The sequence below is a fragment of the Salmo salar genome, chromosome 10, assembly GCF_965601325.2.
Source record: "Salmo salar chromosome 10, fSalSal1, whole genome shotgun sequence".
NCBI classification, from domain to species: Eukaryota; Metazoa; Chordata; class Actinopteri; order Salmoniformes; family Salmonidae; genus Salmo; species Salmo salar.
This window is the reverse complement of record NC_138300.1, coordinates 14073339-14145427: the sequence shown is the minus strand read 5'-3', so window position 1 is coordinate 14145427 and position 72089 is coordinate 14073339. Positions and strand designations below refer to the sequence as shown.

The window sequence follows — 72089 nt, the reverse complement described above, 5'->3', positions numbered from 1 at the left end:
GGTGTCACATCTATATTATAGGTCTCTGAGATGGCAAGCTCACAGGCCCTGGAGGCAGGGTCATCCTCACAGGCCCGCAGTGCAGGGGTGTCCCTATGGGTGGAGTTACTAGACTTGTGGGAGGAGCTCGGGGAGTTGATGGGACTGAGCTGCACGGCGGTGGTGTCCTGCAGCGTGTGTTCGCTCGTCTCCATCTCAAACGTTGCGCCGGCCCCCATCCGCATCAGCCCCCAGCTCTCGGCCCCCTTGGCCTTACGGCTATCGCGGGCCGGGGCCCGTCGGCTACACACGCAGCATGCCCCAAAAAAGGACAGAGCCACTATTAGGAGCAGTGGCCCAATGACGATGGATGGGTTGCTGGCGGGGATGAAGGACTTGAAAGTGAAAGCCCCCACCAAGGTGATGTTGATGCCCGCCAGCATGATCCCCAGGCCACAGGCGCAGCACAGGGCCGGGGAGGGGAAACTCTGGGGCCACAGGCCCCATTTTCTGCATGCTTTCTTGGGCCCTGAGGTCTTGGAGCTTTTGTCGGAAAGGACCATCTCTCTAGGCTTGATGATGGGTACGGTCTAACTCAAGATCTTTTTTATGATTGCATATTACTTAATTGCCTTATGGATTCAGATACAATGCAATAGGCTTGATTAATGACAAGATAGTCCAGTCCAGATACAGGTCAGGTCATGGTTTTCTCTGCCCTACAAGAGATAGACAGAAGAGTAATGATGATGTGTTCCTTCCATAGAAATGGGTTTTCTGGAAATAGGTCATTGTCACACAGGTCTAAAGGTAATTGAACTGACATTGAGGGAGAGATGCATTATGCATCCATGTGTAATAAATGCTACAAAGACTAGATAAATCAAGGGTATTATTATCCTTCGCTCTGCAACACACTGATGCCCCGTTTTTTTCCCCACAGAGAATAACACATTCAGGACTCATTGTTATTGTTCATACGTACAGAAAGAACAAGTCCAATCACACTTTTGTTCTGCAAGTCAAATAAATTATTGCTTCTATAGACCTATTTGCAAAGCTACACGCAGACATTCATAGACAACATTGTGGTAGTGACCTTATCTTATTAAAAGTGTATTCTAGACTACATAAATATGCAATATCAGTTCAAGACTGACAAAGCCAATAAACTAAACTGTTTACACATTTGGCTACCTTGATTAAAAATGAAAAATGTTAGTACCATTATAGTTCTCTCGTTTAACTTGTTCTTTAATGACCAACATACAGTATCTTCTAAGATCACTGATTGTCATTTAACAATTCGGTTAGAATATACTAGATAAAGAAATCCTCTCTTGGTGATGAAAACATCAAATAGTCTACAACGCCTTTGAGAGCACTTGATCTTACTTACATTTGATCAGTTCCATCGTTCAGGTAATGTTGTTTGAAATTCCCAGTCGTTTGCCTCAAATTTCGATGCGAATCGTCGACTTTAGGTTACACTCTTGTGCGCTCACACAGCCAACAAGGTGAAATACCATAGAGGAAAAGAGAAGAGCGCTCGTTAGTTTCATGCATGGTTGACGCTAAACCACTAGGGGCACCATTTGAACGCCATTCACCGATGAACACTTGCTGTACAATTACAGTACAACGAAACTGTTAAACCACATAGACTAACGGTTAAACAAACCAACACAGGCAGGATCGTTTTTCAAATAACTTTTTCATTCTATTCCAGATATCTGTAGCAATTGACTATGCAGGCAAATAATATTTTTTTGAAGAAATTGAAAAAGCTCAATATGTAGCCTACTATGTGGATAATTCTTGTTAATTAAACTATAGCAATGTTAAAAGCTTGTTTTGGAAAGCTGCTTTGTCCTATAGCCCAGACAAATGAATCCACACCTGGTTCTGAACTATCCACCAACACAGTGAAACCAGTAAAGCATTACTTGTGATACACCTTCCTCTCCAGCACGGATGGCGTCATGGTCCAAAATCTGTCCAGTGTAAACCCAATGCGTTTCTATGGGAATAATATCAAGTCCTAAACTTGCCCTAAAGTAAATTGACGTTTCGTTAAAATTATATAATTACTCCTGTCTAAATAAAATAATTCAAAATACTTCATCAGGGAGCATGACTTAGCCACAGAGGATCAATAGCTTCTTACATGTTTTTGTTGTGGATTGTTTCTAATCACAAGTGTGTTTGGAAAGCCGGCAATTTGGGTAGTGCGCGTGGCAATAGGTTTAGCTGATTGAGTTGCAGCAGTCAGTGAAAAGCATCTAAAATATGTGTGAAGATAATGTGTTTTGAGAATAATTTTAAATGTTGGATGAAGTGTGGGGGGGGGGGGGGGGCGAAGATATGGTGCGTCTCTCTCCAGAATGCATGCAAATGTAGGAAGGTGCCCATTTTGTCAATGTCTTATTGCTGAACCGAGGTAAAGACGGTTTCAAGTTGGATATTCGATGGATATTCACGCTTTCAAACCTCAATAGCTTTCAAACCACTCGAACCACAGACTCCAAATAAGTGTCATGATGTTGGAAAGAATGTGCTCAACATTGCACAGGTCTTATTTCCATGATTTTGACATTAATTCGCTTTCCAAAGCTAATAAATATGTAGAAATGTGAGCAGCCTTTCCTATTCCAAGTTCAATTAGTTAGGGAGCGTAAACAAAGTGCAAACTTTTTTTTACATTTGAATTTCAATTGCTCCTTGGTCATGTTACCTACTTGACTCAAACAAGGTTGAGCATGTCCACTGACTACCCTTCTATATTGCACACCCTTTGGTTTGTCCATTTTCATCTCACACGTTTTTACATACATTTTTCAAACTTTTGAATTTCCTTGGTCATGTGACCTATGGGACTCAAACAAGGTTCAGAATGTCCACTGACTACCCTTCTATATTGCACATCCTTTGGTTTGTCCATTTTTATCTCACACGTTTTTACATACATTTTTCTAACTTTTAAATTTCAATAGCTCCTTGGTCATGTGACCTAATGACCTCAAACTACTTTCAGAATGTCCACAGACTGGCGGAGATGAGCACAGCAAGGCATCCAGTGCGGGAATGTGACCGATCCCGGAGAAGCTGTCGGGAGCCCCGGGGAGAGTTCTCTTTTCTTTGTGAAAGGCAGGGCGCCCTGGAATGTTTTCGCCCCGTGAGAGGGGCCAAAGCCCTGAAAAACGTTGTGGTTTCGGCATCATCTGGTGAGCTCTCCCTGGCCCTTGAAAATCCGGGGGAGAGGGTGTAAATCTCACGCCGGGCTGTACCAATATCCGCAGCAGGTCTCCAAGGTGAACAGCCTTTGGCATGTTATGACAATGTAGGTAAGAGAAGTTGGCAAAAAAGATCCGTAACTTTGGGATAAGGATTGGCTCTAAGGGCTGGGTTGGTCGGGCTGGGGTGCGAAGCGGAGCTGGGCTCAAGCTGCGGCTGGGGGAGCAGTCGCTCCAACGTCCTCCTCTCGCCACCATTGGAAGTTCGTTGTGCGGCTCATCTCGCGGTCCCTCGTCCGTGGTCTCGCAAGGGGCTGCGTGCGGGGGTTCATCGGGGTGGTGTCCGTCAGCGGGCCGAATGTGGACCGGTGGGGGGTTAGGTCTGACAGTTGGCGGCGGAAACTCTGGATGTGCGCCGGGCCCTTCTCGCGGATCTCCCCAGCACGGCGCACGCCAGCCCCACACATTGTAGGTGGGGAGGTCTCCTCTACGCTCACTAGACTTAAGGCGGAAACCAAACCCATTAGCCCCACAGTGATAGGGCGTTGCATGGATCTGGCTCATGGCCTACGAAGTGGGGAGAGGTATCTCCAGCTTGTCTGGGGAGGGAGGCCTACTTCTGATGTGGGTAGTACCATCCACGCCCATTGATTTGCTGCGGAACCATAAAACGGACGGAAGAAGCCTAGGGTCCCACTGGGCACAGATCACTGAATGTCAACTTGATGAAATTCAAAGGAGTGTACCCACCTGTCGCGGTCACACTCAAATCCCCTGTGGGGTGACTGTGACCTCCTCATGTCAAAGTGAGGAATATCGATGAAGCGCTGGTAAAGGTGGTTCCCATGGCTCTGTCCCGGAGGGCTGTTTGGGCAAGCAAATGATTGAAAGGGGATGATTATTTTCTGTTGCTTCTTCCTACACCAGGTCGATAGTGCCGGTAAATACTGTGAGGGGTATCTGGTTCTCAAGCCTATAAGTATTGTGCTGGCACTTGATGTCGATTGGGTGTAAAAACCCAGTTAAAGTCTGCTGAAGGTTAGTAGTGGCAACTGATGTCCAGTTTGTAAGACAGAAAAGCCTCTGATGATACCACCGGGCATGACTCGAATGGATGTTAATTTGATGATATCTGACTGTAGCATGCTATCCTTCATGGTCGCACTCAAACCACCTTCGGGGTTGCTGTGACCCCCTCATGTCAGAGTGAGGAAATTCGATGAAGCGGGGGTAAACGGCGGGACATAATTAAGAGTTTCTTGAGGTAGCCAAATGCCTCGTCATCTAATTAGTGATGCACATGAATGGTGAACGAGATTCGCACTGTCCCTACCTACTATCAAGCAAAAACACAGCCAAGGGAACGGGCTTGACGGAATCAGCCTCAGCCGCCGGGATAGCCTCTTTTGGCAGGTGAGTGCCCCCCGCAGAGTCCGAGCAGGGGCGGCCGGACTCAGGTGCTGGGGGCAGCACTCAGGCCGTGGAGGTTGGGTTGGAGACTTAGTCTCTGAGCGAATAAAAGCGGGCGGGTCACCAGGTGCACAGAGCTTGTTTCAGGTTACCAGGTGCACAAGGAGGCCTCCATCAAGTTGGGGGCACTCTGAGTTCAAGCAGGGGCGGCCGGACTCGGGGGCTGGGGTCAGCACGCAGGCCATAGAGGTTTTGAAGTTGTACATTTTGAAAAGTTCATGTAAAACACAGTTTGAGTCCAGTAAGTGACATGACCAAGGTGCTATTGAAATTAGAAAGTTTGAAAAATTAATGTAAAAACGTGTGAGATGAAAAGGGACAAACTAAAGGGTGTGCAATATAGAAGGGCAGTCAGTGGACATTCTGAACCTTGTTTGAGGTCAGTAGGTCACATTACCAAGGAGCTATTGAAATTAGAATAATTGAAAAACATTGATAATTCATGTAAAATTGTGTGAGATGAAAATGGACAACCTAAAGGGTGTGCAATGTGTAGGCCCACTGAGTGTACATTCTGAACCTTGTTTGAAGTCAGTAGGTCACATGACCAAGGAGCTACTGAAATTATAAAGTTAAAATAATTCATGTAAAATCGTTTGAGATGTATATTGACAAACTAAAGGGTGTGCAATGTGTAGGCCTGTTGAGTGTACATTCTGAACCTTGTTTGAAGTCAGTAGGTCACATGACCAAGGAGCTATTGAAATTTTAACATTTGAAAAATTAATGTAAAAATGTGTGAAATGAAAATAGACAAACTGAAGGGTGTGCAATTGTAACAGTATAGCTATACTGTTACATTGATGCTGTTGACCCGGATCACTGGTTGCTGCGGAAAAGGAGGAGGTCAAAAGGGGGGTGAGTGTAACCGATGTGAATTGGCTAGCTAGTTAGCGGGGTGCGCGCTAATAGCGTTTTAATTGGTGATGTCACTCGCTCTGAGATGTTGAAGTAGTTGTTCCCCTTGCTCTGCAAGGGCCATGGCTTTTGTGGAGCGATGGGTAACGATGCTTCGAGGGTGGCTGTTGTCGATGTGTGCAGAGGGTCCCTGGTCCGAGCCCAGGTAGGGGCGAGGAGAGCGGCGGAAGCTATACTGTTACACAATGTGTAGGGCCACTGAACCCTGTTTGAAGTCAGTAGGTCACATGACCAAGGAGCTGTTGAAATTCAAACATTTTAATAAATCATTTTAAATAGTGCGAGATGTAAATCGACCCCCAAAAAATTGTGTGCAATGTGTGTCTATGCCATCGGGTTAGCTAGAACCAGTTTTGAACGTTTTATGAGTAATGGTTAAAGAGCTTTTGAAATTAGAAAAATGTGATTTGTCACTATGTTGACTGTCCCTAACTGCTGTTGGTGGACGTAAGGAAAACTACAGGCGAATAGCCATCGAATATCCAATCTGAATCTGGCTTTACCTGCCTATCTTGGCCAGGACGCTCTTGAAAAAGAGATTTTAAATCTCAATGAGCCTTTCCTGGTTAAATAAAGGTTAAATAAAAAAAAAAAAAAAACCTCCGTTATCGCTGATTGACCAACTCTCCACGTATCCCACTCATTTTTTTATTCGCCTCACAGAAGTCAACAAAGTCTGTTTTTTTAACATAGTTCCTCGATAATCACCACGCCTCATTTCGTTAGGACAGCTCCTCCTGACTGTGTGATGATTTGATACAATGTTGAACTTCACTAGCAATAGCTCAAGTCAAGACATAGAAAGCGAGGCAGACAGGCGGAGAAGAGATATGAATGTGATTTCATTTTCATCAGGGTATTTTCTACTGTTTTTATCTGTCGGCTTTAGGCCTATGCATTTTACTTAGCCGATGATCGAAGTTATTGGCCCAATGATGCATTGGCCTATAGACTATAGTATATCTGAGTTATATGCTCTCATGTCTTTAGCCGTATCAATGTTACCATATGGCAGAGGCTAGTGATCTCGCCATAGTTTAATTTTTATAATTGTACTTCAGATGTTTATGATTAACCACGTGACAATGATGTTGAAAAAAGAAAGTGTAAACGTTATTAGGCTATTGTAACGAAATTGTGCACTAAATTGTGCATAACTGGCACGCAGATCAGTAGAAATTGTAGGATACGTACTATAAGCTTCACCAAACTTGAAACTCACGAGCTGCCTGTTCATTACTATTACACGCATTGTGCACCGTTTAGGAAGTCCCGTGAAAACAATGGGCCCGCCTATTGAAATCAAATGCCCGTCCAACTAATTCGTTCTGGCGCCGGGTCTGCTCTCCAGTCTGTATGTAGGCTACATACCTCTCAAGGACATCATGAGTGTCTGCTCGCTCATGGATCTTCGCTGCTACCTTCTCCTATAAGGAGCTCTTTTAGGAGTGTGGACAGGTGAATCGCGATCACTCCATCCATGTCCTCTATCCAATGGCCTTGCTCCATTCGCGACTCACTCACGATTCACACTCAATGAGCAATTGTTGAGTGATGGGCCCGAAATAAACCAATTCAATCCGTTTTTCTAACCATAGACCGCTATCTCTCGCTCTCTCGATCTGTCTATCTACTCATGCTGGATGTTGATCAAATTGTTATGTCACGTCTGAGTTCTGCCAATGAGGGTGAGAAAAAAGGACAACAACATTGAAACATTTTAAAATAAATAAATGGGTTTTATTGGGAAAAGAGCATACCACACGGGCTATTGATGTGCAATATAAGAACATATGCATATTTAGGAACTCATACACGTGGGCTTAAACAACAAACAGTGGACATCGTATTTCGCTGATAGTTTATGCCAATTAGTGTGTCTCATCCCATCTAATTTGAGGTTAGGCTGCCTCGTCCCAAATGGCTCTCTATTGCGTATATTGTAGACTACTTGACCAGGGCCAATTGTGCACTACATAGGGATTAGGGGCAGAGTGAGCGGGCTTTACTGACTCATCCCTAATGTGTTGCACTTTCTCTGACGGCAACCCTTTGTTGAGTCATGCCCGTTTATGAATGCCCCTTAGTTGCTATAGCGATGGAGTATCCATGGCAACCGGGTGAGATCCGGGTAGTGGGTACATGCCATTTTACATTAGCCGGGTAATACATTAAATGAATATGGGTGAGGGGAATAAGTGCTAGACTTCCATCAGTGTCCCCCATTAATAAAAAGACAAGCTCTTACAGGGGTGAAAAAGTCAACTGGTAGAGATAAATAAATTCGGTAAAAACAAGGAATCTTTAAAAAAGCACGAGCATTTCAGTGACTAAAGAGTATTTCCGTAACCAAAGAGCATTTCAGTAACTAGGTGGATTTGAACAAATATATTGTACAGGCTGAAATGGCCATCTGACCAATTTCATTCTTAAAAACACGAAACTAATTTAATGTGACAGGCTAGCCTTCAGTCTTCACATGGTAAGTTATTTATATCTCCATGATTTCTTTGGCACATTCATTCAGATCCATTTACAGACAAACCATCTAAATGTCTGTGCAAACAACAAAACATTTAATAAAAATACTGATATATAAAATAAAACTGCCTTTCCTCCAGAGAAAGGTATCTCTACACCATCCCTTCTAGAATATAAACTACACACATATTAAACACTAGTCACAAACGTTTAAAAACAACACACAATATTAGACAATCAAAAAAATAGACATTGTCGCATTTCCAAATGACTGATTATGACAATTTCTGTGAATAGACAAAACAACAATGAATTCACATACAGTAGTAAATGGAGCAACAGGTTAGTGGTATTACTGAAAAATATTTGAAAAAATAATTGAAGGAAGCAATTGCAGAATTGTCCTGATATCATTTGGAATGGAAATGTGAGGTAATGCTTGTAGTTTTTTTTTATTTTTATCAAGACTTCAAATATTAGCACCATCCGAGCGAGTGAAGTGAGTTCGGAACAACTGAATGTATGCGTTCTTCTTGCAAAGCATGTAAACAATTCAATCAAACTATTATATTAATCAGATTATCCACAAGAATTGCAGTATTGTGTGCATGTAACCATACTCAGTGTATGCTTGCTTGTCATGCTAGTTAATGGTATAGATATATTTCATATGCCTCCATATTTGGGAAAGTCACAGCTAGGGTTGCAGAATTCACCAAACCTTCCAAAAATTCCCTGGCTTGTCAGAAATCTTGGTCGATGAATTCCAAGTTGGAGGATTCCCTTATAGCTTATTCCCTGCTGGTTCCAGAAATCATCCAACTAGATTTTCTGAGAAAAAACCCCCGGACATTTTAGGAACATTTTGAGATTTGTGTAGCCCTACTCATAGTTTATATCGGCTAATAAAACCAATGCAAAAAACATAATTCCCAAGTGTCTGAAAAGGAATGCTCTACTTTTGCAGTAAGTAACTCTATAAATAATACCATATTCCTCTCAGTACAGAAAACTTTTCACAGCTTGACCAACACAACATAAATTACAACTATTTTATATTACAGGATCTTTACAGTAAGACAGCTGAGCTACATATACTGTATGAATTAAAGGCCCCATACTGATATGATCAATAATCCATTCCTTAATTGAAATAGCCGTGCAATTAAGTATAGCTAGCATAAACCAACCAGCACTAGCAGTCTTAATCATACAAATATAATCCCTTCATCGGACATTCTAGTGATTCGGTTTCTGTGGTCTTAATTAACATGGGATTGAGGTCCGTGTAGTTTGAGGTTATTATCAAATGCAGGAAACCAACCTCAACCCAAACCAGTCACTGAAACCAGACTCAGCAACTGATACAAAGCTGTGACTAAGCATGTGTTAGTTTAGTAGAAGATAAAAGTTCTTCCCTTTGTGCTCCTGTGTCTCTGTTTCTAGCTGATAAGAAGACGACTGGCCATGATGTGAGCTTGGACAATGGGGCTACCAACCAGTGAAGCTACACAGGATTCTGCTGACAATGGCAGCTATCGTCCATTCTCAGATAGTGTGCGTTGTCTCCGTCCTGGAGGGGACCCATGGCAAACACCACATAGAGAGGAAGAGGCGGGGAAAGGAGACTAGCATCAGGATGGAGGGAATTGAGGAGGAAAAAGAGGGGAACTGGGTTGAGAAAATGGGTGAATTTGACCTGTAAGGATCTTAGAACCACACCACATATTAGAAGGATAAACCAGATGGAATGGAGCTAAGAAGAAAATTCCACATCCTAGCCTGCAGTAGCAGCCATAGAAATAGAATGAATAGAACGGGGTTCCCCATTCTAGTCAATGATGGCATAATGGGTGGACCGGCGGCCATTGCGAGTGTACCCATCAGAGCAAAGCATGAAGTAAAAGCAGGAAGTGTACCCATCAATATGTGTTGTGATTTGTTGATTAAATTCAATTGACAACAAGTACATTCCATTGCATGAGCCTCATCAGTTAACATAATTTGAATGAACATTCTACATTAACCATGGAAATTATTGCATCACAATACCAGGCAGCCATTACGAGTGGCTTGCGAAAGTATTCACCCCTTGGCATTTTTCCTATTTTGTTGCCTTACAACCTGCAGCAATCGTTAAGTCATACCGCATATTCTCAATTGGATTGAGGTCTGGGCTTTGACTAGGTCATTCCAAGATTTAAAAATGTTTCCCCTTAAACCACTCGAGTGTTGCTTTAGCAGTATGCTTAGGGTCATTGTCCTGCTGGAAGGTGAATCTCTGTCCCAGTCCCAAATCTCTGGAAGACTGAAACAGGTTCCCCTCAAGAATTTCCCTGTATTTAGCATCATCCATCATTCTTTCAATTCTGACCAGTTTCCCAGTCCCTGCCAATGAAAAGCATCCCCATAGCATGATGCTGCCACCACCATGCTTCACTGTGGGGATGGTGTTCTCGGGGTGATGAGAGGGGTTGGGTTTGCGCCAGACATAGCGTTTTCGTTGATGGCCAAAAAGCTCAATTTTAGTCTCATCTGACCAGAGGACCTTCTTCCATATGTTTGGGGAGTCTCCCACATGCCTTTTGGTGAACCCCAAATGTGTTTGCTTATTTTTTTTCTTTAAGCGATGGCTTTTTTTCTGGCCACTCCTCCGTAAAGCCCAGCTCTGTGGAGTGACCGGCTTAAAGTGGTCCTATGGACAGATACTCCAATCTTGGCTGTGGAGCTTTGCAGTTCCTTCAGGATTATCTTTGGTCTCTTTGTTGCCTCTCTGATTAATGCCCTCCTTGCCTGGTCCGTGAGTTTTGGTGGGCGGCCCTCTCATGGCAGGTTTGTTGTGGTGTCATATTCTTTCCATTTTTTAATAATGGATTTAATGGTGCTCCGTGGGATGTTCAAAGTTTGGGATATTTTTATATAACCCAACCCTGATCTGTACTTCTCCACAACGTTGTCCCTGACCTGTTTGGAGAGCTCCTTGGTCTTCATGGTGCCGCTTGTTTGGTGGTGCCCCTTGCTTAGTGTTGTTGCAGACTCTGGGGCCTTTCGGAACAGATGTATATATACTGAGATCATGTGACACTTAGATTGCACACAGGTGGACTTTATTTAACTAATGATGTGACTTCTGAAGGTAATTGGTTGCACCAGATCTTATTTAGGTGATTCATAGCAAAGGGGGTGAATACATATGCAAGCACAACTTTTCCGTTTTAAATTTTTTGAAACAAGTAATTTTTTAATTTCACTTCACCAATTTGGACTATTTTGTGTATGTCCATTACATGAAATCCAAATAAAAATACATTTAAATTACAGGTTGTAATGCAACAAAATAGGAAAAACGCCAAGGGGGTTGAATACTTTTGCAAGGCACTGTACCCATACGATTACCAGTGAAATTGCCAGGGTTAGAGGTTCCAAGCTCGTTCTATTCATCCTATTCTATGGTAGCAGTCTCCCTTGGGTTAAACTAGGTTCTGGTCAGGTGTCGATGTTGTCGTTGTCAGAAGACAGGAAGTCCCAGGTGGTGCGCTGGGCGTTGGATTGCGCCCGTTGGCGAGCCAGACAGAAATTGGAGGGGCGTGAGAGGCTCATGGAGGTCACGATGTTGGTGACGATTTCCTCCTGCTCCTCGTCGTGCTGCGACAACTGGCGGTTGAAGGCGATGGCATCAGCCGCAAACTGTGTTAAGTCTTTGGTGCTGCTGTTCTTGTAGAGAGAACGAGCAGACGATCAGTCAGAGATTGATAAAATAAGAGATTATAGATCACATGTTTAGCCGTAGAAGCCATACCTTCAGGGACACTCTAAAATCTAATTTTGTTAGATGGTTTCTGACATCAAACTGTCAAATCGAGTACATTACTCTACCTTGGACTGAAAACTAAAAATATATTTTGAATTTGGAGTGCAATGTCCCTTTAAGCCCTCTCTGTATAACTTTGTTAGCCATCTGCCTGCCATATTTGAGATTTGTTTTTGCTGTTATGTACTATACATTCTGTCCAATGAGAGCTGAGTGGATTACCTTCGGAGGAAGTGTGGAGTTGCGAGACCTCTCTCTGGTGCATTCTTGGGGGAAATAAATAACAGGTTTAAATACAACAGTGTCCATTTCTTTTAAATGTATCCTTTCCTTCATTAATGATGTACAGTTTGGAGGAAATGGACTGGTGAAAACAAGCCCTCTGGTGTCTTATAGGTGGCTTTCACCCATTCAGCCTTCTCAGATCAGTGTATAATAGATGACGCAGAGGGGACAAGGCAAGGAAGCCAGTTAAGAGTATTGTTATAGATCCAGTATGTTATGGCCATACACCCATACAGTACTCAGAGGACCAATTAAGTTTGGGCCTTGGCACTCACCCCCTGCGCCCAGGGGTGCTGCAGGACCTGGGCAGCACTGAGGCGTGTGGCGTCCCGTGCCAGTAGCCTGGAGATGAGGTCTGGGCAGAGATATGGGCCCAGTCCCTCTCTGGGAACTCATACTGCACCTCCTGCATGCTCTCAAACAAGTTATTCTGCAGGGGTCAGACACAAAATAGACTTATAACTTGACTTTTCACCATAAAAACATGACTCATTCATTGCAAATGCAAAAAAAAAATGCTTAATACAAATAGTGCTGTATTAGTACTGTGTAAGGTGACCTGGGGTTATGAGGAGGACAGGGAATGTTGTGTGTGAGGGTGTGGGTGTATGTACACTATGTTTGTGTCCCTGGCAGATGTGGCAGGTCTCTCCTCGGTCCCAGCCACAGTCAGTCCCACAGTGGTCGGTGAAGGGGGGGCTGCCACTCAGCAGAATATAAAGTATGACCCCAGGCTCCAGAGGGCACAGGGCTTGACGTGGAACGAAGCCTCTTCTGTGAATACCTCCACCACCTCTGGGGCCATGTACTCTGCCGAGCCACACTGACGTGGAGAACACAAAACCACACACTGTTAGGGCATAAGTCAAAACAAATTTGAATTGAAGTGCATTTAAAATCACAACACTCTTTACGGTAAAAGTGTTATGTTATGTTTCCAAGATGGCGTAGCAGTTCAGACGTCCTCTACCCTCCTCTTGTCGTGTCCCGTGTATATATATATTTACATATTTTTTCTTCACTTATCTTTTTATATATATATATATTTTTTTTAATTCTAAAAACTCAACCTCAAAGCACTCTCCTGCAACCCGCCTCACCAATTTAAAAAAGAAAGTATTATTTACCTCATCTGAATTCCACAACAGAAGCTAGCAAGAGGTTAGCCATTTTCACTGGCTAACGTTGAAGTTCAGCTAGCCACGGTTAGCTGTCCTCAGCTATCCATTAGCTCGAAAAGCTATCGCCAGTTTTTGTACAGCGCGACTCAGACCAGAGCATACCGGACCTATTCTCTCTCCTTTCCCCGATTTCTACCGCAGGCTCTGGACATTTACACCTGGATCTTGCAGCTAACTAGCTGCTACCTGAGTGACTATTGGCAACGTCGGTCACGGAATTAACACACATTATTACGGAGCTAGCCAGCTGAAGAGTTCCGTCAGCCACTCCTGGGCTATTCCTGAGCTAGCCAGCTGAAGTGTCTCCTGGGCTACAACTCACCTATCCTGACCCGTTTTACTGCCGATGCGGAGCCCCATCGGGTCTTCACGACTGGACCACCGACGTTATCTGCCCGAGGGAGTTATCCAACTGGCCCCTCCGTCGCGACGTAACCTGATCGCCCATCTGCGGCCCGCTAATCGTTAGCTGTCTTTTCGGCTGCGATCTGAATAGGTCTATCGGACACTTTTCTTGGGCCACTATAACTAACTATTTTGCCTTGGACTGGTCCCCCCTTCCACACGGAACCCCACTAACCCACAGACGGAAACGCACGAGGTGGCTAAAAACAGACCTCCCTCCCATCTTCCACCAGCTTGCTACCTATGGCCCGGCTAGCTGTCTGAATCTCACTGGACCCTTTGATCACTCGGCTAAGCATGCCTCTCCTTAATGTCAATATGCCTTCTCCATTGCTGTTCTGGTTAGTGTTTATTGGCTTATTTCACTGTAGAGCCTCTAGCCCTGCTCATTATACCTTATCCAACCTCTCAGTTCCTCCACCCACACATGCTATGACATCTTCTGGTTTCAATGATGTTTCTAGAGACAATATCTCTCTCATAATCACTAAATGCCTAGGTTTACCTCCTCTGTACTCACATCCCACCATACCTTTGTCTGTACATTATACCTTGAAGCTATTTTATCGCCCCCAGAAACCTGCTCCTTTTTCTCTCTATTCTGGACGTCACAGACGACCAATTCTTATAGCTTTTAGCCGTACCCTCATACTTATTCTTCTCTGCTCCTCTGGGGATGTAGAGGTGAATCCAGGCCCTGCAGTGCCTGGCTCCACTCCTACTCCCCAGGCGCTCTCTTTTGATGACTTCTGTAACCGTAATAACCTTGGTTTCATGCATGTTAACATTAGAAGCCTCCTCCCTAAGTTTGTTTTATTCACTGCTTTAGCACACTCTGCCAACCCAGATGTCCTAGCTGTGTCTGAATCTTGGCTTAGGAAGTCCACCAAAAACTCTGAAATCTTCATCCCTAACTACAACGTTTTCAGACAAGATAGAACGACCAAAGGGGGCGGTGTTGCAATCTACTGCAGAGATAGCCTGCAGAGTTCTGTCCTGCTATCCAGGTCTGTACCCAAACTATTTGAACTTCTACTTTTAAAAATCCACCTCTCCAAAAACAAGTCTCTCACCGTTGCCGCCTGCTATAGACCCCCCTCGGCCCCTAGTTGTGCTCTGGACACCATATGTGAACTGATTGCCCCCCATCTATCTTCAGAGCTCGTGCTACTAGGTGACCTAAACTGGGACATGCTTAACACCCCAGCCATCCTACAATCCAAGCTTGATGCCCTCAATCTCACACAAATTATTAATGAACCCACCAGGTACAACCCCAAAGCCGCAAACACTGGCACCCTCATAGATATCATCCTAACCAACGTGCCCTCTAAATACACCTCTGCTGTTTTCAACCAAGATCTCAGCGATCACTGCCTCATTGCCTGCACCCGTAATGGGTCAGCGGTCAAACGACCTCCACTCATCACTGTCAAAAGCTCCCTGAAACATTTCAACGAGCAAGCCTTTCTAATCGACCTGGCCCTGGTATCCTGGAAGGATATTGACCTCATCCCGTCAGTAGAGGATGCCTGGTTATTTTTAAAAAATGCCTTCCTCTCCATCTTAAATAAGCATGCCCCTTTCAAGAAATTTAGAACCAGGAACAGATATAGCCCTTGGTTCTCCCCAGACCTGACTGCCCTTAACCAACACAAAAATATCCTGTGGCGTTCTGCATTAGCATCGAACTGCCCCCGCGATATGCAACTTTTTAGGGAAGTTAGAAACCAATACACACAGGCAGTTAGAAACGCCAAGGCTAGCTTTTTCAAACAGAAATTCGCTTTGTGCAACTCCAACCCTAAAAAGTTCTGGGACATTGTAAAGTCCATGGAGAATAAGAACACCTCCTCCCAACTGCCCACTGCACTGAGGATAGGAAACTCTGTCACCACCGATAAGCCCACTATAATTGAGAATTTCAACAAGCATTTTTCTACGGCTGGCCATGCTTTCCACCTAACTACCCCTACTGCATTCAACAGCACTGCACCCCCCACAGCTACTCGCCCAAGCCTCCCCCATTTCTCCTTCTCCCAAATCCATTCAGCTGATGTTCTGAAAGAGCTGCAAAATCTGGACCCCTACAAATCAGCTGGGCTTGACAATCTGGACCCTTTCTTTCTAAAATTATCTGCCGAAATTATTGCAACCCCTATTACTAGCCTGTTCAACCTCTCTTTCGTGTCGTCTGAGATTCCCATAGATTGGAAAGCAGCTGCTGTCATCCCCCTCTTCAAAGGAGGTGACACTCTTGACCCAAATTGCTACAGACCTATATCCATCCTACCCTGCCTTTCTAAGGTCTTCGAAAGCCAAGTTAACAAACAGATTACCGACCATTTCGAATCCCACCGCACCCTCTCCGCTATGCAATCTGGTTTCAGAGCTGGTCATGGGTGCACCTCAGCCACGCTCAAGGTCCTAAACGACATCGTAACCGCCATCGATAAGAAACAATACTGTGCTGCCGTATTCATTGACCTGGCCAAAGCTTTTGACTCTGTTAATCACCACATCCTCATCGGCAGACTCAGTAGCCTTGGTTTCTCAAACGATTGCGTCGCCTGGTTCACCAACTACTTCTCTGACAGAGTTCAGTGTGTCAAATCGGAGGGCCTACTGTCTGGACCTCTGGCAGTCTCTATGGGGGTACCACAGGGTTCAATTCTTGGGCCAACTCTTTTCTCTGTATACATAAATGATGTCGCTCTTGCTGCTGGTGAATCTCTGATCCACCTCTACGCAGACGACACCATTCTGTACACTTCTGGCCCTTCTTTGGACACTGTGTTAACAACCCTCCAGACGAGCTTCAATGCCATTCAACTCTCCTTCCGTGGTCTCCAACTGCTCCTAAACACAAGTAAAACTAAATGCATGCTCTTCAACCGATCGCTGCCTGCACCTGCCCGCCTGTCCAGCATCACTTCTCTGGACGGTTCTAACTTAGAATTTGTGGACAATTACAAATACCTAGGTGTCTGGTTAGACTGTAAACTCTCCTTCCAGACTCACATCAATCATCTCCAATCCAAAGTGAAATCTCGAATTGGCTTCCTATTTCGCAACAAAGCATCCTTCACTCATGCTGCCAAACATTCCCTCGTAAAACTGACCATCCTACCAATCCTCGACTTCGGCGATGTCATTTACAAAATAGCTTCCAATACCCTACTCAACAAGCTGGATGCAGTCTATCACAGTGCCATCCGTTTTGTCACCAAAGCCCCATATACTACCCACCACTGCGACCTGTACGCTCTCGTTGGCTGGCCTTCGCTTCATAATCGTCACCAAACACATTGGCTCCAGGTCATCTACAAGACCCTGCTAGGTAAAGTCCCCCCTTATCTCCGCTCACTGGTCACCATAGCAGCACCCACCTGTAGCACGCGCTCCAGCAGGTATATCTCTCTGGTCACCCCTAAAGCCAACTCCTCCTTTGGTCGTCTCTCCTTCCAGTTCTCTGCTGCCAATGACTGGAACGAACTACAAAAATCTCTGAAACTGGAAACACTTATCTCCCTCACTAGCTTTAAGCACCAGCTGTCAGAGCAGCTCACAGATCACTGCACCTGTACATAGCCCATCTATAATTTAGCCCAAACTACTACCTCTTCCCCTACTGTATTTATTTATTTTGCTCCTTTGCACCATATTATTTATATTTTATCTCTGAACTTTCTTCAAACTACAAATCTACCACTCCAGTGTTTTTCTTGCTATACTTTATTTACTTTGCCACCATGGCATTTTTTTGCCTTTACCTCCCTTATCTCACATCATTTGCTCACATTGTATATAATCTTATTTTTATTTAAATTTTTTCTACTGCATCATTGATTGTATGTTGTTTTACTCCATGTGTAACTCTGTGTTTTTGTATGTTGTCGAACTGCTTTGCTTTATCTTGGCCAGGTCGCAATTGTAAATGAGAACTTGTTCTCAACTTGCCTACCTGGTTAAATAAAGGTGAAATAAATAAATAAAATAAAAAAGTGAAACATTTGCATTCCCGCAGACCTGTGGGCCCCAACAAAGATCATTGCGGCGCAGTTGGTATTTTTCATGCTGCGGGCGGGAGCGGGCGGTCAGATAGACAACTTTGTGAAGAAAATATTTTTTTCTCCCGCAGATTAGGCTATTTGGAAACAGACATTTAACATAGCCGTCTGATTAATCCTTATCACTGTTGAAGTTTCCAGTAAAACTGTCTGTTGCTCTTGTCCTGTTCTTCTTTCATTTGGCTGAGTCTGAAATGCTTACTGGCTGGCTGGCCTCCACCTCTGTATAAACTAGTCAACTGTTCATTCAGGTCAACTGCTGGGGTTAGCTGCTCAACGGAAAGACTGTTTCCTTATGTTTTAAATGATTGCTTGAGTCATAACTCATTGATAGATGAGGGCGATGTACTGACTAACTATGTACTATTAGCCAATTAGATAATAAATTATTGCTTCAATCTCAGAGTGTGCATTGTGTATACTGACTAACATGTTAGACTACTAAGTGCCAATTTGAAAATAAAGCAATTATTGCTTAAATTGCACAGTGTGGGCAATGTGCATGCTGACTAATTATGCACTATGTGCCAATGTGATAACCCGGCAGACAGTGAGTTGGTTGTGAAGCTGGGCCCGTATTCATAATGATCTGGGAGGGAGAGCAAGAAAGTGCAAGCAGAGCCAGAGAGATCAGGCGGTGGAGAGGGAGAGAAAGAACAAGAAGGAGCACAGTTGAACGCTGACAAACAGTTGAGAAAAGCCTTATGGATATTCCCAAACATGCTTCTACATCCAGTGATAGTGTAGGCCTGTTTGTATTACTCATGGAAAATGATGCTACATTTCCGCTTTAACATCAAGATAAGCATAATAACTGGCAGTCTGGTACTACTCGACTCTGCTGCTAATATCTCTGAGGCAACAGGAAAGGTTTTTTATTTAACCTTTATTTAACTAGGCAAGTCAGTTAAGAACAAATTCTTATTTACAATGACGGTCTACCCCGACCAAACCCTAACGACGCTGGGCCAATTGTGCGACGCCCTATGGGACTCCCAATCACGGCCGGTCGTGATAGAGCCTGGAATTGAACCAGGGTCTGTAGTGACGCCTCTAGCACTGAGATGCAGTGCCTTAATCCACTTGGGATTTTGGCCTATTTGGACACAGATTCCAGGTTAGAATTTTGTTTATATCATAAGTAATTCATAACTTCATTAGCTAGCTAACGTTGGCTAGCAAGACGTATTAGCTGACTCAACTAGCGCGAATGTCTGGTTAAGGTTGCTTTGGCTTTTCATTCAATTATTTTCATATAGCTGATAACTTTATATGGTTAGCTAGATTGTTAGCTAATAAGGTCGAAAATCTGCAATAGCTAGTTAACACTATGTTTATTGCCTCCAGTCTGGCACGACCAAGTCGTGACTGCTTTCACCAGTAAGAAGTCGAGCTGGGTTTGCTTGAATTTCTAGGTAACTCACCCAATGAATGACCCAGATATGTCTGACACATAGCCTACAGCAGTTAAACTGTACAAAGAGCTCTGCATATTTGTGAAAACAGAAAGAGAAAGTCCAACCAGTTCTGTAGAATGTGTGTTCAAGTCAGAGCATGCCATGTCATTATTTTGGGAAAGCCAGCTCTATGCTATCGGGTCTTCACTTGTTACATTTTCTGTCTTGTTTTGACCCCGCTCACATACTGATGTACTACTCCAGTAGATAGCTAACAACCTGAAATGTTTCCTATTTTTTTCAGTTGGTAGATATGGTGAGGCAGAGCACGATGGCAAAGCTGCAAGCCTTCCAGCACTCTCTCCAGGTAACTTAAATTGCTGTCAGAAATAGCTTACTAACTTGTCAAAACACAGTTGTGACTTCCCTTAACCTCCTGGCCGCCATTGTAAATAAGAATTTGTTCTTAACTGACTTGCCAAGTTAAATAAAGGTTAAAACATTTTTTGTTTGTTTTAAATCCTCCATCAGAGCCTCTGACATCCTCTGGATGTTGTGATGGGTGGACAACATGGGCTTGTTAGTTTTTTAATGGCCCGGTGCCCCGTTTGAGCGTGGTTTGTGCAATTAGACCATTTCGTTGGTCCTTAGGAACTCTCCACTCAACCGGGGCATGGGGCCATGCAAAATGACTTCCAGATTTAAATACAGTTATTGACATAGCTCCCGCCTTTTCCCGCCCCCCCTCCCATGTTTACAGTTCAGCCATTAGACGAAAAGAAGAAGCCACTGCTAGTGGGGCAGCTTGGCAAAACAATCGTGCATTTTGTGATGAAAGTAGATTAATGTGAATTTTAGTTCGCCCATTTTTTTCATGAAACATTGAATTTTGCCTTACTTCTATTAGCCCATTGAAATGCATTGAATAACAGATTCATACATGGAAAACAGAGTCTCACCTTTCCATAGAGTGGTCATATTAGTGTGTCGCCCAAACTGTCGCTTCAGACGAGTCCATTGGCGCTTGTGAGGGTTGTAAAGCAAAACGGAGAACACCATCTTGTTCATGAGAGTCTCATCTTTCCATACCATTCGGACGCTACGGACATTTTTGTGAGAAGACAGATATTCGGGATGTCTCATGGTCTGACAAACATCGCTCCAGCTCGGCCACCTCCACCAGAGCTATGGAAGGCCGCCATTGGCGGATACAGTGGATTGAGATGCAGCCCATGCAAAAAAACAGATCTCTCTATCTTAAACAGACAGATTTTGATGAAAATTATTTGATTATGCTAATTTGATTTCCATGGGGGCGCGAACATCGACTCTAGGGGTTTAACCAGCGATAGCCGACACCCACATAATGGCGGTGTAACTGCGTTGGAGCTGTCAAATCATTGAATAGTTGCTCTTCTGATCAGTGTCATTAAGCCACACGTCCCACTCGCATTAGAAGTTCAGGATGAGAAAGTGTAGGCTACATAGAAATGAAGACGCTCAAATTGAAAACCATTAAACAAAATAATGAGGTTTTCTATCGGCTTAATCGAGTTGTAGATTAGGGCTGTGACGGTCCCAAAATTTCGTCAGCCGGTGATTGTCAAGCAAATAACTATTGGTCTCACAGTAATTGACGTTAATTAGCATAAACACATTTAGCATCTCCTGGCTTCCACACAGCCTACAAGCCACTGATGCAGACCTTTGGAACATCTACATTTTAAAAAGTATAATAAATCCATGTAATATAGCCTACACCTTCACAATAAATCCATTATTTATTTTAGACAGGTCTAAAGAAGCATGTCATGAAGGAAATGTAGTCTATTTCAGAAGAACAGAATAGCATACTCTGAGTTGTCCTTATGTTAGGTTCTGATGTGGTTATTGTCACGTCCTGACCAGTAAAGGGGTCATTTGTCATTGTAGTATGGTCAGGGCGTGGCAGGGGGGTGTTGTTTTTGTGTGTTTTGGGGTTGGTTTATTTAGAGGGGATTGGTTCTAGTTTTCATTTTCTATGTTCTTTTTCTATGTGTGGCCGAGTATGGTTTCCAATCAGAGGCAGGTGTCTTTCGTTGTCTCTGATTGGAAGCCATACTTAGGCAGCCCTTTTTTCCTTTGGGTTTGTGGGTGGTTGTTTTCGGTATAGTCTCTGTGCCTTACGGAACTGTTTCGTCATTTGTTTATTTTGTTTGCGTGTTCTCTCTAAATAAAGAAGGAAGATGAGCACTATACCCGCTGCGCCTTGGTCTGTCCCTTACGACGCATATGACAGTTATGCCAAAATGACTGTGGACTACACTAGTTCATTTAGCAGACAAGATTTGCTTAAAATTCCATGGCATTATTTTATAGTATGAAGAACATAATTGAACAAAGCTGAATAGAATATAAAGGATATTTTCTCCAACTGATTTCGGTGAGTGCGTACATGCAGCTATTTTGTGTTGAGCGGTTAACAAAGAAATAGGTACTCCTATATGCTTAATTTAGAGTTATTAATTTAACTTTAGTTGTTCTACAAATGTTGGGCTATATGTTTAGATGTTTAATACATTGTAAGGCTGCATGAAGCGACTCTAATGATGATTTGAAAAAAGTCGCTTGAAAGGCATGAGCTCTGCTTAGTTTTTTTGTGCAGGCTGTATACACTTTATCAGTCTCTCATTCACAATTTGACAAGCACTTCATAATGCCTCGAATTTCACCGTGACATTCCCTTTGTGTGGCCGTAATGCACCCTAAAAAAATCCATGCCTTTTGTGGCCAGTGGTCATTGTGCCCTTGGCCTGGAATGCTGCTTTGTGCCCTTCTCAATGACTGCTGCGGGCTCCGAAGAACCTCTCACTCACATGGCTGATCACCTGATCAGGTCTTTCTCACAGGCTACAAGTGAAGACCGACACATCGGGGAGGCAACTGCTCGTCCTTATCCAATTCCGAGGTGCATATTGAAGATATTGGAAGAATTGTCCACATTTACTTTTCGTCAGCCAACAAGATGCGTAGGCCTAACGAACAGTAAAAGCACTAGCCTATGCCAATCCACTATCACCCATAATTCAAAAGTTGTGGGATGCGATAGATCCCAAATTAATACAACCACTACAGTAGCATCAAAAACCTTCTTGACGCAATGAGGCTGACGCAACAGATCAGAACATTTAGCTTTTTATGTTGATAAACTATTAGGCTATTTATTCACATTATAAGTGCTGCAATGCGCACATGGCAGTAGGCTATAAGCACGAATGTTCCATTAGCCGGAAAACACCATTATCAAAAGGGAAAACACCATTATCAAAAGTGACTGCAAATGCATGTAATGCTTTTATTATAAAGGTGCATTTTTATGGTAAAAATGATCTTCCCCAAATTTGAAACTCACGCTCTGTTTATGTATGCCAATTACGCTATACACCACTTGTAAAGCGGATTAATGTTTTACATTTTAAGAAGTTATTTGGGGGGGTAGGCTGTCATTGTAAATAAGAATTTGTTGTTAACTGACTTGCCTAGTTAAATAAATGAGCTCCTGGGCTCTCATTAAGTTTTTGATGTTCAATCACATTTGCATTGACGTCAGAGTGATTAGAGGGACAATAGAGTGCTGAGTATCAGGAAGTTAGCAAGTTTGGTAGGCTACTAATGACCATCATTAGTTTCAGAGCTTGGAGAAGCCTAATTGCTGTGACGGTCACGTGGAATTTGACTGCCTTCATGACTCGTGACCGCCGGTGTGTCGGTAATATAGTCACCGCAACAGCCCTTGTGTAGATTACAGTACATCTCACATTCCAGTGTTCGAACTTGTAAACAAGGTTGCATGAGATTTCTCTTAATGCAACTCTGTGCAGCCAATGGCAATGCCTGCTTTAGGTATAATGCCAGGAGCCACTTGTGGATTTGACAGCTTTACGTTGTTCCACCTTTGACACCGCCAAAACAACAGCTTTGCGGGTGTTGGCTAGCTTGAATCTAGCCCTTAATCTGAATTTTCTCCTGATATGGGCTTTGCAAAGTAGCTTTAGTAGCTATTTGTTTACATGCTCATGTAACTGGTAGGTTGTGAACACCCAGACTCCCACTCCATAACCAAACATCTTAACCATTTCACCAAAAAATTATTCTGTCTTTGGCCGAGGGTGGTTCAAGTCACAGGCAAGGCTACCTCATCACTAGAACTTTTTAACTAGCCTCCGCTATACTCATCCTAGAAGTATTATTGTTAAACATTTTGGTTTTCAGGAGATCCAAAGCGAGAAGTATAGGCCAGAAATATGACATTTTAAAAAATCTAAGAAGTACAGGCTTCAATCTACCCTTTTGTAGATTAATGGTTTGTAAAATAGTGGTACAGTCTACAGACTTTTAGTAAAATGCAGGCCTAGGCCCCCAGGGGCCAAATCTGTGGCTCCATATATAAATATTTTCAGGCTACATAAATCTACCTCTGTGCCAAATCTGGTGTGTTTATATCAAAATAGTCCTTCTGAATTTTAAACCAGTGTTACCGTATATGGCCATTTAAAATGGCTGCAAATCTGAGGTGGCTCCTCATCTTAACCTTTTCAGGGTCCATAAATCTATCTCTGTGCCAAATTTGGAGCCTTTATCTTAAAACAGTCTTTCGGAATTCCAAAAGTCAGCATGCATTTTGAAAAATGTTTGCCACGCCCCCAGGGGCGAAGTCTGGAGTCGCTCTATATCTAAATCTTTTTAGGGTACATAAATATACCTCTGTGCCAAATTTGGGTTGTTAATCTCAAGACAGGCTTTCTGAACTGTAAATTGTATTACCTTCTGTGGCCATTTCATAAGATGACTGCCAAGGCCCCCGGGGGCCAAATCTGTAGAGGTTCCATACATGGTGCGTCTATGTCAAAAAAGGCTTTCAGAACTCTAACAGTGTATTACTGACAGTGGCCATTTTGTAAGATGGCCACCACAACTATGTGGTGATTCCATATCTAAATCTTTTTAGGCTAAATAAATCTACCTCTGTGCCATATTTGATGTGTTTATCTCAAAAAAAGCCTTCAGAACTCTAACATTTTATTACCGACAGTGGCCACACACACACACACACACACACACACACACACACACACACACACACACACACACACAAACACACAAACACTAGAGAAACAGACAGAGAATTGCAAAGTTGTTTAAAGTAACTGTCCCCAGGGGTCAAATCTGTGGTGGCTTCATATATACATATTTTCAGGCTACATAAATCTATCTTTTAATTGCTGCATATCTGGGCTGGCTCCATATCTTAATCTTTTAAGGATCCAGAAATCTACCTCTGTGCCAAATTTGGAGCATTTATCTTAAAAGAGATTTACAAAATATTGTTACCATGCCCCCCAGGGGCCAAATATGGAGGTATACATATTATTATAGGGCTCCATGCCCTAAAATAGTCTTGCCCTATAAATAGTACGTCCTATTAGTTATATCCATGAGTCATATTAGTATTTTAATATCAAATAGTTTTCCTCAAAACTAACACACACATCGACATGCACACACACACACACACACACACACACACACACACACACACACACACACACACACACACACACACACACACACACACACACACACACACACACACACACACACACACACACACACACACACTAGAGACAGACAGAGAGAATCGCAAAGTTGTTTAAAGTAACTGTCCAGTGGAAATTCTGTTCATATTCTGTTAACTCATTCAATGCTGTTGACTCATCCTATACTCTTATTTGTGGCCAAAGCATAAACAAATATGTATAAAAAAAACACCTCAAACTTGTATCTCAAGTAGACTGTTTCAAAAATGCATGCTATTTCCAAATATAGGATGATGTTATTCTCCTGAGGAGATTGAGCTGGCCAATGAGTGGTCTACTTGCATTAAGATGTTTGTGAACAGTATACGCCCACACCAGTCTTTTGTTGGGGTAAGCCTACACCACTGCAACACAGAAAAGCTGCTTTTTAACATACTTAATTACCATTTTTTGGAAGGAAAACTATTTCACTCATATTGTAATTAATTTCATAGAAATCTGGAAATACTGGACAGTTAATTTAAGGTTTTACAAAAGCAATGAGGCAGGTTTTAATTGGTCACCATCTGAATGAAAATATCCTAGGTCTGATATTTAGTTTGATCACAGCTAAAACATTTCCTTAATAATAAAATGCAAATTAACAGGGCATGCAACAAAACACTAATTGTAGTGGGTGAATTTACTTGTCCTAACACATGGCAATTGAATCAGTTACACAGCTCAATCAGATTAGTCTCCCAGAGTAATCCCAGTTTAACTAGTTTTGGTAAATGAAAATGAAGTCAGTATTTCACAATTATTGCTTCCAGTTGTCACCCTGTACTTACCCAGACACCTCAAAAAATGTCTGTTTTTCAAAGTCCTTAACTCTGTTGCCTCTGGCTGGGACACATTGGACACGTATTTGTCACAAAATGCTAAATACTGTAAAGTGGTCTTGTGATGTCGCCTTCTGTCCATCACAAAATGGCTCAAACACCTCGAAACCGCAAACACATTTTGGAAGTTAATGATGTCAAGAACATGCACAAGAAAAACATATTCATGCTTAATAAAACAGAGAAAGAATAGTTATTCAAATAAAAAACACAATACTGAAATGCTGCATGTCACAGCACAAAATCTAGGAAGCAGAACAGTCCTTTTTCCTAAAAACATATAGCCTATTGGCTGAAAATGTGAATAAACATTCTAATGCTAGATGGATAACAGTTAAGTTCATCAAATCCACTCAAAATCCACTCAACTGTCCTTTGGTTTGCGTGTTTGGAATGGTATTTAAGCAGTGGGCCTCCTGAAGGGCTCCGTGGAATTTTGAAATGATGTACACTCCATTGTCCAAGTGGTTTAGTTACAGATCTTCTCTGTCATTGCTCTCTGGGGGTAAAGAAAAGAGAGGAGAGACAGGCAATTCATATGATATTGACAAATGACCAGTAGATTGCCCCAGGCTTAATTTATAGTAACAGACAATGCTACACACCTACTGTCACGCTGTATAAGGCAACAAATATATTCGAACAGATAGGCTACAATAAAGTCATCATCTGATGAGAAGTCACTCGGCTGTTTCCATCTTACCTCTAGTCATCCAAAAGCAGAAAAGCTAAATGCTCAGTCTATCACACCATCCTATGTTAACAACGTTTATTTCCCCCCAGATTATGTTGTTGATGTAGTCTCATTACTTTTTCACCGGGGGGGAAGTAAAGTCTGTCCTTTATAATGATGATAACAGAGGCATTTTATTGTACCTTGGAGCTCCTACCTCCATCTGTTCAGATGTAACGAAGCTCTCTGCACTAGAGAAAACAACTTGAAAGTGACATGATTCTCACTTATGGCTGGCTAGACTGCAATTTCACTTATGATGGTTATATAAACCAAACCAGATTTTTTACAAAGAGTTTAACAAGTTTCTTTTATGATGCAAACTGGGGAAATAAGTGGTGCATCATTAATTCCAATGACAGTGCCAAAGGGAAAATGAAAGACACACAGCTATCGTATAATTATTTTATACTGGACTGTGATTTAGTAATATGCTCTATGCCCAGAGTTGATTCTGTATAATCACCCAGTTTATGTGGTTTGCGCAGACACTCAAAACAACATGTTCTGTTGTGGTGTGAAATAACGCAGACAATACACTGCCTTCGTTTTATGGAGGAAAATGTAAGCTCCTCCCTCATTGGGCCAATGCAAAACTAGTAAGTCTGAATGATAGTAATGTGAAGGATACGCCCTCATAAATTCATATCCAGACACCCTTCTACCCCTGTCCTAAATATGAACTTACAGGACACAGAAATGGAAACCTTCCACCCAAGCGCGATCTAAGGGTACATCCCAAATGGCACCCTATTCCATATTTAGTGCACTACTTTTTACCCCCCCTCCCCCCTCCGTTCACCCCACACCTCCTTTCTCACCAGGGGCTCCAGTTCAGAGTGCTCGATGAGGCTGAACTCAGAGATGAAATAATAGTAGTGTTTGTAGCAGGTATTGATATGGGCCTCGGCGCCCATACTGCAGATGCTGTCAAAGTGGTGGATGTAGACGTGCACAAAGACCCGGAAGAGACGGCTCAGGATCTTCTTGCACACCTGTTGGAAGTTCTTAGGGAAAGGAACACCTGGGACCAAAGAGGATAGAACTATCAGTGAGGAAGACTGCCACCCCATTAGATTCCTTTTAGAGACCATCCCTGGATACATTAATGAAAAACTATTTGTAACTATCAGAATGTCATTATGTTCCATAATGATGTTCTATTATGTTTCGTAATTACATTTCACTTAGCATTAAAGCTATCACATTCGTTTCCATTGGAGATCATTCAAACCACACTGGACATCAATATCCTATACTGTAGGTAGATCATATACTGCAAAATTTCTCTCGGCAGCCCGCAATGCAATTACATGTTAATTTAATAGATTATTCATGCACATAATCTCCCTCCTCAAACAGAGCTTGATAACAACCCTTTGACGATGAACAATAGACTCAGAGTACCCCATTCAATTTCTTCCAAATGCCACCCCCCAGAGTGAAAATTATACCGTGACATTCGGAGGAGCCTCACTTAGGAATTTTCTTATGGGCCTAACAGTAAAGATGTCATTTAACAGTAAAAAAATGTATTCGATTTTAATGTGGCATGAACACAGCCAGTCATGATGTTTTCATCTGATTGTCAAATAAATCACTTCAAGAAGTAGGCTAACCGCAGCTGCGCACATTTGTCTACTCCAAAATAATTCCAGCATCCAAACCGTGCACACTGTACACTTGCTATTTGATGAATGGAAAAAGACATGTAATGACATTTGGCCATTGTCATTAGGCCTAATATAGTGGTGTGCATTCATGGATGCCAAGGGAATCTATGGTTCCCCAAAAAACTATAAACAAATAAAAATAATCATGAAATTATATTTCATAATTTTCCTTCAATTCGCAAGTGTCTGAATCTATCTCACCGGAGAAAGCATCATACTCTTTTTGACCAGACAGCATCAGATACATGGGCTACACATACTGAGACAGAGAGGCGCTGTTTCACTCACTCGGACGCTTTCTCCAGTGAGATTGATGCTTTTTGCGGTCAGCGCTGTCGGCCGTCTTGGTCAAATTATCAATATTTAGGGACCCCCCCCCCCCCCAAAAGTTTGACTTTTATTGCATTTAGAGGAGCTCATGTTTCATTCATGGGGAGCTTAGCTCACACTGGTCCCCCATAATTCACACTCTGCCACCCTCATTGTGTAACTAACCTATCTAATTAACCTTTCTTTGAACCTTTCTAGATCCATTAAAGATACTGTCAGAGAGCGTGGGCATGAAGCCACATCGCAGGTGCGTTCACTATCCTAGTTTGGAACCACTGCCTTACACACCTACTCTCGTGGGGAAGATGTTCTCGTTGTTGATGTTGGTCTCTATCCAGTCCATCAGAAGGTTCATGTATTTCAAGGCGGGCAGCTTGGTGGGCTTCTTGTAGTCGTCTCCGTCCTGCCACCGGTACTCGTAGCGCAGGCCCCCGGACATGATGGGGCAGGTGCGCTCGGTGCAGAACTCGCTGACCGTGCCGTAGATCAGGTTGATGCGGTTGAAGAAGTCCACCACGTGCACGGCGATCCAGTCGTTGATGTTCTCTCCTTCGGGAAGCTGGACCACTTTCCTCAGGTCCAGGCCGGACTTCAGAGAGGCCTGGGCCTTCTTGTACAGCTCAAAGCGCTGTGTCCCAGGCTCAAAGCGCTTCCGAGGCCTAAACGTTTTGTCTTTGCTGAAGACTTGTCCGAGACAGAGCGCCATTGTCTTAATGGTGGACTCTATGGTGTGGCCTAATGGTTAGTGTGTGTGTTGGGGGGGGGGGGGGGGGGGGGGGTTCCTGAGCATGGATTGGACAGGTTTCACTAACATACGTTTGATTAGGTTGCAGGTCTCTGAAGAGTTGTTCTATTCAGAGGGCAGTGACCTCTACATTGGGGATGATTGAGAGTGGAGGGACCCCTCTCTGAGACATAGAGGAAACAAAATAGGTCATGAGAGGTTAGTGATGCTCAGCTCATTCACAATGCTATCATGCCTGCAAACAAAGTGTTCAACAGACCAGAATCAGGCAGCATGATAGAAATCAGGAAACGAAAGCAGCAAAGTAGAAACAATACTGTAAGGTTGTTTACAAAGGGAATATCTTGAAGGACTTGATGAGCAAAGCATGTAGTGATTGTGAAACTGCTCGGAATAGAAAATATGACCCCAAATATGAGGTGAGAAGAATCCATTTGCGGAATTCATTTCTGATGACCACTATTTTCTGGCGGCCACTATGCGTTGAAAGTCACAAGACTAACAACCATAGTGCCCTTGAAATAGGTCCAGTGTGATCTAATACTGAAATCAGATCAGAGGGGATAGCCAAAGGTAATTGTGTAAATGTAGAGCATGCTGCACTTCACTAAGAGGAAGCGTTGTGAAAGGGTTCTTTACGTCGTCTGTACATGAGACATTTTCAACTTTCCACCTAAAGCAGCCACCCACACGCTCATCATTAACTATGCAGAACACTACCTCCAACTGGTCATACAAGTCCATTGGAGAAAATCCACTTGAGTAGCGCAGCTACACTGCCTCAAGTTCAATTGTAGCACCATGAGTCGTCTAACACCTTCACCATTGACCTGATACAATATTGACAGAGATCTACTCTCCTGTAGGGATGGACAATAGCACAGTAGATAATTACTGTAATAGCGTCATGCATCAAGTTATTATTAGTCATTAACCATCTGGCAGATAATGGGGAGATAATTTTGCAGTGTCCTGGACTGATTAAGGATCAAACAGCCTGAATGGGTTTGACATTTTCCTTTCAGACAGTGAACGCTGCAGAAGGAAAAAAATCTATTAGACTAAATTACTTTTTTTTTTTAATCATAAGGGTTAATAACAAATGATTGTAAGTATCAGAATATCGTATGAAAAAGGGGGGGGGGGTGAAGGGGTAGGGGGGAGTCATTTAGAGGGATGAGACATCACAACAACTCGTATGTCAATCAAGTCAAGTGCACCAGAGAGAAGAGAATAACTCATGGTGGATGAGATCTTACTGAGAACTCCCCAGCAAAATAGTTCAGTACAGGGCAGGTTTAGTAGCCAACTGGCTACTCAGCTCTATGGTTAAGAAGGATCTGAACTTTACTGAGTTTCCATGAGTTTCATGTGGAGTGCTCTGAAAAGCCAAGGCAAACTTTACAGCTGTCAATAAGTCATGCAGGTATTTGTTCCAAATAGTATACGCGGAATAAATTCGAAACAGTATGATGTTCTAAAATGCTTCTGAAGCTTCTTTTAATATAGCTTCTTCTTTCATTCTAAACGACACTGTCTCGTGCCTTTATGACTATATGTGACTGTATCCACATTTGTGTCCCACGTTCCATTTCACACAGCTGCTCTCAACAGTTCCTGGTTTTGTTATGGTGCAACGTGAGTGGTTAAGGTGGGAAATATTTGTATTTCTATATAAGTCAAGCTTATTCATGTGCTCTGAGTCTGAAATCTACAGAGTCATGCAGAATGAGTCCAAGTAGAAATGTTGAATTACACTTGGTTTAGTGTAGTTTTACTGCCGTTTTGCTATTACGCCTCGATTAGACCAATAGCGTCATTGCGTTTATGTACATCAGAAGTACATTCATTTTCAATGGAAAGCTCATTTTGTCTTGCAGTATTGTGCTGCAGAGGCAGTTGAAGTGCGTTCTGTGTTCTGGGTGGTGCATAGATTGGATTTACACAAGATATGCATAAAATTGTGTGCGTCGACTTGACTTGAACAAGTTAAGCAAAAGGTGAATGTTGAACTTTTGTTGCATTCATATCCACTAAAATGTTTGACTACATAATGAAACAAGTTTGACTGCAGAATTTATTACGCAGTATTGATGCAATGACGTTGTCGGTCTGATAGAGGCGTTAGACTTTAGCAGCCCTTTGACAAAGAGCTTCCTCTTTCACTCCTCGTGGCCTGTATTTATAAAGCATCTCAGAATAGGAGTGCTGACCTAGGATCAGGTCCCCCCTCTCCATATAATCTTTTTCATTTTGATCCGAAAGGCAGAACTGATTGTAGATCAGCATTCCTACTCCGAGACGTGTAGGAATGAGGGTGCCCTGGACTGTTCAGGAGGAGAATGTCATCCATCTTCTTGACAGCTTCCTCCACATATGCATGGTGTTTGTACACAGTATGTGTGGTGTGAACAGGATCCTCCTCTTCCTCAGTACTTTACATCTATTAGCTCTACTGGTGAGTTTCTATTGTCGATCATACAGGCATTCAACATTGGGAAAGCACTGAGTTTGTAGTCCCTTTGAGAATGACCAGAAAATATGTGCTGGTCTACAACTGGATAGTCAGCTGATTTGGTGACGTCTACTACCCTCCATTGGTTATGGTATCTAACTTTCAGATCCACAGATGTGAATAACAGTCATGGACCGTAAACCCCAGAGTACTACTGTATTTAACAGTCGCAGTGCACAGAGAATACATTTCCATACAGGCCAAGGGATTGGGGTACATTTGCTTTGTTGACTTCACTGCTTCTCAGTCTCCACATGCCTCTCCAATTACAGACTGGTGCATGTCTGATCACGTACGGGGGATGGCGGACCAGACCCACTGTGCACACTGCATACTTTACTGAGTTTTCCATGGAATTTCCTTCTGACAGTGGAGAATAACAGCAGCTCTTTCTAGATCCTACACACATATGTGGGAGAGAAAATAGTCGCTAATGCAATGGACCAAACGCAGTTGGATCCAGTTATATGCATCAAAGTGAAAGAGTGAGAGAGATACAAGGAGATCAACAGAGACATACAAAAAGGGGAGAAGTTTCCTCACAGTACCTGGCTGGGCTCCCAATGTGGACGACTTGGAATGTGGACAAAGATCCAGGCAGATCTGTCCCTCTCCGGTTCCTACGGATACTCCCTCCTTCCCAGCCACCAACAGACCTTGAGGCTCCAACTTCACTGAGAAGCCAGCGACACAGTAGCGCGGACAAAAAAAAGTACAAGTCGAAAAGTTGTTTGGCTTCTCTTCCTGTGAGTGATGTCACATCCTGACTTTGTCTGAGAGGCCCCTGCTGTCTCCGTGTGTCTATCTACGTGTGTGTATGTGTGCATGGAAGACCTATAAATCGACAGAGGAGGTTCCCTCTCTGCCACTCCTCTTTCTCTCTCTCTTTCTACTTATCCTGTAGGAAGGCAGCCCGTCCCCCTTAGCCAACGAGGCCCAGCCCTCATGTGGGAGCTCTGGGAAAACAAACCCTCTTATTATCCCACAGAGCCAGAGCAGGGGGAGCGGACACACACTACGCATAAGTGCTGCAGGCCTCTTGGCGTGCAGTCTAGTCTCTCGCTCTCTCTTTGTCATTTCTCAAAAACATATCATTTCACTGTCGTTGCCAAGGCATAACCAAATCCATCAATTTTGGCCCGCAGAAATGTATTGTGTGGTGCCACACGTACACAAGCAAGTGTCACAAATCTACAAAGGAGACGAATTACAGAGAAAACAGCCGTGAGTAATCAAATGCAACATGTTTCGCAGAAATGTTCTTGTTCACCAGCTCCCTTCCACAGTAAAACGGTAAGGCTTGTTTGTTCCCTGATGGTCTAACGTTGCTGTGGACGCCGTCCAGAGGAAGAGTTCTCTGTAGTTTAAAGTTACCTGGTCAGACACTGGCTGCATTCAGTGGACCCTCCTGCAGTGCCGTGATAAAGCAGTGGCCTCCAGGCCTGCAGGATGAGAGAAAGGGAGGGACTGGCAGAGAGAGAGAGAGAGAGAGAGAGAGAGAGAGCAGGCCCTTCTCTCTGAAGTGCATGTCATGTAGGGAAGACTTACCCGGTGACCCGCTTGGTATGTTACTGTGAATAAACGGTCCAATTGTAATTGTCCGTAACATGTTACGTACTGTGTTTTACACAACGATTATAACAGATTTGCAACCTATTAAGCAAAAATAGACCTCCACTCAATCAAATAAATGTTGAATATTGATCGTCAAAGTGCATATTTCAAAATCATGAATCCTGTATCTCACAGCTGCAATGAAGAGGTTTGCATGTAATTACGGATAAAACTCTTCATGCAGTGACCCACAACATCCACTGGGTGTCAGCATCTCCATATCTCTTGGTCTTGAGGGCTCAGAAACGAGAAAGGTTTCTCATGAAATCCAGAGCTTAAACAGAAGCTGCGGTCAATAAGTCATTGCCAATAATCAATTATGAAATGAATGTTAGATTTACGAAGATGCTGTGCATTGTCAAGCCTTGCCCTGCCTTTCCCTTTCACACTAAGTACAAGCTCCGACGGAGGCCTTGAGGCCGATACGTAAAGCTCATTGAAGAGCAGTAACGCTATCAAGAGCAGGGTTTCGGGTTGCTTCTTTCTTTTTTTCTCCTTTCACACTAAGTGAAATAAAAAAGAGAACGATTAGAAACTTACCACACAAATTACAGCAAAGTAATCTGTAAATGAAACCACTGCTGAATAGGACAGTATAAACTAATTAGAGATAATAAAAACAGATTATAACAGAACTCAATCAAATAAGTTTAACCAAGAATGTATTGTAAATTACTAATAAAATAAGCCCGTGTGCGTACAGTACAGTGGCTCCCATTTTAAAGCTATCTAATACAATCATAAATGGCTACAATTACACTATTGACAGTCTGGAACCATTTTATGTCTCAGCATCCTCGGGGCTCCCGAGTGACACGGCGGTCTACGGCACTGCATCTCAGTGCTAGAGGTTCGATTCCAGGCTGTATAACAACCGGCTGTGATTGGGAGTCCCATAGGGCGACACACAATTGGCCCAGCGTCATCCGGGTTAAGGGTTTTGGCCGGGGTAGGCCGTCATTGTAAATAAGAATTTGTTCTTAACTGACTTGCCTGGTTAAATAAATAAGAAGGCTCTCACCGGTCTAGTTCTAGTGAGAAACGACACCGCCTTTTCCTTCGACCGCCCACCCTTTCCTGCTCCATCAAAGTTATCAAAAAACGCAGGGAGGAGGGAGGGACAAGCTTTTCAGTTGAAACATGACACATTTAAAGGTTCTCACGCTCTCCACCACTTTGTTCCAGGTGGGTAATACTTTTATTTGACAGATTATTAGATACTTGCTGTTTTGTGTTCCACTTGAATCAAAAGTATTTCTAGTATAAAAATTATAAAACAGGTAACCTATAGGTATGTGGCTGCAGGTGATCTAAGGTATACTGTTGGCTAGGGTGTCACAATGTCACAACAGTTGCCTGTTATACTTGCATGCATACATATGATTAGTCATGGTAGGGGATTTCAAAACCACTTGACTTGATAAACTTGTAAAAGTCTGAAGTAACAAGTTTTTTTTATGTACATGCTATGTGAATATGCTATTCCTAATTCCTACAAATTACAGTCAGATTTGTAATCAAGATCATGCGCGTGCCACTACCGTTACTACATGAACAGGAAGTGTGTGGGCCACCAATTGTGCAATCGCAATACCATTGTGTCATTTTTACATCTGGCCGGTGGCGACCATTTTTTGGGCGATATCTACAGTAGCTTTGATTGGTCAACATCATACTTTCAAAATCTTAGCTAGCAAGCTAGCAGTCATCATCATGAATCAAGTCAACAATCTACTGGCAAATCCTTTTAAATCCTTGTCATATGAAGAGAAATAATGAAAAGAAATTATAGTTAAAATGTATCGGTGCTCAAAATGTATCGTTGCCATTGGACATAAACATTACACAAGTTGGAAATCGCAAATGAGCGGTTTGGAAGGAATCAGTGGCTAACTGTAAGCTTTGCAAAGCAATCACTAGCCTGCTATTCAGTGGAGTGGATGTGTGGTCCAAGTCTGGGTTTAAGGGTCTTTTTCGAAGCTTAAAAGGATAAACTTTCAACATTGGCCATGCTGTCAATTCAGCAAGACTTCTGCCACACTCAAACAACTGGAAACTAAGGACTGTGAAATCTGACTTCAGTTCAAGACAACTGGGAACTAGGAAAAAACAAGCTCCGACTGGGAAAACATTTTGAAAGGTCATCCAACTCTGTATTGCAAGTCAGGAACTCAAACCACTTTTTAGAGCTGTTTTTTTCCAGAGTTCCAAGTTGTCTTGAAAGCAACATAAATTGCAAGAGCTTTCATTGTCTGCTTATATGCCCCCATTATTTATCCTACGGTTCTGACTTGGTGTGCAGGGAGAATACTGTAAGAAAAGCCCATGTTTCTAATTCTGTCGCTGTATATTTCAAAAGTGCTGAACTATTACGTCCGTCCTAGCTCACTCATTAATGTCTTAATCAAAATTACGGATTGCCTCTTATCCGCTCGTCCTCTCCTTGTGCCATAGTTTGTACATCTCAATTCTCAGTAGAAATCACATTTGTTTAAGCAAGTCAGCCATATCAGTTATGTTTTTTTTTAAAGGCGGTTAATGAGGCCGAATGAACTGATCACTGCCAGAAAAGGCTCCGCTGACAGACAGATGTAGCAGTGGTAAGGTGTTGGGACTGCTGTTGGGACAGCTTTATGTAGGCCCTAACAGTTTGGGGCACCGTTTGTCACCATATTGTGTAGTGTAGTGGCTTTGCTGGCATGCATAAAAAAATATATAATTGTTTGCCCCACCAAGATTTACATGCAAAAATCGCCACTGAATCTGGCCTACTCTGTGCTAGTAGTTGATCCCCCAAACCATATTTAAAAAATATATATTTTGGTTCATTACAGAGAAAATTGGTTGTCACATTGTGCCGAGCCATCACTTGCAATTGACTACAATGCATTTTTCCACTGTGCCATAAATCAATGTTTGAGTGATGCTGTTTACAACAACAAAAATATGGATTTATTGGACAGTGGAACATTAGATAAAAAAAAAAGTTTGCTCAAACCTTACCTGGGCCGGATTGAGTTTGCTCGCAGGCCGGATCTGGCCCACAGGCCGTATGTATCGTGTTTAATGGAAGACCCAGATGCAGACAGTGTCGAAGTAACAAAAGTTTATTACTAGAAACGGGGGCAGGCAAAATGACAGGTCAAGGGCAGGTAGAGGTCAGTAATCCAGATCAGAGTCCAAAAGGCACAGAACGGCAGGCAGTCTCAGGGTCAGGGCAGGCAGAATGCTCAAAACCGGGAAAACAGGAACTATAGAAAAGACAGGAGCAAGGGGAAAACCGCTGGTAGGCTTGACGAACAAAACGAACTGACAATTGACAAACAGAGAACACAGGTATAAATACACAGGGGATAATGAGGGGAGATGGGAGACACCTGGTGAGGGGTGGAGACAAGCACAAAGACAGATTTCCCCCCAGTCAGCCAGGAATACAGAGAGGACAATGGCTTAACTTGTTACTCGTAAGAGTTGGCTATGTGCTCTACTTTCCCATTAGATTAAGCAGACATTTGCTTGTGTCCTGAAGAGGAGCCTCGTGAGCCACACGATGGCAGAAATGCAATCGCTTAATTTGTCTAAGCACAGTGAGTAGTTAGAAGGTACTAAACAATCATTTCTTTCATAAGACTTTTGCAGACAAATTTTCCCTTTTAATCACCTCAGACGACCAAGAGAACTGCACCTGGATCGAACATCAGTATGTTTCCCCGAGCATATACATCATCCCAGGTTCATCATAAGTGTTGAATGAGTGAATTAATTAATTCCTGGATGAATTCATTTGATTTGTGGAAGTTATTTTCATACCAGAGGCAAGGCATTCCTCACATTCATCATGGATAGTGTCATTTCATTCAATATATACATAGTCTTACATAATCATACAGTACGCTGTCTGCCAGCCCTGCTCTCCACTAATAGGTCAAGTCTACCTTCAGGATATGACCTTTTACCTGCTTAGTTTGATCTCAATGACTGTGTTGCAGGGAGCCACAGCTTAATTTTGGTATGCATCAACAACAAAAAATGTTTGCCCCACCAAGATTTACATGATAAAATCTTCACTTCATCTGGCCTACTCTGTGCTTGTAGTTCATTCCCCCCCCTAAGCTATTTTTTTGTTGCAATATTTTGTTTCGTTACAGAGAAAATTGGTTGTCAGATTTTGCTGAGTCATCACTTGCAATTCACCACAATGTAATTTTCCACTGTGCCATAAATCAATGCTTGAGTGATGCTGTTTACAACAACAACAACAACAAAAAATCTGCATATATGGATTTATGGGACAGTGGAACATTTTCCACAAAATTTGGGGCAGAGACATCAGATTTAAAAAAAAGTTTACTCAAACCTTCCTTGGGCCGGTTTGAGTGGGCTCGCAGGCAGGATCTGGCCCACAGGCCTTACGTTTCCCACCCCTGGTTTACACACTTAGTTTGAATGTTGCTATCGCCCAATCAGTGTCAAGTGTCAATGGCTGCTTCCTAAAGGATAGCCTTGTCTCCAGGCTAATTGGACACAAGCAAATGTCTTCTTAATCTAATTGGAAACTGTCCGAACATTTTCAGCCAGTTTCCCGGTCACAGATTAAGCTTGAAATGAAATCTATTTCAACTGAGATTGTCCATTGAGCATGCTTATTAGTTCAGGACTGGGGTTAATGTACAGTATGTCTGGGAAACCGGTCCTCTACAGCTTCTCAAGGGAAGGACGACCAAGACCGGACTGAATAAAATGCTTTGGGTCATCATTTTATGCCCCTTGCTCATTGTTTGACTGGCCACTAAGCAATGGGCTGGCTTTCTCCTGGGTCATTTCCCCCCAGTCATCCAGGAACACAGAGAGGACAATGGCTTAACTTGTTACTCATAAGAGTTGGCTATGTGCTCTACTTTCCCATTAGATTAAGCAGACATTTGCTTGTGTCCTGAAGAGGAGCCTCGTGAGCCACACGATGGCAGAAATGCAATCGCTTAATTTGTCTAAGCACAGTGTGTCAAGGCTTTGGGTAACTGGTGAAAAGGAGTCAGGCGCAGGAGAGCTGAGATGCGTGGACAAGGTATTTAATACACGAAAACCACCAGTATAGAAACAATACAACGGTGCGTGAAATATACCGGTACCACAAAAATTACACGGGCGCATGGTACAAAACCCGGCAACAAAATACCAGCTGTCAGATACAGCCATCAACATAGAACAAACACGCACAATGGCATGTGGGAAACAGAGGGTTAAATAATGAACAGGTAGTGGGGGGAATTGAAACCAGGTGTGAAAAACCCACAGACAAAACAAATGGAAAATGAAAGGTGGATCGGCGATGGCTAGAAGACCGGTGACGTCGACCGCCGAGCGCCGCCCGAACAAGGAGAGGGACCGACCTCGGCGGAAGTCGTGACACAGTGAGTAGTTAGAAGGCACTAAATAATCATTTCTTTCATAAGACTTTTGCAGACAAACTTTCCCTTTTAATCACCTCAGACGACCAAGAGAACTGCACCTGGATCGAACATCAGTATGTTTCCCCGAGCATATACATCATCCCAGGTTCACCATAAGTGTTGAATGAGTGAATTAATTAATTCATGGATGAATTCATTTGATTTGTGGAAGTTATTTTCATACCAGAGGCAAGGCATTCCTCACATTCATCATGGATAGTGTCATTTCATTCAATATATACATAGTCTTACATAATCATACAGTACGCTGTCTGCCAGCCCTGCTCTACACTAATAGTTCAAGTCTACCTTCAGGATATGATCTTTTACCTGCTTAGTTTGATCTCAATGACCGTGTTGCAGGGAGCCACAGCTTCATTTTGGCTTAGGATCTCAGCGCTAACTGAACAAATGTATCAGGTTGCTCATCCGTTGGGAAAACACAAGTGCAGTTAAAACAGACTGAACAATGTCTATCAACTGGGCTGACATTTTGAAAGCAACTTACCTTGCATTCTCTCTCTCCCCCTTCTCAAAATGCATTGAAGAAGAAAGTCCAAGGTGAGGTACCTCGAGGAGAGAGGATGCGAGGAATTGAGGAAAGATCTAGTAACTAGTTTCTTTTTTCAAGTTCAAGTAGTTTATTTGCCATTTGCAGGTATTAAAAGTAATACATTCATTGGCATTTTTGTTGGAGCTCTCTCATAGTACAGTTCATACCCAAATACAGTAAACATATCACAAATAGAACGTAAATAGAACATCAATCCAATTAAAAGTGCTGAGATCCCTTGCTACTGATCAGAAGGGAAGTGGAGATAGACGTCTCAAACCTTGTGTGGCCGAGCATGCAGAAGACCGCCATGGCATGGTACATAAAACACAACCTACACAATTGGGTACATATCTGGTATATCTTAGCTATTTCAAGACTGATCATTGACCAACGTTCTGGAATGGCTATATTACAATTTCAGTTGCAGACCTTCATTTCAGAAATGTTTCATTGATCTTTGTGTTTCAGTATAGGGTGGAGCACTTTCACCTCACATCCCTCTGAAGGGTGGACACCTCTGACTCAAACTATCCACCCTCCCCACCCACACCTTTAGAGGGTAGTAAATGTCTTACAGCCAGGTTTCATATGCATAGGAACACATTCACATGCATTCAGCCTGCCCCTGAACGTGCAGTGACCTTGTGTATCTGTGGAAAGTTCCAGAAACCTGAGTACTCAGTGAGGGAGCAACAAGGAGGGGGTGGGGGACGACGACGACAACAGAATGAGACCAGTGTAGAGTGTGCATGCTCTGTCTGGTCTGCTCCTGCAGGTAGAGGCTGTACTACTACGGTGCCGCTTACCTCGGCCAAAGACACTAGTGGAGGTGGCATAAACGTGTCAGTCATTGAGAGTCCAGCCATATTGCAAAGATTGGGAGGATTTTTTTTTTGCCAAAATCTATAGTAGGCTATAGTCTTGGGTCACTCTTTGATTACTCTTGGTTCATAATGTTGTGTGCATATGTATGTAATGCTCATTGAGATTTCTTTCTTATATGATTGGAAAACCGTTATTAAAGGGGAAATTCACTCCAAAACACTTCTGGGCCCTTTATAACACTTGCCTGGCTTTATTAAAGGGGAAGTTCACCCCAAAACACTTCCGGGCCCTCATTCCATTCAGTGGAATGTGAGGGTAGCGAAGGCCCTGGTACAGCACAGTCTAGGGTACAGAGAGAAGTCTCGGAGACACATGCTTACTTGTTTTGTAAGTATTAGAACACACACTCTCACACACCAGGTCAGCAGGGCACAGATTCATAATTTGGTGGGTGCTTATATTGGTCCTATTTCACACATGTACAAGCGTGTATTGAAAATATGTTTTTTTGCATATGCTACTCTCTCTAAGAGAACCTCAGAGAGTGGGGTCATTGCCAGGGTCTGCCATTATCAACAGTGACCCTGTAATTAGGGTTAAGTGCCTTGCTCAATGGTACATCAACAGATTTTTCACCTTGTCAGCTCAGCGATTCAAACTAGTGACCTTTCGGTTTCTGGCCCAATACTAGGCTACATGCCGAGATGGGTTAATGTTGCAGTTTATGCTGGCAGTCATATAGCATTGTGGTAAAAAATCTGAGGGCAGCAGGTAGCCTGGTGGTTGAGCATTGGGCCAGTGACTGAAAGGTTCGTGGTTCAAGTCCCTGAGTGACTGGGTGAAAAAAATCTGCTGATGTTCCCTTGAGCAAGACACTTAACCTTACTTCCTCTGGATAAGAGCAGGGGAGGGACTGACTGAGAGGGGGGGAGAGAGCTGCCTCTAACTCCCTCTAACCCTCTGCCTCCCTCATCTCTACTCTATCCTGTGGGACAGAGCAATACGGTAACACGGCGTTGGCTTACAGAGAAACTAAGAGGCCATTAAAGTACATCTGCACAACTGTTAACAGTTGATGGGAATATGTATGGGGTGCCATTTGTGATGCACACTTGAAGGTCTTAGTCCTGGCTAAGTACCTCGTTACAGTAGATTCACTCTTAATTAGTGATGGCTTGTTTGCCAAGTCTTTTACGTCACAAAGAATCTAAGAGCTTGCTGAAATTAGGGAGAAATTAGTAGGCTACTGAATAACCTTTTACTGCAGTGGGTTAAATCAAGGTCACGCATTATTGGTAGTCTGAAACACATGGACATTGAAACAAAAGTATAGACCTCACACACATGGTTATTTATGGCTTAGACACCTGTACCATGTCAGATATAGAGTTGAAATGTATTCCATTTTTAGTTTGCATCCTAATATTACACTTTATGTACATCACCAAAATCTGAAATAGATATATTTTTTTAATAATCTTTATTAATTATGAAATGATGAAAAATATTAATAACATTCCACCCATGTTTTTACAATGGAATTTGACTGTGCTTTTAGATGGTTGAAAACATAGTGATAACACATCAGGAATTCAATTTGAGCTGGTGAATAAAGGCAGTGTGTGTTCGTGTCTGTGTCGCACACGTTTCTTCTAGAGGGAAAGTGAGTGAGCGTCATAGCTATGTCATAACTATGCAGCGTTAAAGATTATCTGAACATCTGTTCCTCCTTTTGAAACTGGGGCGTGGTGGGGAGTTCAGACTAAGTGATTTCATACGAGTGAGAGCAAGCAGCACTTACAACGTAGTATTAGTCAGTGAGTCACTGTCGTCATGTAGTAGGAGCCATCATGACTGTGTCTATGTTATTAGATTCAACAACCAGCCCTGAGTAAACAGGAAAATGACATGTTTTATTGCATCCACCAACTGGTCTCTTTCTCTCATGTGTTCTGAATGTCACAGTCTCTAGACTAGGGGAAGGGTTCCATGTTGTTAGATGAGAAACACATTTTTGAAATTACATTTAGAAATCTCATGATTGTTTTTGTAGGTGTCATTGTGGGGTTGTACATGTTTATTTTAGTAAAGACTTCGACTTCCAGTCCAGATGAAGGGTGAAATGGATGTTAGCTTCGCTTTCTTTGTGTTGGCTGGGGGACAGAGACGCAAGCGGCGCAACAATGGTCCCCTTCATGATAACAGAGTTGCCAGTGATTTCTCTGCTGCTGTGCCTGAGAATTATATTATCAGCCCGCCCCCTGGGAGAGAAACCAGCCGCAGGAGGATGCCATATTCTGCTGTGTTTACCTCTGTGAGAGGAATGGGGGGAGAGAGGAGGGGGATGGGGCAACTCCAGCCAGACCAGTGGACCCTTTTTTAAACTAATTTTCACACCGCCGGTTGAAATAGAAGGCCAGCTCCCTCTTGCTTTTACTTTCTCACTTGTCTGGCTTGCACTCTCACTGACACATATCCACTGCTCCCTCAACCCTCTCTCTCTCTCTCCCTCCCTTCCGCTCCCTCCCTCTCTTTATGCCTTGCTCTCTTTTTCTGAAATAGTTATTCATCCACTGTGTTTATGAGTCAGGGAGGGTGGGGACTTGGAGGGCAGCAGTACCAGTCACACTTTGTCAGTTTGCTCTCTCTCTCTCTAACTCACTCCCCCTCTCCCTCCTCTCTTTCTCTTTGTCCCTCCCTCTCTCTCCATATCTCTCCCTCGACTGCTGTCCTGGCCCTTCTCTCCATCAGGACAGGGAGAGCTAGCAAGCTGTCCTCTGCGGTGAACGGGACTTGGCGTCCACACTGGCATCCATTAGCCCGCTCTGAGGAGAACAGGACATTTACCACAGCAACGACGAGGTAAGTCCACCCACTTAGCACAAGATGGAGTACCCAGGAAACTAACCCTAACCCCTCTCTCCCTTTCTCTAATTCTGGCCCACTTGTTGAGCCAATGGTTTTTACCGGTCGGGTTTGTGTCCCTAAGTTGGTTTTCGGTCTTGTAATCACCTCAGGGAATGGCTGTGTCTTAACAGGCTGGGGTAAACACATAGACATTGTTTGGACGTTGTGTGTGTGTGCGGCGGTAGAAAACCCAGTGTGTGTGGGTACAGTAGGTATAGCAGCCCTGCAGACACTCCTGTTAAACAGATGCTGCACTGTGTGTTCGTTCTAATGGGCTCCTCCTTGACTCCCTCTCCCTGTGGACGTTTTTTTTCCTCCTCTCCTCTGCCTCTCCTCTGGGTTTTCAATGTCAATAGTGAAGTCACTGAGAATAGCGTCTGGCCAAGGTTTCGAGATGGCTTATCATCACATGATGGGTCGAGGTTGATACCTTCGTGGAAGTATCTCCTCCATCCATTCTGGAGCAGGCAGTCTCTAAATACCAAAAAGGGGTAAATCAATTGGCTACATTTGTCTATTTGTTTACAGTAAGGTTAGCTGGTTAGCTATTCCTATGTGGTGTTTCCTTCATGGAATTGAGGTAGTGTAGCACATGGACTTTGTGACCCTCTGGTTAAGGTGATTGAATCTGTTGGATGGTCATTTGATTTCCATAGGGGGGCATGTTGTTTTCACTCCACCTCTTATGTGGATATATGTACATTTAAAAAAAATAAGTGTTCAATAAATTGTATTCGTGGAGTGCCATTGTTACAGCTATGGAACAGAAATCATTGGTGTTGGAACCCGGTATAAGATTCTTATTAAACGAAATAAAAATGAATACCCCAACCACCAAAATGCACGGTCAGCAAGATGCATGGTGAAAAGATGAAAACATCAGTAGCCTAAACATCATTACAAGCGCCAAGTCTGCTAGATAATAGTAAAAATCGTCACAAAAGCAATAATGCCATTATGAATATAAGTGTAGATAAGACAGCAGTCAAAAAGTCCATTATCACTTGGAGAATGTCCATTTCACATAGCCTAAACAACAAAAGCTGTTGAGTGCATTGATGATTTTATTTCTTGCTTGATGTGTAGGGCCTACTCCCGCAGTGACGACATGATGTGCTGATAGTAGCCAGTAGAATTCTCACCGGCGTGTTCTATTCCAAACGGTGCCGTCCTCTCTCCAGTCGCACCGTTTCATTTGGTGGTGGCGTGGGCACCTGCTCAGTGTGCACAATTCTGCAAATTTTTTTTGCGTTTAGCCCTCAGGTTCAGGTTGAGGTTCAGAATCAGAAGAATTCTCATCAGAGATGTCATAATGATTTTTTTTCTTCCCCACCATCGGAGTTGTTTTCCTTCAGATGTTGTAGCAATGCTAACTCGTGCATGCATTAGTCTTGGTCTTCTTGCCGTTGTAAATTACATACGCTCTCTTGTGTACTCCAAGGAGGCCGGAGTAGAATGATAGAGGACATAACATTTTGAGATTCTAAGAATAGATCAATACATTAGAATGGCCCGCCCTGTTCTTCATTCAAAATTGGTGAACACGTAATTATGCATCGTTCGCTTCCACTCGTTCATCAACTCATCCATTCTTCCCCATCATACTTGAGGCTACTTCATTTATTTTAATCTCTTATTATATGTGTGATATTAGTTTTGGTATAGTTCCGGTTCACTTTCGAGGCAAATATCGGGGTGATTTTCAACTGGGCACGGCCTCTTCAACTATTGGGAGAAGAGGGGGAGCAGGGCCGACTGTCGAGAGAAGGAGGAGCAACGGGGAAAACCATATAAAAAATGTCTACAACAACAGTTCTGTTTGTCATATTAAAATTAGAACAACGTCAGTGTGTATTATAGACTTACATGTATTTAGGAAAAGTCAAGGACAGAGGGTGGCATGACTTTAAAAATTGAAGTTATTAAAAAAAATGTCATTCTTGAGCCGTACAAATGACTGCTTTAGCAGTTCTATTGTGGATTTTATAGTAACGACATGCAATTTAACTGTAAATATGTATTAGCCTATCTTTCAATGTGGCATGAACACAACCAGTCATGATGTTTTCATCTGATTGTAAAAATAATAATAGTAATAACTTCAAAAAGTAGATTACCTTCACATCTTAGTCCAAAATTGCATCCAATCGACTGAAACAGCGCCCTTCTGTCTTGCAATATGTAGCCTTAAGTGGCGTTTCAAAGCTCAAGAGTTTGTAGTGAGCTCATGTGATTGGTACATCTTGAGGCATTCGTTAGAGATGGCCAGATTGAAGTGATGATGATGTCAGATAAGAACTCAAGGACTACTGTTATCCCGCAACATCGTTTTATAATGAATCGAACAAATGTGATCAGCGTCTCAGTTATCTCGGCTCAACTGCTGCGATACGATTCGATGCGCATAAACTCATTCATTTTCCGTTCTAAATTAAAACCTGCTGCTGGTGGAGCTCCTGAGCTGGGCGTCTCTGAGCTGGATCTGTCTGAGTGTGTGTGTGTGTGTGTGTGTGTGTGTGTGGCGCGCGTGTGTGTGTTAGCAAACCAAATGCATAGCTGGAGCCCTGAGCTGGATATCATTTATTTGACACATCTTCGTTTTCTTATAGTTATACTTTATTTATAGTTAATCCTGCCGTCTGTATTTCGAAATACCTCGGTATACGGTATAAACGGTATATATCGCCCAAGCCTAACCATCACCCACTAATTAACTTGTCATTTTTGCAGATGAAGTGTTTGAGCCAGAAATGTATCAGTATTTAGCATTTATAAATTAGCTATGACATAGCCAATGAATGTATAAACGCAACTTTGGATTTCACCCCAATCTCAAAACCAACTTCACCCCAATCTCCTCTTGCTTTGGCCATGCAGTGCTTCTCGCAAAAGTGACTGCTGTCCTTGTTGTGAAATTATAAACTTTACCCTGTGTGTCTAAAAAGGACCATATACACTGATTGTTTAAAGCAAAACCAAAATGATTGCTGATTGTGAATCTGAACAATCGAAATAAAATTCATTCAGCAGGTACAGTGCCTTCAGAAAGTGTTCAAACCCCTGAATATTTCCGCATTTAGTTATGTTACAGCATTCATTTCAAATGGATTATGTGATTTTTTTTGTCACTGGCCTACCCACAATACCCCATAATGTCAAAGGGGAATAATGTTTTTAGAAATGTTTACAAATCAATTAAAAATGAAAAGCTGAAATATCTATAGTAAACAGGTGTTCAACCCCTTTGTTATGGCAAGCCTAAATAAGTTCAGGAGTAGAAATGTACAGAAATCATCCCGTATGATGCATTTTGCCTCATATGATGCTGTGTTTTGCATCATATGATGCAAAATGCATCTTACAGGGAGGATTTCTGTATTTTGAAAGTTACATATCTTGAAAACTTGATTGCTGACAAGCAAAACATTTTGAGCTAGGTCAACAATGTGCAAATTAAACAAATACTAAAATATCATTTTTGGGTGGAGTTTTCCTTTAAATCGGCTTAAAAATCTATGGCAAGACTTTAAAATGACTGTCTAGCAATGATCAACAACCAACTTACCCAGAAAGACTCACAGCTTTAATCGATGCAAAAGGTGATTCTAACATGTATTGACTCAGGTGGTTGAATACTTATCTAATCATTCATGTTTTTTCTTTCTTTCTTTTTTTTTTATTACAAATGTTAGACATTTTCTTCCACTTTGACATTACAGAGTTTTTTGTGTAGATCGCTGACAATTTAATCAATTTTAATCCCACTTTGTAACACAACAAAATGTGGAAAAAGTAAAAGGGTGTGGTTAACAGGTAGAAAGAATGTAACATGAGCAAAATAATTGAGTGAAACGGCGATTCACTTGTACCTTAAACATTTGAATCGGGGACCGATGCGTATCGAAGAATGTTACATCCTTATTAGAAAGCCTCTCACTACAAACTGCTCCTCTGTCCACCATACTCAGATCTCTGGCAGTAAATTCCATTCAGTTAGATCCAATTACTCAGTGAGATTTTTAACAACTCACAAGTCTGTCTAGAGTTTGAAGGAACAATAGATTATTACAATAGATTTCCAACAGTTGTCAGAATGTTCACGTGATTACTTAATATGAAAGTGTTTCTCCTCAGAACAAGACAGACGATAGATGAGTTAGAGGCACCGCGATGTGTGCCGGCACCACAGATATGTTGCTCATGCCGACTCAACTCGTTCTCCACAGTTATTCGTGTAAGAGCTTCCTGAAATGTTTGGTCTCTGATATGAATCGGAATGGAAACAACAATCACACCGACACGTGCGCATTCATTCAACAGCCAGGAAGATCCGAGGCCTGCCGATGCACTGTGGACCTGCATACTGTGAACTTTGCCCTATTCACCTGTCGGCGTCCATGACGCTCTGCTTTTCTGCCTGAAACTCATAATAAAATGTGGTTGCGTAAATGCTAACCTCTACTTTAGTTGCAGGCTTTTTCTTGACATTTCCAGGTGGTGTATCCATAATGTGACACGTGCATTAACATTTAGAAGCCTACGTGTCAGATTTCCACTCACATTGCTCAGGAATGTTGTCATGATCACACACGGAATCAAGACAGTAGGAGTTTAACCTGATATCCCCTGCCGTGCCGTTTTAATCGGTGTCCTTGAAGGTATCCAGGTGAACAAAATGTGCAGATGCCATTGGCCACTAGATTGGATCTCGCAAACGGGGCATTCCTTTGCCTCTTCGCTGTGTGCATTTGCTATGCCTTGTGGCTACAGTTACTGGTACTCCTCACCTTTACCAGGGTTCAAGAGATGTACAGTACAGATAACCTAATGCCAGTGACCTTTGCATACAGGTTTGTTTGCAGTTCAGATGATTAAAGTCCATACCTTTTACAGAAAGCTCTGTTGGTCTGAAAATGGCTGGCTGCTGACATCAAGTTCTTTCCCACTGCGTACAGATATCAGTTCAACGTCTAGTTTTGATTTACATTTGGTTGAGTTGTCAACAAACTTGAATTCAACCTGAAATAAACAAATGTCACCATGTCATTGGATTTAGGTCAAAAGTTGGGTGAAAAAAAGACAATTCCCTTACGCCAATGACTTTTTTGAAATCCAATCGGTTTTCCATGTTGATTCAACGTCATCGCGTGTTTTTAAAAAAGTTGGAACGCCGTGTAAACAACGTTGATTCAACCAGTTTTTGCCCAGTGGGTTGTCACTGTCAAAAGGAAAAGAACAAGACACTGGATTTTCCTCATGATAGAGTACAGATGCTGAAACAGATTAAAGGGAATGGCTTGCTATTCAACACCTTTCAGAATAGTGCATACTTAAGCTAGTTCCCTTAACCTAGTGTTGACAAACTTTTGTTTGTCATAGGTTCAATTTAAGTAGGTCACAGGTCGTCATTTACACCACTTGAATAAATCTGAATCATGTCGGGCAAAGTTTCAAACGGTGTGGAAGTGCATGAACGGGTAACTGTTGACATGTACACGCAAAAAAAGTTTGTGTGTTTGCCACCCTCAACAAAGCACTTACCTTAAGTTGTCCCCCTTGAAAACCAGTGTTGTTTGACATTCTTGCTGTATTAAAGACCTCCAGCCTAGTGTTTGGTTTATTGAAAGGGCTTTCCGTGAGCATACCAGCGGATGGGAGCTGAGCGAGAAGACCTTCCACTTGGACTATTGTTGTATTTATGTAGGGTCCCTCTGATTCAACTGTGTACACTTTGACAATGTTTTCTATACTGTTCTCTGTATGCTCAGACATTACTGTTTGATTCAGTCCATGACGATTCTGTACTGTGTATTTTTGCTGTATGGTAAGACACTTTTCTATACTCTCCGCAATGTCTTTTTTTGGTCCTGATATCCCTCTCATTTGGCCTCAAACTCTCCCACTGCACACTCTAGTAGACGTAGTGTATCATTACCTTTAATGGTGTTGTTTGAGCGTGGACTAGACTGTACTCCAAGTGCAGGGAGAGGGCAGTGTAGGTTGCTCTGAACAATGGATCCCTATTTCTCAATAGTGTAGTGAGATGGGACCGCACCCACACATCCCAGCTGTTGACCAATAACATTGACTGCTCACCCTATATGGAATAGGCCTAGAGAGCTTTTGTCAAGAACAGAAATAGGGTAGACCAGGTTTGGTTGTCTCATGAGTTGGTTGTCACAGTGCTTATTACTTAAAAACCTGGGGGGGGGGGCTGTGTAATAATTTCCAATATAAAAATGTGTCCTCTATAGCAGAGGTCATCCATGTGGCCAATTAAGGTCAGGATCACAAAACATTGAGGTGAGAGTAATATTTGTATTTTTCATGGGCGAAAGTATATATTCATATGCTTGTTATTTCTTTCATAAATCGTTGTACGATGGGGGTATCCATGAACAATTACTTTTATTGAAAGGTGGAAAGGGAGAGCTTTATTTCAAGCTTATTTGTGAGTTCCTAGGTCAAGCCATGTGGTAACTAGCATCTTAATTAGCATTGATGTCAGGGTTGCTTGTCACAATCTGACAATCATCCCCATTGTAACAATGTACCCAGTAAGCTAAATGACAATGAAAAGTCGTCTATGTTTCACAAGTTTGGACAGCACAGTACAGCACAGTTTAATTCAGTAGAGTACAGTACAGTAGCGCAAAGTAGAGTACAGTATATTAGAGTAAAGTGCAGTTTAATTCAGTATAGTAGAGTACAGTACATTAGAGTACTGTACAGTAGAGTTTAATTAAGTATACAATACAGTCAGCATGGGTGGCGCGGGGGTCCCCACCAAAAAATTATTAATATATTTTTAAAGGAATTCAGTCCAGCTTTAAACTGTCTTGAAAGTTGTAATAGTAGAATGCACAAGGTGACATTTGTAAATTGGGTAGTGCATCATCAGTTTTCCTCTTGTCATGTCAGTCATTACATACCTTAAAGAGCTATTTACAACTTGTCAGAAATATCCAGATCAACTTTCCAATGAGTCGCTCAAATGTTACATGTATACACATTAGACATCAAATCAAATCAAAGTTTATTTGTCACGCGCGCCGAATACAACACATGTAGATCTTACAGTGAAATGCTTACTTACAGGCTCTAACCAATAGTGCAAGAAAGGTATTAGATGAACAATAGGTAGGTAAAGAAATAAAACAACAGTAAAAAGGCAGGCTATATACAGTAGCAAGGCTATAAAAGTAGCGAGGCTACATACAGACACCGGTTAGTCAGGCTGATTTGAGGTAGTATGTACATGTAGATATGGTTAAAGTGACTATGCATATATGATGAATAGAGAGTAGCAGTAGCGTAAAAGAGGGGTTGGCGGGTGGTGGGTGGTGGGACACAATGCAGATAGCCCGGTTAGCCAATGTGCGGGAGCACTGGTTGGTCGGTCCAATTGAGGTAGTATGTACATGAATAGTTACATGGGGGGGGAACACAATGCAAATAGTCCGAGTAGCCATTTGATTACCTGTTCAGAAGTCTTATGGCTTGGGGGTAAAAACTGCTGAGAAGCCTTTCTGTCCTAGACTTGGCACTCCGGTACCGCTTGCCATGTGGTAGTAGAGAGAACAGTCTATGACTGGGGTGGCTGGGGTCTTTGAACATTTTTAGGGCCTTTCTCTGACACCGCCTGGTGTAGAGGTCCTGGATGGCAGGCAGCTTTGCCCCAGTGATGTACTGGGCTGTACGCACTACCTTCTGTAGTGCCTTGCGGTCAGAGGCCGAGCAATTGCCATCCCAGGGAGTGATGCAACCAGTCAGGATGCTCTCGATGTTGCAGCTGTAGAACCGTTTGAGGATCTCAGGACCCATGCCAAATCTTTTTAGTTTCCTGAGGGGGAATAGGCTTTGTCGTGCCCTCTTCACGACTGTCTTGATGTGTTTAGACCATTCTAGTTTGTTGTTGATGTGGACACCAAGGAACTTGAAGCTCTCAACCTGCTCCACTACAGCCCCTGTAGTCCACAATCATCTCCTTGGTTACGTTGAGGGATAGGTTGTTATTCTGGCACCACCCGGCCAGGTCTCTGACATGACAAAATGTAAAGAATTGCAAGAAAATTAGCGTAAAAACTGCTGAAATTTCTTTGCATCACATGACAAAATGTGAACACGAGATCTTCCCCAATGCTGGAAGGGGGGCCCCAAGTGAAACAGTTTGGAAACCCTGCTCTACCCTGCTGTGATATACTCTACTCTACTCTACTGCACTGAACCATATTCTACAGTACTGAACTAAAGTCTACTTTACTGTACTGAATACACTCTACTTTTCTTTACTGTTCTGTACTGTACTGTACTCACTATATACTGTGCTGTCCAAACTTGTGAAACATCGATGTCTATGATTGGTTCAGACCTGCTTGTCAAAACTGAGACATGAAACTCTGTCTGAAAGTCAGCAACATTCACACACACGCACATGCACACACGCACAAACCTCTTCATATTTCAAAAAACATTCCTTGTTTTCAACAAAATAAATGATTAAAACAAATGTTTACAGTTTCACTTTTTTCACTTTATCTACATATTTCATTTTCATCCAAATATCAGATGTTTACTGTTTGTTTGATTAAAATACTTGTAGTTTGGTAGATTATAAAAGTTGCAGGTCACTTAGTTCAATCGAATTTTCCTTATAAACCTGAGGTAAAACCATCACACCTGTGTTATGCTGCTTGTTTCCAGAGATAACATGTCTTCAAATAAGCCTGTTTGATCTCCCTTCTTCAGTCAGTGTAGTTATGTCTGCACCTTGATCTCTTGAGACCGGTCTAGAACAAATTGAAACATCAAAGACTGTCGCCTTTGCCTTCTCTCTCTCTCACGGCCGGGGGTCATTTGGGGAGAGCAGAGAGCAGAGAGGGAGAGTTTGTGTTTTGCCGTTGTTCTGTGTTCTGTGTTCTGGCCTGGTTCCTGTACTTGGCAGTCCCAAACTGAGGCGAGGGCTGCCTCTGTGCTGTGGGATGCTCGTCTGTCTCCTGTAGCCCCTCCCCTCTACTGTCAGGCCATGTCTGCCGAGGGGCAGGGACAGGGGAAAGGCATGCTGGGATGTGAGGGGCAGAGTGTGGAATGCTGGGTCATTGACGACAACCCGTTTGGGTCAGTGATGCTGGTTCAGAAGCAGAGCACTCTGCTGCTGAACAAGGACTATCAACTGCAGCACACACATTTCCTTTCTAATTCTCTCATGTCATGAAGCCAAATAAAATACCAGCTGTAAAGGGATGCCATAGTAATGCTATGCTATGACGTTCTATTGTATTTTATGTTTTGGGGAGTAACAAGGATTGATGGTTTTGGGTAATTACAAAATTATTAATTTGATGCAGGCGCTCAGATATGTTTAATACCGTAAATGATGTTTGGGTAAGGACACTGTAATGACATTGTAAAGTCAGTAAATTAAGGTATTGCAATAGCATAGCATATACAGTGCATTTGGAAAGTTTTCAGACACCTTGACTTTTACAGCCTTATTCTAAAATGGAAGAAATTGTTTTTTTCGTCTCAACAATAACCCATAATGACAAAGCAAAAGCAGTTTTTTAGTAATTTTTGCAAATGTATTTAAAATAAAAAACAGAAATATCACATTTACATAAGTATTCAGACCCTTTACTCAGTACTTTGTTGAAGCACCTTTGGGAGAAATTACAGCCTCGAGTCTTCTTGGGTATGACGCTACAAGCTTGGCACACCTGTATTTGGGGAGTTTCTCCCATTCTTCTCTGCAGATCTCAAGCTCTGTCAGGTTGGACGGTGAATGTCGCTGCACAATTATTTTCAGGTCTCTCCAGAGATGTTCGATCGGGTTCAAGTCTGGGCTCTGGCTGGGCCACTCAAGGACATTTAGAAACTTGTCCCAAAGCCACTCCTGTGTTGTCTTGGCTGTGTGCTTAGGGTCACTGTCCTGTTGGAAGGTAAACCTTTGCCACAGTCTGAGGTCCTGAGCACTCTGGAGCAGGTTTTCATCAAGGATTTCTCTGTACTTTGCTCTGTTCATCCTCCCCTCGATCCTGACTAGTCTCCCAGTCCCTGCTGCTGAAAAACATCCCCGCAGCATGATGCTGCCACCACCATGCTTCACTGTAGGGATTGTGCCATGTTTCCACCAGACGTGATGCTTGGCATTCAGGCCAAAGAGTTCAGTCTTGGTTTCATCAGACCAGAGAATCTTGTTTCTCATGGTCTGAGAGTACTTCAGGTGCCTTTTGGCTAACTCCAAGCGGGCTGTCATGTGCCTTTACTGAGGAGTGGCTTCCGTCTGTCCACTCTACCATAAAGGCCTGATTGGTGGAGTGCTGCAGAGATGGTTGTCCTTCTGGAATGTTCTCCCATCTCCACAGAGGAACTCTGGAGCTCTATCAGACTGACCATTGGGTTCTTGGTTACCTCCCTGACCAAGGCCTTTCTCCCCCGATTGCACAGTTTGGCCAGGCGGCCACCTCTAGGAAGAGTCTTGGTGGTTCCAAACTTCTTCCATTTAAGAATGATAGAGGCCACTGTGTTCTTGGGGACCTTCAATGCTGTAAACATGTGTTGGTACCCTTCCCCAGATCTGTGCCTCGATACAATCCTATCTCAGCGCTCCTTCGACCTCATGGCTTGGTTTTTGTTCATACATGCACTGTCAACTGTGGGTCATTATATAGACTGGTGTGTGCCTTTCTAAATCATGTCCAATCAATAGAATTGACCACAGGTGGTCTCCAATCAAGTTGTAAACACATCTCAAGGACGATCAATGGAAACAGGATGCACCTGAGCTCAATTTTTGAGTCTCATAGCAAAGGGACTGAAAACTTATGTAAATAAGTTATTTTTGATTTTTATTTGTAATACATTTGCAAAAATGTATTAAAGCCTTATTCTAAAATGTATTAAATAAATAAAAATGTCCTCATCAATCTACACACAATACCCCATAATGACATATGGGGTACTGTGTGTAGATTGATGAGGACATTTTTATTTATTTAATACATTTTAGAATAAGGCTGTAACATAACAAAATGTGGAAAAGGTCAAGGAGTCTGAATACTTTCGGAATGCCCTGTAAATCAATACATAAGCGTATTGCAGTAGCATATTACACTTACCTCTATATACAGTATAACGTATTTGCTAAGTGTAGTAGCTATTATTAAAATGACATAATGACTTATCTATTTGCTTTTCCACAGGTGATTGTGTAGTGGTACCACAGGGGGAAGCTAGTCAAAATGCTTCAGGACATTGGTGCTAGAGCCATGGAGGTCTACGAATTCCTCTTGAAGGGAACAGGTGAGGTATTTTTCGACATAGTTAATTACCTGACTGTACCCCTGCTTTGTGTACTTTGAAAGCGCTAACTGACATATTGCTCATAGACCTGTTTTGTAGTGTATTTTCACAACTCTGAGAATATTCTGTTTCTCAGACCCGCGATTGTGGGGCTACCCACTCATGCAGAGTCCGGTGAACATGACGGCCATCTTGCTGACCTACATCTTCTTCGTGCTAGTCGCTGGGCCTCGCTTCATGGCCAACCGCAAGCCCTTCCAGCTCAAGGAGGCCATGATCGCCTACAACTTTACCATGGTGGCGATGTCAACCTTTATTGTCTATGAGGTGAGACACTGTGAAGCAAAGCTCTTGTCTCTCCAAGATCAGGTTCTTGATTGGTTCTTTTGAGAGGCATCGCAACAGCACTTGGAGCTAGTCTTTCTCTGGCAGTATATTGGGTGTTTGGTATGTGGCAGCTCTATCTAAATGGGTCATTCGCCTCCTTGGCCAGATTATGTTGGATAATTAGAACACTAGCTAAATTACTATTGCCAAGATAGGCAGGAGGCAAAGAGGTAAATAAGATTTGAGATTTACATAAAGACGACCGATATACTTCCATATAATCAATATTCACAAAGCTTATGTCAATAACAGTATGGGTTCTTTCCAATCTACCAATCCAGTTTGACTACCGGTAGCTACAGTATGTCTAAACTGACTTTGTCCTCTTGTGTTCTTAGTTCTTGATGTCTGGCTGGGCCACAACATACACATGGAGATGTGACGCAATTGATTACTCAGACAGCCCCCAAGGCCTTAGAGTAAGTGTTGAATCTTCGCCTCACACATGGGTTCCCCGTGATGGTCATGAGATGCATCTTCTTTGAAAGAAAGTATGCATGACAAGGTCAACATTCTTACAATATTCCTACTGATCCATTGTATCAATACTATCTTTAGACTAGGCTGTTTTGTCCAAATTCTCACCTTTTCATGTTTTGTTCCCCTCACTAGATGGTTCGAGTGGCCTGGTTATTCTTGTTCTCCAAATTCATTGAGCTCTTGGACACGGTAAGACTTCAGATTATTTCCCTTAGATTTGGTGTCTCTCCCTCTGTTCACATTGAGGTGATCATCGCTGTATTTGACCTTCCACTCTTTGGGTCAGGTGTTCTTCGTTCTGAGGAAGAAACATGGCCAGATCACCTTCCTGCACGTCTTCCACCACTCCTTCATGCCCTGGACCTGGTGGTGGGGCGTCAGCTTCGCTCCCGGTCAGTCCACACTACTGCCTGGCCTTCTACGAGTCAACTGGAATACTAGTTCAACTTTTGACATTTAAAAAAGAAAACATTTATCGTCATGTTACCGCCTGGTATTGTAATACTGGGTGTGTGAAATGTTGGGAAGACAATTCCACTTGAAGTAGACAAACTATTGGAGGAAATTGAGCCTTTTCAATTAAAGTGTAGTAGTCCAAAGGTTCATGCCTTCTAAAATTGTGTTTGTGTTACCCGTGATGACATGCTTACCCCAGAAGGAATCCCGAAACAAAATAAATGACTGTCATGTATTAGCTGTTAATACAGACCACAAACTGCTCATCACCCATTCATTCATGAATTTAAAGAAACTCTTAGTAGAAAGGTATTTTGTTGGTGGATCCAGTGGAATGTGGGCAGGGTTGGTTTGAAGTGTTCTGTGTGTTTTACCCCAGGGGGAATGGGCTCTTTCCATGCCATGGTGAATTCCATTGTCCACATCATCATGTACTCCTACTACGGCCTGTCTGCGGCTGGACCACAATTCCAGAAGTTCCTCTGGTGGAAGAAGTACATGACCGCCATCCAGCTGGTATGTTTTTGTTCGTTTGAACAGATGTATATGGCTTTGTCATTTCCAGTATGGATTTGTACTATCAGTAGTTTGCTATTGCCAGGTCTTCGTGGCCATTTTGTTTTTAGTTGTTTCTCTAAAAGTTTATCTTTACTAGATTTTTGTGGGGACTGTTGTAGATGCAGAATACTAAAGTAGTAAATACCATTGTTCATCAGTGCAAGCACTGTGCCACTTCAGAACATCCATCCCCATATATGTATTGTTCCTCATCATTCCACCAACTCTATCCAACAGGTTCAGTTTGTGATGGTGTCCCTTCACGCCACCCAGTATTACTTCATGAAGAGCTGTGACTACCAGGTCCCCCTGTTCATCCACCTCATCTGGATGTATGGCACCTTCTTCTTTGTGCTCTTCTCCAACTTCTGGTACCAGGCTTACGTAAAGGGCAAGAGGTTGCCCAAGCAGGATACCAAGCCCAGCCTCAATGGCAAGGCCAACGGGACCACCTTGGTCGCCAATGGTAAATACCATGAGAACAGTACCAGCAATGGCACCAGCAACAGTTCCAGTCACCACAAAAATGGCAGTGCCCATGCGGGCAAGATGAAGAAGTCCTAGGATCTTCGGAAAAGAACACCCAAGACGCATGAACATGAGATCCCGCACAAACTACCATGGATTCCAAAGAATGTTTTGGTTATGTTTATTTTCTGATCGTTAAGTTTTATTCCGCACAACAACCCGGGGAAATGACGTGGTCAATGATTTCCTCAGTTGGGGCCCCACATTAACCGTTTTTTTCTTTATACTGGGAAACTAACTATGGAACACAATGTATGAAGAGAAGACATGTTATTATGACCTAATGTTATCTTCACTGATGTTGCCAATGAAGACAGTTCCCATGAAAGGTTACATACTGTACGTACATGTGCGCACAAACACTCCTACACCCACTACTCACCTGTCGCCATCCGATCATGTCCCTCTGACCCCCTGTGGACAGATGACACTGTACAGTTTCTATCATCAAACCTGAACACACCTTTGTAAATAGTTTTACTGTCAAAAACAACTAATGATATTGGTATGCTTTAGAATTTTGTTACTTTATCTATGTTAAATTAAATACCAATAAATTACATTTTAAGTAACTGGTCTTACTGGTGGAAATGTTAATGACAATTTGAACCTTCGTTGAATAGTGTAGCTCTTAAACAGACCCAAAGGTTGACAGCGTTCCAAAAACCTATTACACGCAAGTTTAGTTGACACATTTCAGTCTGCATTAAAAACGCATTATGGCTATGAGAGCTGTGAAAGCCTTCCCTGAAGATCAGTGATTGACAATGTCCAAGTACTTTGAATAATGGTTAACCAATGGCCTCGTCTCTGTAGTGGGTCTCTCTTCCCTTCTGTCCTCAGAAAAAGTTTAATAGTGCAACTTTTGCCCAGGAATATATTTGTACAACTCATTTGTTTTCTTACGTATTTTGTATTAATATTTATAATGGTTCCCCATTTGCTGCTGCCAAGCTAGGGTGTCCGGCAAAATTAAGGCAGTTATACAATTTTAAAAACATTACAATACATTCATTACAGAATTCACAATACACTAAGTGTGTGCCCTCAGACGAATACTCCACTACCACATATCTACAATGCAAAATCCATGTGTACGTATGAGTATAGTGCGTATGTTATCATGTGTTTCAATGTATTACTTCACACTCACTGCTGTTCCATAAGGTGTATTTTTACCTGCTTTTTAAATCTGATTCCTCTGCTTGCATCAGTTACCTGATGTGGAATAGACTTCCATCTAGTAATGGCTCTATGTAGTACTGCGCGCCTCCCATAGTCTGTTCTGGACTTGGGGACTGTGAAGAGACCTCTGGTGGCATGTCTTGTGGGGTATGCATGGGTGTCCGAGCTGGGTGCCAGTATTTTAAACAGACAGCTCGGTAACTTCAGCTTGTCAACAACTCTTACAAAAACAAGTAAGGAGGAAGTCAGTCTCTCTTCCACTTTTAGCCATGAGAGTTTGACATTAATGTTAGCTCTCCATGTACTTTTAAGGGGCAGACGTGCTGCCCTGTTCTGAGCCAACTGCAATTTTCCCAAGTCCCTCTTTGTGGCACACGGCTGAACAGTAGTCCAGGTGAGACAAAACCAGGGCCTGTAGGACCTGCCTTATTGATAGTGTTTTTAAGAAGGCAGAGCAGCGCTTTATTATGGACAGACTTCTACCCATCTTAGCTACTGTTGTATCAATATGTTTTGACCATGACAGTTTACAGTCCAGGGTTAGTCCAAGCAGTTTAGTCACCTCACCTTGCTCAATTTCCACATTATTCATTACAAGGTTTGAGGTTTGGGGTTTAGTGAATGATTTGTCCCAAATACAATGCTTTTAGATTTATAAATATTTAGGACTAACTGATTCCTTGCTACCCATTCCAAAATTAAATGCAGCTCTTTGTTAAGTGTTTCGGTAATTTCAGTTGTTGTAGTAGCTGACGTGTATAGTGTTGAGTTATCCGCATACGTAGACACACTGGCCTTACTCAAAGCAAATATTCTTTACATCATCAACATAGGAATCACTACAAAACTTATTGTATGACCTCTTATACACTATATTAGGCCCAGCCTTTGGAACTTTGGTTTTCCTAGATATGGCTATTATATTGTGATCACTACATCCTATGGATTTGGATACTGCTTTAAAGCAAATTTCTGCAGCATTAGCAAAGATGTGATCAATACATGTTGATGATTTCATTCCTGTGCTGTTTTTAAATACCCTGGTAGGTTGACTGATAACCTGAACCAGGTTGCAGGCACTGGTTACAGTTTGAAGTTTTTTCTTGAGTGGGCAGCTTGATGACAGCATGTCAATATTTAAATCACCCAAAAAATAGAGTTCTATGTTGATATCACATACATTATCAAGCATTTCACACATAATTTTACCTGTACAGTGTCAGGTCTTATAAATGTGTCCTGTTAATTACTTGGTAGCTGGAGGCTGCTAAGGGATTCAATTCATAAGTTAAACTATTTGAGAAATGTTAATTGACATCTTTGCATTATAGTCCCATACTTATGAGATTGAACCTTGACATACTTTCTCATGAAACTAGCTAATGTTCCGGTCATGTAGGCACACATGGTTTTACATAATGCTTATTGTCTAAACGGTTAGCTGAATTTCTTTGTGCCTAGGCTCAAAGTGAATAAAACAGTGTTTTGTTTCACATGGGTATGAATGCATTTCCAGTAGCATGCCTGCCTTGTAGTGTTATCTCAGCCATCTAAACTACGTCAAGCATGTAGGAGGTAAACAAGAGGCCCATTCTGCTTTGTTTGATGAGATGCATCGGAAGACCCAGGGAGCAGAGCGCCTTGCCGACCGCTCAGTGTCAGCACCCAGCCCACAGCTTTCTCCGTGTGGGGGAGGGGGCCTGGTTCAGGGTTGGATAAGGTCAAACACATGATATATGAGTTTGACTTGGAGCTGGTGACAAGTGCACTGTACACAGGGTTTGGTAGGTTACTTTCTAAATGTAATCTGTTACAGTTACATTTACATTACATTTAAGTCATTTAGCAGATTTACAGTCATTTACAGTTGCTAGTTACCTGTCCAAAATGTTAATCAGTAACATAACTTTTGGATTACCTAAACTCAGTAATGTATTCTGATTACTTTCCTTTTCTTTTGGATTACTTTCCCCTTAACAGGCATTAGAAGAAGACAAAAATAATCCATCGGATGCATTTGGTGTGTCATAATAGTGGTCTCTGATTCCCTCAGGTGGAACTTTAAACTTGCCGATTAGAAAAAACCTGCAAGTTTATGTCATTTGTTGTTTCATAATAGTGGTATATGACATTCTGGTCAGACTCGCTCAAGGTGGAACAAACTTAAACTTGCGCTTTTTTTTACAATCTGAATTTAACGTAATTGAGAAACAGAAGGGTGTCATAACGTATTTTTCCGCAAAGAGTCTAAGCCCTGTCTAAAAAGGGAAGGGGGGGTTTATACTAAGTTATATGGAATTGTTTTAAGAACGTCATACCAAGTCTCCTTTTTCTGTTTGATTTAGAATTTTAAGACCCTTTGAAGTATCAACAAAAATATTACAATATCTTTGGCCTTAGTGCTATTAGCCCATACAAACAACAAATAGTCCCTCCCAAAAAAATCGAAAGGAAGTTTGTTCTGAAGTATCTGTCCTATATCTGAGAGATATAAGAAAGATCAGGAAACAGTTTGTTTACATGTATTTAACCCGTTAATTTTGGAACTGAACAGTCTCTACATACATAAAGTATACTTAAATTCATTTTTTCAACTGGTAACGGGGGACCTTCATACGAGTCTTGTGAGGTCTGTGGGCATTCTAGAGGAAAACAACCGAGATGTATGTATTTGTGGGAGTCTCACCTTTCCGCATAGAGGTCACATTAGTGTGTAGCCCAAACTGTCCGGATTTTACAGACAGAAGTTGGCAGATCGTCTGTACCAACTTCAGACAAGTCCCAAACAAGTCCCAAGATGCTTGTGAGGGTCGTAGAGAGAGAGAGAGAACACCATCGTGTTCATGAGAGTCTCATCTTTGCATTGAGGGGTCATAATAGTTTTTGTCAGCCAAACTGCTCTGAAGCTACAGACGATTTTGTGAGAAGACAGATTTTCGGGATGTCTCATGGTCTCATGGTCTGTCACCTTTCACAGCAGATGCGGAAGTGCGACATAGGCAGATGCGGTGGATTGAGACGCATCCAACGCAAAAAAACTAGCTCTGGTTTAAACTTTTTGTTATGTGGATTTTTGTATTATGCTAATTAGATTTCCACAGAGATGTGAACATTGACCTTAGGGGATTAAAAGTAATCCAAAAAGTATTCATATCGTTTTTGAAAAGTATCTGTAATCTGGTGCCAAGACAACAACCTTTATCTCAACGTCAGTAAGACGAGGAGCTGATCTTGAAACTATAGGAGAAAGAGGGGAGAGCACACCCCCATCCATAAGGACGGGGCTGTTGTGGAGTGTGTTGAGAGCTTTAAGTTCCTTGGCGTACACATCACAAAGGACTTAACATGTTTCACACACACCTGCACAGTCCCGCTCAGGAGGCTGACAAGATTTGGCATGGGATCCTCAAAAAGTTATACAGCTGCACCATCAAGAGCATCTTGACTGGCTGCCTCACCGATGGTATGGCAAATGCACCGCCTTTGACCTCAAAGTGCTACAGAGGGTGGTGCGGACAGCCCAGTACCTCACTGGAGCCGAGTTCCCTGCCATCCAGGACCTCTATATCAGGCGGTGTCAGAGGAAGGCCCAAAAAATTGCCAAAGACTCCAGCCACCCAAGCCATGAACTGTTCAATCTGCTACCGTCTGGCAAACGGTACCGGAGCATCGGCTCAGACCAACAGGCTCTGAGTCAGCTTCTACTCCCAAGCCACAAGACTGCTAAATAGGCAGACTGCTAAATAGTCAATTATTGGTACTGAAGGATCTGCACTAACTCTATCTTACACTGACCCTATGCACACTCACTAGACTATATACAGTATACACACTGTATACAAACTCACCCACACACATTCACATACACTACAAACGCACACACACGCATACCGACACAACACAAACACACATACACATTACACTCACTTTTACACTAATTTACTGCTGCTACTCTGTTCTTTATTTTACTCATATTATCTATCCTGATGCCTAGTCACTTTACCCTGCCTTCATGTACATGCAGTATCTACCTGAAATACCTTGTACCTCTGCACATTGATCTGGTACTGGTACTTCCTGTATATAGCTCCACATTGATCTGGTACTGGTACTTTCTGTATATAGCTCCATTCTTGTGTATTTTATTTATTCCTCTTGTGTTACTATTTCATTTGTATTATTCTTTTTAATCTCTGCATTGTTGGGAAGGGCTCATAAGCAAGCATTTTACAGTAAACTCTAAACCAATTGCATTCGGTGCGAGCCAGGCACCACGAGGGGGCTAAAGAAGGCTTGGCCCCCTCAGTTCAAACCTTAGCCACCTCAGTTTTAGTTTTATGTCCCTATATAAAAATAGCCAAAAAGTTAAAAGATTGAATGACAGGTTGGCTCCCAAAAAATCTGTACCTCTGCTGCAGTGTCAGCACAATGGACAGGGCGCACTGCTGAAGTGTGTGTAGGCAGCCTGGTCCGATAAACTAGACGTAACATAGTAAATGTAAATCCGGGACACTCAAATTAGTATGATATGTTACATTTGGTATGGTTACATAAGACAGAAGGTTAGTTAAAGCTGCAATATGTGACTTGTGTCAGGAAACTAGGCATATGTCACTCGTCACTACATTACAGGACAGACATTTGAATGTAAAACTGTTATTTGATCAAAAATGCTTTCTAGAACATATAAACTTTAATGTGCCTTAAAAACAAACTTGTATGCCGTCTGTAAATACGAATACAATTGTTAAATGATGAACCCAGTTGATTTAGCCATGGAAAAAGCAAGGAACCTTCCACTAGCCATGATTGGCTGATAATGGATGGGCTGGAAAGGCTGAAAGATGAGTTCAGATTGATCTGAGTTTGGATCGATCTGCCATGTAGCACGCTTCTGTCTATAACATGAGCTTAGTATGCTTTCTAAAGTGGCTTTTTTAAAAGAAGTGTTGCTAAGGTTCTGAAATCAGTGGAATGCCTGGTGGAAGCAGAGTATGATAGCTAAGGAGAAGGAGAAAATTCAGACGTTTGATTGCAAATGCGGAGGGAGTCGAAAAGAGAACACCGAAGGCTGTTGTATAGGCTGTTGTATAAAACACCTGTCTGGATTACATCTTCAAACTAAGGGCAACCACGGCATCAGTGAAAGAGAGGGAGAAGTGTTCATCCATGTATACAGGTAAGAGAATGTAGCTAGCTACACTTTCAGATATTATGCATTTTTAATTTTGTCAAGAAGTCGTTTTCATTACAAGTTAAAGTGTACTGTTAGCTAGCTGGCTGTATGATCCGTGTATGATCTGTGTAGTAATGTTATTTGTATCTCAGAGCCATTTGCGTGGCTAGTTATAGCCTAATGTTAGCTAGCTAGCTAACATTGAACCTAGCTTGATGTTTAGCTTTAGGTACCTGTAGATTCATGCAGGGTAGTAATGTTATGAGTTGGGATTATGGTTAGCTACGTGTCTAAACAAAAGAGTCCAATATGCAAGTAACCATTTTATTGTACCGTTTACACCTTCTAACAAGCTTGAAACTAACCAAAAACATTATTTAGAAAGTTGCTTTTAGTTGCCTGGTTTGCTAGATTGACATATACTAAATCCATTTTTAAACAGATAGGTTTATTGGTGTTAAAATGCAACAGTTATGCTATTTTGGACCCCTAGGTTGCTGATGTCACGCATGCTGTCGTTTTTGTGTTTATACTTTTTCATAACGACAATAACAAGTTTGATGTCGGACTACAATAGAATGTTCATGTCACTAGGACAACAGTACATAGACATGTCAATAGAAGTAGTATAAACCAGACTTTAGTCTTGAAATCTTTGGTTGTACACTACCGTACTCACTGTTTAGCACATGGCCTCACATGAATCCTTAAAGAGATGGGTGGGGTTAAGGATTAAGAGGGTGTGACTGATGCTGAATGTCTGTAGACAAAGAAGAGCTCTCCAGTAGGTGTCCCAAAAATATTCGAGGGCCATTTTCTCAAAAGGGGGTTACAAGTTTATCAACTTTCAAAGCATAATTACTTTCCCATTTGTTCCTCAACTACAGTGCATACCATTATCTAGCTGTGAGTCTCAACTTTAACCCAATTTCAAATTTCGCTACATAAGACCAAATTGAGGCGGTCGTCACAAAATGCAGAAATCGTGCTGCCATTTCCTGGTTGCGAAAATGTTTATAGTTCGCCTAATTTCAGTTTATGTGACAAAACAAGCAGTCATTGTGTAGAGAATCATTGTACCATCTAAACCGCTGTGAAATATATTTTTCATAACCAAAAATATTGTATTTTCAGCTGGTGTACAAAAAACAAACTTAGGAAGGGGAACATAGAAATAGTGCACATAGAACATATCTGCTGCTTCTTAGACTTGCATTCAATGAGAATAACAAATCTACAACTCAACTTTTCTATTTAATTTGGTTGGGTCGCCCAAAACGTTATATATTGCAGTGTTAAGGCAAAAACATATCATATGCTTTGCAAATTTGTAACATAATGTACGTTTAGCAAATTCGTAACATATCATATGAAAATGGATGATGGACATTCTCAAATGAATATATCATACTAAATGGAGTATCTCAGATTTACGTAGACAATAATACGAAATGCTCTGAGACCAGGTTCCAGCACAAGGGCTATGGAAAGCTACTGGGTGTTTAGGTATGCCTCCTTTGGGTATCCATAAAAAGCGTGAAAAACCTCATCCCTGTTGTACTCTAAATAAATAACGTGATACGCCTCTGCCTGTAATATTTGATTTTGATTAAAAGGGCGGGGTCAAGTTTACAGTTGAAGCTATTTCATTCTTAGCTGTAAAAAGCGTTTGTGTTATTAGACTTATCCTATTTAGCTAGCTCGAACCAGCTAATCTGCCACGATATCAGAAATTGGAATCCCCAAAGTACCCAAACAAAGGAGAAGAGTGATGAACAGCAGAAGCAGCGTCAAACCACCGAGGCCGCTGCCAAGACCAACAGCAATGATGCTCCTGAGCTCCAGCTAGCGCCGTGTACAGAGCCTACCCACCTACCCAACTTTCCACAAGCGCCGCCATGAAGGCTCCACAGCCGCCTCCACTTCTGACTGTTCCTGATGATCTTGGAACAGAGGAGCCAGCCTAGGTTAGCCTAGAAATCCTATCCTAGCCAACAGGTTTTCTGTAAAAAACATGAATTTAATAGCAACTGTTTCATAGGAAGAGAGTGACTGGAATACTCGGTTACTGCAGAGGCTGCATTTTGTTTCCCATGTCGAAAGATCTGTGTTGGGTCCAATGCTAACGCAGACGCAAATGCGGAGGGAGTCGAAAAGAGAACACCGAAGGCTGTTGTATAGGCTGTTGTATAAAACACCTGTCTGGATTACATCTTCAAACTAAGGGCAACCACGGCATCAGTGAAAGAGAGGGAGAAGTGTTCATCCATGTATACAGGTAAGAGAATGTAGCTAGCTACACTTTCAGATATTATGCATTTTTAATTTTGTCAAGAAGTCGTTTTCATTACAAGTTAAAGTGTACTGTTAGCTAGCTGGCTGTATGATCCGTGTATGATCTGTGTAGTAATGTTATTTGTATCTCAGAGCCATTTGCGTGGCTAGTTATAGCCTAATGTTAGCTAGCTAGCTAACATTGAACCTAGCTTGATGTTTAGCTTTAGGTACCTGTAGATTCATGCAGGGTAGTAATGTTATGAGTTGGGATTATGGTTAGCTACGTGTCTAAACAAAAGAGTCCAATATGCAAGTAACCATTTTATTGTACCGTTTACACCTTCTAACAAGCTTGAAACTAACCAAAAACATTATTTAGAAAGTTGCTTTTAGTTGCCTGGTTTGCTAGATTGACATATACTAAATCCATTTTTAAACAGATAGGTTTATTGGTGTTAAAATGCAACAGTTATGCTATTTTGGACCCCTAGGTTGCTGATGTCACGCATGCTGTCGTTTTTGTGTTTATACTTTTTCATAACGACAATAACAAGTTTGATGTCGGACTACAATAGAATGTTCATGTCACTAGGACAACAGTACATAGACATGTCAATAGAAGTAGTATAAACCAGACTTTAGTCTTGAAATCTTTGGTTGTACACTACCGTACTCACTGTTTAGCACATGGCCTCACATGAATCCTTAAAGAGATGGGTGGGGTTAAGGATTAAGAGGGTGTGACTGATGCTGAATGTCTGTAGACAAAGAAGAGCTCTCCAGTAGGTGTCCCAAAAATATTCGAGGGCCATTTTCTCAAAAGGGGGTTACAAGTTTATCAACTTTCAAAGCATAATTACTTTCCCATTTGTTCCTCAACTACAGTGCATACCATTATCTAGCTGTGAGTCTCAACTTTAACCCAATTTCAAATTTCGCTACATAAGACCAAATTGAGGCGGTCGTCACAAAATGCAGAAATCGTGCTGCCATTTCCTGGTTGCGAAAATGTTTATAGTTCGCCTAATTTCAGTTTATGTGACAAAACAAGCAGTCATTGTGTAGAGAATCATTGTACCATCTAAACCGCTGTGAAATATATTTTTCATAACCAAAAATATTGTATTTTCAGCTGGTGTACAAAAAACAAACTTAGGAAGGGGAACATAGAAATAGTGCACATAGAACATATCTGCTGCTTCTTAGACTTGCATTCAATGAGAATAACAAATCTACAACTCAACTTTTCTATTTAATTTGGTTGGGTCGCCCAAAACGTTATATATTGCAGTGTTAAGGCAAAAACATATCATATGCTTTGCAAATTTGTAACATAATGTACGTTTAGCAAATTCGTAACATATCATATGAAAATGGATGATGGACATTCTCAAATGAATATATCATACTAAATGGAGTATCTCAGATTTACGTAGACAATAATACGAAATGCTCTGAGACCAGGTTCCAGCACAAGGGCTATGGAAAGCTACTGGGTGTTTAGGTATGACTCCTTTGGGTATCCATAAAAAGCGTGAAAAACCTCATCCCTGTTGTACTCTAAATAAATAACGTGATACGCCTCTGCCTGTAATATTTGATTTTGATTAAAAGGGCGGGGTCAAGTTTACAGTTGAAGCTATTTCATTCTTAGCTGTAAAAAGCCTTTGTGTTATTAGACTTATCCTATTTAGCTAGCTCGAACCAGCTAATCTGCCACGATATCAGAAATTGGAATCCCCAAAGTACCCAAACAAAGGAGAAGAGTGATGAACAGCAGAAGCAGCGTCAAACCACCGAGGCCGCTGCCAAGACCAACAGCAATGATGCTCCTGAGCTCCAGCTAGCGCCGTGTACAGAGCCTACCCACCTACCCAACTTTCCACAAGCGCCGCCATGAAGGCTCCACAGCCGCCTCCACTTCTGACTGTTCCTGATGATCTTGGAACAGAGGAGCCAGCCTAGGTTAGCCTAGAAATCCTATCCTAGCCAACAGGTTTTCTGTAAAAAACATGAATTTAATAGCAACTGTTTCATAGGAAGAGAGTGACTGGAATACTCGGTTACTGCAGAGGCTGCATTTTGTTTCCCATGTCGAAAGATCTGTGTTGGGTCCAATGCTAACGCAGACAAGGCCTTCACCTAAGCTGGGTATTCTAACTAGAAGAATGCTATTGATCGTACCAAAGGATTTGCTAGGCACACATCAAGCAAAGAGCATTTGTAATGCACTGCACTGTGGAAAGAAAAACTAGTTTGATGTGTTATTGAGAACATCAGTGTCACTGTCAACACTTCTTTTTGATGGGCAGCTGGCAAGAAATCGCATGTATTTGTCAGCGATTGTGGACTTTATTGAGTTCCTTATTTCAAACCAGTAATCACTGAGAGGGACATTGGACGCGATCGAGTCAAGAGACAGTGGTGAAGCCTCTGTTGGATCTACGCAAAACAGATTTGCTGGAATCTGAGTTTAGTGTCGCTCTTGCTCCAATGAGGACAAACTTACCCCACTTGATATCTATCTTGCAACAATTCTCCAGGCCTCTCTCCGCTATGCCGACCATGCTTACTGCAATAAAACATGGACTGACTCTTGGGGCGGCCACAGCTAGATGCGAGAACTCATTTTCCACTTTGAGAAACGTGTTCAGTCAGCACAGAAGAAGCATTCTGCACCTAAGGAAAGCTCATCTAATCCAACTGCCATTTGAGGGGGATCTAACAAGAAGATTTTGGGGAAAATGGAATGATCGATTATTCAGGAAGTTCCACAGAGCATCAAGGAAGCTGCAACTTTTATGAAAAGGTAAGATTGAAACAATATTGCTGGTTGGTTTTTATCAGAATCTTGCTTTAGTGTGTAGGGCGCTGTCCATGGTGGTGACAGAAAGCCGTGACATTTCGTGCCATTGAACCTGTCTTCTTGGTCAAAAGCATTTTTTGAACTTTTGTTTGTGGTATATCGTGATAAGCAGACTTTTATATACAGTGCATTCGGAAAGTATTCATAACCCTTCACTTTTTCCACATTTTGTTACGTTAAAGCCTTATTCTAAAATTGATTAAATTGTTTCCTCATCAATCTACACACAATACCCCATAATGACAAAGCAAAAACAGGTTTTTAGAAATGTTTGCAAATAAAAAAAATGAAATATCACATTTACATAAGTATTCAAGCTCTTTACTCAGTACTTTGTTGAAGTACCATTCGCAGTAATTACAGCCTCGAGTCTTCTTGGGTATGACGCTACAAACTTGCACACCTGTATTTGGGGAGGTTCTCTCATCTCTCTATATAAGGTCCCAATGTTGACAGTGCATGTCAGAGCAAAAACCAAGCCATGATGTCGAAGGAATTGTCCGTAAAGCTCCAAGACAGGATTGTGTTGAGGCACAGATCTGGGGAAGGGTACCAAATAAATTCTGCCTCCATCATTCTCAAATAGAAGAAGTTTGGAACCATCGAGACTCTTCGTAGAGCTGGTTGCCCAGCCAAACTGAGCAATCGGGGGAGAAGGGCCTTCATCAGGGAGGTGACCAAGAACCCGATGGTCACTCTGAAAGAGCTCTAGAGTTCATCTGTGGAGATGTGAGAACCTTCCAGAAGGACAAACATCTCTGCAACACTCCACCAATCAGGCCTTTATGGTATTGTGGCCAGACGGAAGCCACTCCTCAGTAAAAGGCACATGACAGTCCACTTGGAGTTTGCCAAAAGGCACCTGAAAGACTCTCAGACCATGAGAAACAAGATTCTCTGGTCTGATGAAACAAAGATTGAACTCTTTGGCCTGAATGCCAATCATCACATCTGGAGGAAATCTGGCACCCTCCCTATGGTGAAGCACGGTGGTGGCAGCATCAGGCTGTGGGGATGTTTTTCAGAGGCAGGGACTGGGAGACTAGTCAGGATGGAGGGAAAGATTAACGGAGAAAAGTACAGAGAGATCCTTGATGAAAACCTGTTCCAGAGTGCTCAGGACCTCAGACTGGAGTGAAGGTTCACCTTCCAACAGGTCAACGACCGTAAGCACACAGACAACACAGAAGTAGCTTAGGGACAAGTCTCTGAATATCCTTGAGTGGCCCAGCCAGGGCCCGGACTTGAACCTGATCAAACATCTCTGGAGAGACCTGAAAATAGCTGTGCAGTGACGCTCCCCATTCAACCTGACAGAGCTTCAGAGGATCTGCAGAGAAGAATGGAAGAAACTCCCCAAATACAGGTGTGCCAAGCTTATAGTGTCATACCCAAGAAGACTTGATGCTGTAATCGCTGCCAAAGGTGCTTCAACAAATTACAGAGTAAAGGGTCTGAATGTGATATTTCAGTTATTTTGTTTTTATAAATTATGGGGTATTGTGTGTAGATTGATGAAGGAAAATAAACTTATTAATACATTTTAGAATAAGACTGTAATGTAACAAAATGTGGAAAAATCAAGTGGTCTGAATACTTCCTGAATGTACTGTAAGAATGCTGTTTATCGACTACAGCTCAGCCTTCAACACCATAGTGCCCACCAAGCTCATTACTAAGCTTGGAGTGCTGGGTCTGAACCCCGCCCTGTGCAACTGGTCCTGGACCCCAGGTGGTGAAGGTAAGCAACAACTCCTCCTCTACATTGACCTTCAACACAAGGGTGCGTGCTCAGCCTCCTTCTGTACTCCCTGTTCACCCATGACAGCATGGCCACGGACGTCTCCAACTTAATCATCAAGTTTGCAGACGATACAACAATGGTAGGCCTGATTACCAAAAACGACGAGACAGCCTACAGGCAGGAGGTGCGGGCCCTGGCTGAGTGGTGCTAGGAAAACAACCTTTCCCTCAACAAAACTATGGAGATGATTGTGGAATTCAGGAGACAGCAGAGAGAGCACAACCGCATCCAAATCGACAGTGACCAGTGGAGAGGGTGAAAAGCTTCAAGTTCCTCGGCGTGCATATCACTGACAACCTGAAATGGTCCATTCACAAAGACATTCTCGGGCGGATGAAGAAATTCGGCTTGGCCCCTAAGATCCTCACAAACTTCTATAGATGCACCATTGAGAGGATCGTATCGGGCTGTATCACCGCCTGGTACAGCAATTGCACAGTCCGCAACCGCAGGGCTCTCCAGAGGGTGGTGCGGTCAGCCCAACACATAACCTGGGGCACACTGCCTGCCCTCCAGGACATCTACAGCACCCGGTGTCACAGGAAGGCCAAGAAGATCATCAACGACCTCAGCCACCCGAGCCACGGCCTGTTCTTCCCGCTACTATCTAGAAGGCAAGGGCAGTACAAGTGCATCAAAGCTGGGACCGAAAGACTGAAGAACAGCTTCTATCTCCAGACCATCAGACTGTTAAATAGCCACCACTAGCCGGCCTCTGCCCAGTACCCTGCTCTGAACTTCGTCACTGTTACTAGCCGGCTACCACCCGTTACTCTACCCTGCACTTTAGAGACTGATGCCCGATGTACATGGTCATTGAACTCTGGTCACTTTAACTATGTTGACATACTGTTTTACCCATTTCATATTTATACTATATATACTGTATTCTAGTCAAGGCTCATCCTATATAACTACTGTTGTACACACATTCTTTTCATATACTGTCTATACACCTTCATATACATATATATTTATATTCCGGACTGACATTGCTCGTTCTGATATTTCTTGATTTTTATTTTTGGGGGATTTGTGTGTATTGTTTTGTATTGTTCTGAATTACTGCACTGTTGGAGCATAAGAAACATAAGCATTTCGCTGCACCTGAGATAACATCGGAAAAATATGTGCATGCAGCCAATAAAAATGTGATTTGGTTTAAAAATCAAAACCTTGTATGATTTCCTTGTGTTAATATCATGTTTAATGAATCCTAGGTTGACAGTAATGCATTTCAGGGGCAATCGAGAGGAATTCAAATACATTCAAATATGAAAACATTCTTAAACATTCATTCAGTCAGTATGCATCAAACGGCTAGCTACAGATCTGCTGATATATTTCTTTTGAAGTCATTCTCTTTTTCCCATTGCTTTTTAAGGTCAGGGGCTGAATCCAGTCCCCCAGTTTAAAGGCATTCTCAAAATATGGGCATTTCTATTGAAAATATACAGACGTACTGGTCTCAAGCCACAAAATGAAGCAGATTACTATACCCTGATCTCATGGCCACTTTTGGGTTTCATGTGTGTGTTTTGGTGTTATTCCACAGTAACCCTGGTACAAAGCCTGACAGTGGAAAAACAACATGAGGTTGGCATTTCTTTCTGCTGCTGAGTTAGAGGCCAAGGCAGGGTGACCTATGGAACAGCTTTGGTGAGTCAGACCACTTACCACCCAGCCACCCCTTGCCACAGGCTGGCTGAGACATATAGAGCCTGGAGGTGAGCTTTTATGTCCATTGAATGAGCTTACTCCTTCAACCAATGCTGTTTTGTAGCTCTTTCGAACTCACAGCAGCACAGATGGAGAGCCAGGAGAGAGGATGGTGAGTGGATGGCGCGATGTGGAGATGAGTGTGTGCACTTTGACCCCCTCCCCTAGGAGATGTTTTCCAGGATATAGAAGATGAGCTCTATGACTACGGGTCCCTCGCTCCTCTTGCGCCCCCTGCTGTGGATGATGGGCGTCAGCACGGTGTCCAGGGTGTTGAGGTACGGGGCTGGGAGTGGCAGGCCATTACTGCCGGCCAC

The 72089-nt window shown here is 42.4% G+C and overlaps 4 protein-coding genes and 1 long non-coding RNA gene across 7 annotated transcripts in view; 1 reads left to right on the top strand and 4 right to left on the bottom strand.

Moving 5' to 3' along the window:
- The window catches only part of LOC106613548 (uncharacterized), a 1180-nt gene extending 488 nt beyond the window's left edge, over positions 1-692 (bottom strand). Inside the window, exon 1 of the mRNA XM_014215921.3 lies at positions 1-692. This exon is cut by the window's left edge and continues 488 nt beyond it. Coding sequence (XP_014071396.2) covers positions 1-542 — 542 coding nt within the window. The 5' untranslated portion in view covers positions 543-692.
- Positions 693-9869: 9177 nt separating this feature from the next.
- Positions 9870-15233, bottom strand: LOC106613462 (uncharacterized). Its single transcript, XR_006757139.2, has 4 exons — positions 12792-15233; positions 12453-12607; positions 12115-12158; positions 9870-11790 (listed from the first exon to the last, which is right to left on the bottom strand). It is a non-coding gene; the product is annotated as an uncharacterized LOC106613462 (long non-coding RNA).
- Positions 15234-25325: 10092 nt separating this feature from the next.
- Positions 25326-32535, bottom strand: LOC106613547 (MOB kinase activator 3C). 2 transcript variants are annotated; one of them, XR_001330517.3, is made up of 4 exons: positions 32232-32535; positions 28716-29331; positions 27242-27444; positions 25326-26186 (listed from the first exon to the last, which is right to left on the bottom strand). XR_001330517.3 is itself a non-coding variant. In XM_014215920.3 (4 exons), exons 2-4 carry the CDS (start codon positions 29127-29129, stop codon positions 26157-26159), a joined length of 651 nt encoding a protein of 216 aa, XP_014071395.1. In that variant the 5' UTR covers positions 29130-29331; positions 32232-32526; the 3' UTR covers positions 25326-26156. The 2 variants fall into 2 exon arrangements, 1 of the variants encoding a protein (XP_014071395.1); XM_014215920.3 differs by having other exon boundaries at positions 28712-29331; positions 32232-32526.
- A 10189-nt stretch (positions 32536-42724) lies between these two features.
- Positions 42725-57317, top strand: elov7 (Elongation of very long chain fatty acids protein 7). 2 transcript variants are annotated; one of them, XM_014215721.3, is made up of 8 exons: positions 42725-42990; positions 54237-54336; positions 54473-54663; positions 55062-55142; positions 55336-55392; positions 55490-55595; positions 56039-56175; positions 56455-57317. In XM_014215721.3, exons 2-8 carry the CDS (start codon positions 54276-54278, stop codon positions 56779-56781), a joined length of 960 nt encoding a protein of 319 aa, XP_014071196.1. In that variant the 5' UTR covers positions 42725-42990; positions 54237-54275; the 3' UTR covers positions 56782-57317.
- Positions 57318-71237: 13920 nt separating this feature from the next.
- Positions 71238-72089, bottom strand: part of LOC106613545 (zinc finger FYVE domain-containing protein 9) — a 16013-nt gene continuing 15161 nt past the window's right edge. Inside the window, exon 16 of the mRNA XM_014215919.3 lies at positions 71238-72089. This exon is cut by the window's right edge and continues 9 nt beyond it. Within this exon, the coding sequence (XP_014071394.3) occupies positions 71937-72089 (153 nt within the window). The 3' untranslated portion in view covers positions 71238-71936.

Excerpts from the sequence above, each read along its gene's own strand:
- LOC106613547 (XM_014215920.3), bottom strand. The coding sequence starts at position 29,129 with ATGGCGCTCTGTCTCGGACAAGTCTTCAGCAAAGACAAAACGTTTAGG. Across the intron at positions 27,445-28,711 it reads CATCTTCCCCACGAGAGTAG|GTGTTCCTTTCCCTAAGAAC; the intron begins GTGTGTAAGGCA and ends CTTTGGTCCCAG. Across the intron at positions 26,187-27,241 it reads ACTCTGAACTGGAGCCCCTG|AGAGCAATGACAGAGAAGAT; the intron begins GTGAGAAAGGAG and ends CTTTACCCCCAG.
- elov7 (XM_014215721.3), top strand. The coding sequence starts at position 54,276 with ATGCTTCAGGACATTGGTGCTAGAGCCATGGAGGTCTACGAATTCCTC. Across the intron at positions 54,337-54,472 it reads ATTCCTCTTGAAGGGAACAG|ACCCGCGATTGTGGGGCTAC; the intron begins GTGAGGTATTTT and ends TCTGTTTCTCAG. Across the intron at positions 54,664-55,061 it reads CAACCTTTATTGTCTATGAG|TTCTTGATGTCTGGCTGGGC; the intron begins GTGAGACACTGT and ends TTGTGTTCTTAG.